Source organism: Megalops cyprinoides, chromosome 24, assembly GCF_013368585.1.
Source record: "Megalops cyprinoides isolate fMegCyp1 chromosome 24, fMegCyp1.pri, whole genome shotgun sequence".
Taxonomy (NCBI): domain Eukaryota; kingdom Metazoa; phylum Chordata; class Actinopteri; order Elopiformes; family Megalopidae; genus Megalops; species Megalops cyprinoides.
The window spans coordinates 19,806,178-19,878,266 of NC_050606.1; the positions used below are offsets into that span (position 1 = coordinate 19,806,178).

At 42.1% G+C, this 72,089-nt stretch overlaps 1 protein-coding gene across 1 annotated transcript; it reads right to left on the minus strand.

Moving 5' to 3' along the window:
- Positions 1–345: 345 nt before the first annotated feature.
- LOC118771263 (neuropilin and tolloid-like protein 1) lies at positions 346–45,649 on the minus strand. Its single transcript, XM_036519208.1, has 11 exons — positions 45,589–45,649; positions 44,672–44,725; positions 44,294–44,428; positions 42,338–42,586; positions 20,417–20,458; positions 20,188–20,315; positions 11,251–11,479; positions 6,081–6,194; positions 5,153–5,753; positions 3,818–3,890; positions 346–497 (listed from the first exon to the last, which is right to left on the minus strand). The coding sequence occupies exons 1-10, from the start codon at positions 45,614–45,616 to the stop codon at positions 3,830–3,832; spliced, it is 1,641 nt and encodes a 546-aa protein (XP_036375101.1). The 5' UTR covers positions 45,617–45,649; the 3' UTR covers positions 346–497; positions 3,818–3,829.
- Between the last annotated feature and the right edge of the window lie 26,440 nt (positions 45,650–72,089).

A 72,089-nucleotide genomic window follows, 5' to 3' on the forward strand; every position in this document is an offset into this window, starting at 1 on the left:
AATAATGACCACTAGGTGGTACCAATTGTGAGGATGTCTCTCCGGCACCAGGTATGACTTTGTGTCTGTTAGCCATTGACAATCACACTTGGTTAATAAACCAGAACATTAATAAGAAAATTTAGATTCGGTTAACTTATAGATCATTTCATGTCAGTTTTTGCATGTGAAATAATATATCCAGTCCCACGTTAATCCAGTGAAAACCAATTAAAGTTACAAAGGACTTCTGAAAAAGTTAGCTCTCAAATGCAAAGACTGTACAGATTCAGTAGTTTGAGAAACCATGGTCGATTTCATTACACTTCACAACAAAGAAAAGACCTGACACATTTGCTGGTAAAAAATGCTGTATTTCCATTTTTTTTCTCTCAATCACAACAAATTGGTTGCCAACAGCAACAGTTCTTAGAAGGTGAATGGAATGGGGGAAGGGGTAAGAGGTGGAGCAGAGTTAGTTCCACATGTGGTCAGGTGCAGTAGAATGATGAATCTGCCTGCAGAAAAATAAAGAAACCTGTTAGGTGCACTTCAAATCAAGTGGCCGCTACAGGAGACTGATGAGGCATCCTGTATGTAATGCAAGTGCCATCTGACTGCTCATCGCCCCCACAGTGATGGCAATCTTTAAAACACTCTCTATAAGAAGGATAGAGAACACCAGGCATGCAGTTAATATGGTCAAGTCTGTTACAAGGAAGGCTTTGATACAAGAGGTTGGGAGATAGCTTCATGTTATGAAATGAAAGCTATTGATGTATCAAATTATTTCTGAATCAACATTGTTAAATACACAGCACTTGATATATCTATAAAGCCATGAACTGGATTCTTGTGTCTCTTCCACATGGTGCATTAACTAAATCATAAATCAGACTTTTTAGGACTTTAATATTTATATGAAGTCTGGATGAAGTCTACTTTTCAAAGGGCATGAACAAAGGGAAAACACTCTATATGACAAGCCTTCATCCCTGAAGTCTTCAGACACAAAATACACCTCAACCAAAATGTTTTGATGAAAAAAAGAAAAGAAAAATCATTCACAGAATAAGCACAAATGAGGCAAAATGTCTACATACATGGGAAAAATATTCCGTGAATCCACAGATACAAGCAAAACAACCATCAAGAGAACATATAAATACTCAGGGAAAATATAATATAAAAAGACATAGGAGATGTTTTATGAAATGTTTATGCAATATAACATTGTATGCTTTTAGCTATATATGTCAAATGAGACCTTTTAGATCAGGTCAAAATCCAAACTCATCCAAATATCCTTGTTTTGTCAGGGGACATATTCATTTGGCAGCACTATCATGCGTATTGTTTCAGATTTCAGATTACAGCCAAACGAGAAGAAGAGGATTCAGCTGACTTCATTCACCATTGAGGACAGACCTCTGCATGTGGAACAGCCTAACAAATCTCTGGGGGAAATGTGAATTTAACCACATCTTTTGCTCACATAGAAAACATGCATTTAGGCACAGAGTTAATGACAATGTAACACATGGTTTCACATCTGCAATTAAAAACAAGTTTAATTACATGAAACCATATTGCCAAACATGAATTTAGATGTTTCTAGAAAACACCTGTAAATGCAAGGTAATTATCAATTTTGCCTGTTTGTTGGTGTATGTTTAGTGACAGTCAATAATTTAGTTCAACTTTGTATTTAACAGTTTTTTAGTTATTGTACTAGTTATATAGTTGGTTATGGAAAATGTAATGCATAGATAGACAAATATTTGGCCATGATAAAAATTTTTCATTAGCATATAAAACATGCACATGGCATACCACAACATCATCCTGTATACTGGATAGTAAAAATCTGATACATTTCAGAATATAGAAATAATTCAGATAGTTTATATAGAAAAGTACTAAAAACTCAAAACATAAAAAGTCTTTAAACGACTGCAAGCATCAGACACATAAATTGTGCAGCTATAGTTGTTGCAGAAATATTCAACGTACAAATATTCTTTTTAACGTATGTTTATGATACGTCATAAGTTATTTATGCAAATTGTTATTTTGCATGTTAAATCTAATGGTAATGTGCTTAATCCTTAACTTTGACTAGCAATGTCAAAAAAGTTTTTTTTTTGTTTCATAGCACATCTTGTCAATCCCAGCCACTGCTTGACAAAGGAGTGCTCAATCACCTATAAGAAATAAAATAAACTTAATGCATGTTGAATTTCTTACTCAGAGAAGAGGAAAAAGCACACTGTGGCTAGCCTGAATCAGGGCATTTACATATAGTTCTCTGATAACTCATCGAACAGTAAGAAGCTCAATATAATTAGTGGAAAATTAAGTTGAAAATGAAGGATGTCAAGTCCCTGAATTTACATCTCTGTCCTGACTATTAAAGGGTCTTAGTTCAAGATATAATTGCTTTCATTTCTTGTGATCTTTACATCATACATTGAATCGTATCTATATCCAATTCCATTGAAAATGTCCATATGTCATCATGCTGGTATATATCTTTAGTCCACACTGTTTCATTGGAGCTTGTTCACACGCATCCAGGATAGGTCTACTCTCTAGCAGGCTATATGATGGAAACAATGAACATGTAACATAAAACAGACCATAGATATGCAGCAGAGATCACACATTAAATGTGGCAGAGACATCAAAGATAATGCAATACAGACACAGACATAGAATGAACTCATGTTAAAACATCAGCTACAGGCAGAGGCTTTTCATGTAATCTAAGCTTTATACTGAATCCAGGATCGGCATGAAAATGCAATAGAAGTAATTCTATGGAAGGAAAACAAAGTCTAAATGCCACTGAGAATTATTCCACAATGAAAACATTATTAATAGCATTCATGGTGTAGAAATTGTACCCTGGAGCACAGAAAGGTTAGCATTCTAATAAAGTATATAAATTTACTGTGAAAATTTTTCAAAACTGTCTACATTAATGAAATTATATCCTCAGAGATAAAATATATTTAACTAATTGAATTCATTAATAAAAGCACTCATATACATATATATATATATATATATATATATGCTTATTATTAACACTACATTGGTCCTCAGGGACAACTAGTCAAGGAGGCAATGATAATAATTGTATAATTCTACAATAAGTAGAAAATGTTACACATTAGCACACAATATGCCCATTCTGTGTCATGCAGATGCCAGTATTGGTTTCGGAGGGATGTTATAAAATGCTCAAACAAAATTTAAAAATAAACTTTCAGACTTACACCTGAATTTAAGTTTTAAAGATACACCATCTATCAAAGGGCACACAGGGATATCTTTGAAAAAGAATAGCTCTAACACACACACTTATCATTTGGGATGTACCTATCTAAATGGAGCTTGAAATTAGTTTTATGTCTCCAGGAAAAAAAAAGTATTCGCATTGAAATGAACCCCAGAGAAAGTGTTTATTTAGCCATTATTAAGTGCAGGAATCAATGGTCGCAGCCTTACACTGCCGATTCGGTACACCCAAACCCAATAACTGCCTGGGTTTCAATCAGAGCCAACCCAAGTTCCCTTTAATGTGTCAAATGTGCTCACAAATGCTCTAAATATTTGATAAAAGAAAAAAAAGGACACAAGAGACAATGCTAAAACACTACCAAAACATGTTGCACAAACACATCTACGTGAAGATTAAAAAGAAACAAAATCAAATCAAAATGATTTCAAAACTATTTCTGGGATCAACGTTTAAAATCTAGAATTATCAAGCATCTACTATCATGCCAAAGTCTCAAACCACAAAACATTTCCGCAGTGTTCAGTCGCTTACCTTGACGGTCCCCTAGACCCTAGTTGTGTTGTATTCAGACTCATGTTTGCTTAGAGACCCAATGAGGCAGAACCTGCAATGTTATTGGTCTTTCACTTAATATGGTACAGATTAGCACACAGTGAGGACAATGCATGCTGACATGCACAGAGCACACTTAATGGAAAAAGCAGAATCTGAAATGTTTGCATGCATCACAACAGAAAATACCTGCACCCCCCCCCCCCCCCCCCCCACAGAAGCCAAGCTAAATATGCAGACTGTATTCACGAACGTGCATGCTATACGATCAAGCATGCAACATCCATTTACAAATAGTGGAACTGAAGCCTCTGACATTACCATGTACCTTAAATGCACAATGTTCACCAGTATCCAGGTGGTCAGAGTTCATTTTGTTAATTTTTAAATCCTTTGTCCCCGTTTATGCAACCCTATTTTGCATAAGTGACATGCTAATTGTTCTAAATGTGCATAATTGGCTTGCTAATTGCTAATTTTGCTAACTGATGCACCAGTTGCACACTGGGCCTGTCTCACCACCAGCTTCAGGAGCCCTAAAACAATATGCTGAATCAACCCTCCAATGCACTGACACACAGCCAACAGCTATTTTTTGCACTGCGGAATTGCAGAGTGCCTGAGAATGGCGAGACGAGCAGGCCCTAGCCAGCCTACCCCACCCAATATGTTCTGCTGCTGTGGGTTCCCAGTCAGACAGCTGATAACATGGTAGGGATTGAACTTGGGCCATAGAGTGCTATGGCTGTAAGTGAGCACCTTATTAGGTATTCCAGAAGCTTCATCTGCTGTTCTTTTAGAACAGCTTCATGAGAGAAATCTTCACTGTACTGAATTACAATACTTAATTTATACAGTACAGTTAATTTACTTATCCTACAAAGTATTACAACATGTTCACATTTGCACATTCTACAGGAGGACGATTCTTGAACAAAGAACAGATGCGTAGCCCTTCTGGTGAAAGTCGCATGGTAAAGACAAGCTATGACTGTATCTGAAACTGAGGAAACTGTATTTTATCCGAGATGACAGAAGTGCAGCTGGTGGCGGGATTTTGACAGCCCAAACAACACGGTAATGCCATTGGCTGGAGGCAGTGTCAATCAACCCCCCCCCCCCCCCCCCCCAACACAAAACGTAAGTGAAGGAAGGTTAAACAAGAAGATACTTTCAAAAGAGTGAAAACAATCGCGAAAGAAATACAGAAAGAGAGAACCAAAGAAAGCAAAAAGGAGACGCATGTCACGTGCGAGTCGTGAGCGGAAGCTCCCCCCATGCGACAGTCCCGGTCAGAAGTCGATGGATACTGACCGCTGCACGTCCTTCTCATGTCGGGCCAGCCTGTGGCTGGTGGCGGGCACGTCCTCCAGGTCGTCGTCCTCGCCCCCGTCGCCCCCGTCGGCGCCGTCCTGCGAGTAGCTGTGCTTCATCACCAGGATGCTCCGGCGGCCGGCGGCGCCGGGGCCCTGCGGGGCCCGGAGCGGCTGGCCCAGCGCGTCGGCCAGCAGGGCGGGGTCGCCGCGGGCGCTCAGGTTGCAGCGGCTGCCCCGCAGGCTGGAGCCCTGCGAGCCGCAGTGGTGGTCGTGGACGCACTTGGAGGAGGAGCGGCGCAGCCGGTGGTAGCTCTCCAGGTCCTCGGCCAGGTCGGCCAGCTCGCCGGGCGCGGGCCCGGGCGCGGGCGGGGCCACCGCCGCACTCCGCAGCGTGCACAGCTCATAGTGGGGCGGCTCGAACACCTCGTGGAACATGGTGGGGTCGAAGTCCTCCCGCCGGACGATGTACTTCTTGCGCGGCTGCTTGATCTGCACGACCACCGACACGATGAGGAGGATGAAGACAATGGTGCAGGTGACGCCGATGATGGCCAGGTTGGTGTTGTTGAGGTTGTCCAGGATGTTGGCCTTCCTCTTTTCTGCGGGGCACAAACACTTGGAGCTGTGATGCCACTCAGCAAAAGCATTTTCTATTATTTAACTGCATTCACTAACAGTCACAGTACTGTGTAATCATAATCATACAATAATTTGTATGCTTGTTATTTGCAGGTTTGTTGCTGGTGGCAACCAGATTTTATCGGTTTGCATTGCATTTTTATCATTCACCAAAGACTCTTACCCAGAGCAACGTAAAATGTGTTTCTTTACTAATGTTCACATCATCTGGACAGGATGAATAATTACATTATGTTATGTATAATTACTTTATGTTATACATACTTATAAACATTACACCCCCTCACCTTTGCAGTGGTTTTCATCCCAGGGGTAGACGCAGTTTTGTACGCCATTACACACCAGGGTGTGGTTAATGCACATGTTACTGTGGCAGAAGAATGTGTCTGACTCACATGGGGCTGCAACACAGAGAATTACAGGGTTAAGGCAAGGCTACTACACATCTACTACATACCTAATACTCTAGAGCTACACACCTAACACTTCATTGTTACACACCTGATACTCTAACACTAAAGACCTAACACTCCAGCGCTACACACCTCCATACTCCAGCGCTACACACCTAATACTCCAGCACTCCACACCTAATACTCCAGTGCTACACACCTAATACTCCAGTGCTACATACCTCACACTCCAGGGCTGCACACCTAACACGCCAGTGCCACACACATACACAGCTCATGTTCCAGCATTAAACATCCAACTCTCCAGTGTTACAGACCTACACACCTCATATTCCAGTACTACATTTACATTTATTCATTTGGCAACTCAGCAAGAGTTGTGATTTAGCAAGACTCAACAAGAATCACTTTCTTTTATGAAAAGAGTAGTTGTGTAATGAGCATTAAACAGAAACTGAGCAGATAGCATGTAAATAGCAAAATTGCCAAATTGTAATTAGGACATTATTTTGAAATTGTTTCCATATTATTTGTATATTTTCAAATGTTCAGGTGTCTTGATTTAAATTAATATTTCAATATCAACATTTCCAGGTAAATACAGCAAATCATTTCCTATTTACCACATGTTTAGCACTCATTTAAAAGTGTGATACTTATGTGGTATTGCATTTAGTAATCTTAAAATATTGCAACCAAGCCAGTAGCATTCTAGTCGTATTTCCAAAGAGAACACGATTCACTTACAGTAGCCTCTGGGTACTCTGGTACTCTGATCTGAGGTACTGGCAGTGGAGAAACAGATAGAGACTACCACTGCTGATTTGTACAACCAAACCAGGAGGGCCCTTACAAGGTCTGAACACTTTCACGTACTGAACATGCATTGACATGTTAGCATTTTCTAAGATTATATTTTTGTAACTAAAAAAGAAGTTGTACACAATTATTGATTTCAGAAGTGGGTACAGTTTCATTTCTCACACACATTAGCAATTAGCAAGTCAATTATGCACATTTAGCACACACAGCACTACCTACAGTCAGAAAGCTGGAGATTGAGATTGCAAGGTACATTTTTATTGTGTTATTGTGCTTATCCTTGACTACTAACTGGAGGTAGTGGTTTAAGGTAACTTAAAATGACTCCTCTTTCATATCAGACCCACTGCTATGCAGAAAAGGTTTAAACACACATGCAGTTCTTCCTCCAGCCACAGGGTGGTGCCACAGTACTTGCCACTAATCAGCGCTGGCCTATTTCATTTTTCAGAAATGGTGTGTGTCAGATTACGAAGCTAAGTGAAACCAATTCATGGTCACATTATCATGTAATTGGCCTTTAGCTCATGCCAGGCGATTCCCTTCGTGTGTCAATTAAATAATAATTGAGTGGTGGGAGTAAAGATTTCAGTCAGAGCCAAAGATCCAGACAAAATTCAATTTTTGTTCACTAGATACTGCACAGTCTATATCCAAACACTGATATCATACATTTCCTTTGTTGTAGGTGCATATCAAGGCCCTGCATCTGTGCATATAAGGTAAATATTTGAATATAATCACCTCCTAAATGTTTTCTTGACTACTGAAACACATAAGTAAATGTGTAGAAAAATGACTGAATTGGAAGGGAAGACATAGTTCTGGGGCTTTATAACTGTTGGTATGCAACAAAGAATCTGAATACCTTGAAAATCACCCCTCTTATTTAACATGAAAACTAAGTCACCATTTGCATCTTTCATAATAATGGCAAAAAATTCACTCTGAAAATTCAGTTCTGAAGGCCACCGCACTCACTGAAATTTGATTTAGAAAAAACAAGCAGCCAAAATCTCATAGCAGAGGCTCGGCGTTATTTATTCATTTTTCTTGGAGAGCCTGATGTCAGACACGCACCGCGACACAGCTTTATTGTGCTTGAGCGGGTCGATGCTTGGAGGCTAGAGGCCTTTTAGGAAGGAGTCTGCACGGGACGCGATCGCTCCAGACTCGGGGGAGCTTGTGAGGGGAATTGATGAGGAGGCGTTTCCTGGGCAACAGCTCACCCCACCCCCCGCCTTCATTCAGCAGATAGGCTGTGCTCTGAGCGCAGTGCCTTTAGGCTGAAACCCCATCTGAAGCCATTCACAGACACTGATGCAGCTACACCACCCCCCCACCCCCCGACCCGCGCCTCACTCCTGTAACCTAAACTTCTCCAAATTTCTCACCCCTCCGCCCTCCTGCAACCCCTCTCATTACTATCCTGCTTCAGCCCTTTCGTTTCTTCGTTCATTTATTCATATGTTCATTTTTAAATCTTTAATTACATGCCCTGCTGGACGGACACCCCCTCCCTGGTCCACACTCATTAACGAGAGTAACCCAGCCTATGACGAGTGAGATTTTTGGATCCTCGTTACGCCTGTGGGATCGCCGCATAGGTACCAGCGCAGACTGCGACCGCACCGAAGGGGTGGGATCGCTCCATCCTCTTCATCTCTCTCTGTATAAGAGGAAGTGGGTATGGCCATGTTCTGCAGTGGGGGGGGGGGGGGGGGGGTAGGTCAGACTCCCAGGACAGCCTGTGAGCTACAGGCCATTAGCAGGCCCGTTTGATCCGGGCAGTGAGCACTAATGATACACCCCCCCCCCCCAATCCCCCCATCCCCCCAACCCTGCATGCCAAACACCTCTCTACAGCCTTCATGTCCTCGTATGTGCTGCACTATAATGTGCAGTGGCTTGTGACTATAGAGAGGGGCAGGGGGAGCGATTCCATCCCACTGCAGCGCGGTTTGGCCTTGAACTGTCAACCCCAAGCCAAATGTACTGCTGCCTTTAGTCTAAATATGGGCGGCAGTGTAGCATAGTGGTTAAGGAGCAGGACTCGTAACCGAAAGGTTGCCGGTTCAATCCCCGCTGGGACACTGCTGCTGTACCCTTGGGCAAGGTACTTAACCCACAATTGCCTCAGTAAATATCCAGCTGTATAAATGGATAACATTGTAAAGAACTGTAACCTATGTAAGTCGCTTTGGATAAAAGCGTCTGCCAAATGAATAAATGTAAATGTAAATGTAAATAGGCGCGAGGCCTTCGTTTCTGAAACTGAGAATTCAAAAAGTGCGTTATCAAAAGTCAACCATGCCTACGAGCTTCAACTAAATCGCCACTCTAACGCATGTTCTCCTCTCAGTAGTGGCTATAGCAGCAGTAGCAGAGATCTTTGAACTGACAAATTTCCGTAATGCATAAGCACCAGTCAACAGCATGCTCCTTTTTATTTAATTGTGCATGAATTCTCTAGCCCCAGTTGGTAGCTTACTACTTAGCTACTTTTACTGCTTCATCTGCAGCTAGTACTACTTCTACTACTACTACTACTACTGGTACTGCTGCAACTATTACTATTACTACTACTAATGCTGCTACTACTACCACTATTACTACTCCTGCTGCTGCTATTACTACTGCTACTGCTGCTATTACTACTACTGCTGTTGCTGCTATTACTGCTACTACAGCTGCTGCTATTGCTACTAATAATAATCATAATGCACTACAGTGTCCAGTGCACTAACTTTCATATGCCCCCTCCAGTACGTGCTCAGCATTGTAACCACTCTACGTGAGAGCACTCAGGGCTGATCTAAGATCAGCTATTCCTGATAATCACTCTCTCTTTTTCTCTAAGGAAACATCACAGCTCTGAAATTGTGTCTGTCAGCTCTGTACGACTCACAGCAGGAAAAGCCCATCTAGAAAAAAACCCTTGAATTTGTCAGGAAACCCTCAAAGACTGACGTAAACCCTCAACCCCAAGCCCCTCTCATTCGAACAGGAGAAGATTAGCTACCTGACTGACATCAGATAAGCGTAACAAGATTTGCCATTTCCTATAATGTGGCACATATCCCTTTCTCAAGACATCCTACACATACATTTTGCTGCACAGTACCTGCTAAATGATAATTTCATGTTTGTAACCCTATTACATTTTAAAGCGTGATTCTGAATACCAGTGTGGTATTAAGAAATCTATTAACTTCATATACACAAACACAGGCTCACAGATAATAAAAACGGGATATTCATTACTGAGCTATGAACTGGGCTGTTATTGTTGCTATGGGCTGCTATTATATCTCTGAGGAGATGGATAATGGTAGGAATCCCATACCTAATACTAACAAGGAAATGTGAACAAAAAAACAGGCATTTATGATGCAAACATATTCGATTGATGATATTCGCTTTATTTGATTGTACAAGGACAAAGGCCATAGCATTAACAGCTGACCTCCTCTTCAGAAGTACATGCCCTACTAGATCAATGTGTTCATTACAGAGACCTTATCGGTACAACAGCTGTTGTCGAAGGTCTCACACAATCAAATGCCGCGACCAATGGCAACGGCCAGCAGCCTCAGCTGTTCCCCATGCACAGTTGAAATAAGGACAGTCGATGGAAAGGTTTTATGCTAAAGGTAACCTTTGGGTTAAGCTGTCTGAGTTTCCGATTGGCTCATGCTCTGTGCCAGAGACACAGCGAGCAAACTGGGTAATTCCTGAGCTGGCCTGACCACAATATATTATGATTATGCTTTTAATTGCAACCATGATTTTATTTATGATAATGACTCTTGTTATTGCTATGCTGATGGTAATAATGATGCTGCTGCTGATTGGATAATTCCTCTTCTTTTTCTTAGTAGTAGCAGTTAAAGTAGAAGAATCACGCCATTAGGCGGACACTTACTCAGGGTGATTTGCAAAAAGGCCTTATTACAACACAATTTCGAATAAAAATGTGGCAGAAGTGCGATTAGTTTCAGGAGCTTAGGTACAGTTCAGTTTAAAATGAAGGCAATATAACATATCTCCAAGGAAGAAAAAAAAAGTCACAGATTAAAATGATATTCAAAGTAAATTCGCTACAGTAAATCACCCTTGAATAGAGGTCAGATAAAAGGGGCATGTGAGGTGATGCGTACAGAAATTAGTGGAAGTTTAAAGGTGTGTGAAAGGAGGCGAGAGGGCCGGCGGCGGTTCTTACGCTCTTGGAAGGTGGTGAAGAGGATGCGGAACCTGCTCCGCCGGCTCCCCTCGTCGGCCCACATACGGACCACGCCGAGGGGAGAGACCAGCATCACGTCGTTGGCCACCGTGCTGCAGAACTTGTTCTTGAGGTCCTCCACTGAGCTGCTGCCGTCGTACACCGCCACGAAGTTGCGCTTGCACTCGTTCGAGTTGTGCATCTCGTACTCCAGGAAACGCAGGTAGATCTGCGGGGGGAAAGCAGAGCGACGGTGTGATTAGAGCGCTTACCTGCTTCCCTACTTGTCTGTGAACTACAACATTCGCTAACGTGTTACCTGTAGCTACAGTAGTTAAAGGGCACATTTAACGTAATTAGCAATGATCACTGGTAAATGCTGTAGAAATGAGTAGAAGACTTGTTTAAAATCCTAAGGATTTGCAGAGTCAGGATAAATCTCTCAAATTAGTATGGTCAAGGGATTAGATTCAAGTAAGTCTTAAACGGGTAAACTCACAGGCAAAACTTACTGGAAAGCAAAAACCAGATCAATTCTCTGTGGCTTATTTACAAAACCAATTCATAAATGAGGTGGGCTGCATTCAGCATGTGGTTTTCACATTGTATGCAGGTACAGCTTAGTTAACAAAGTAGACATATTCCATAGGATCACTTCATTGTCAGAAATTTTGTCCGAAGACATACATAATCTGACATTTACATGGATGCATTCAAGAAAAATACTGAACAACTGCTTAATAACATCAAATGCAACACGAAAGCAACATTTATTTAACAAAGATGCATTAAGATGCACAGACACAAAGATCTCCCTCAGAGCCAGGGCTGCAATCACCAGTGCCTTAGCTGCAGCTTTATGCTGCATTGAAATAGTTTTATCTTTTGTCCAGGATGCCAAGTTGCAGTCAATTTAAAAGGCCATCTGGATGCCAAAGTTACTTATCAGGAAAAATGATAAAGGGAGAAGTGAGGCAGGGCCCATTTATTTAAAAGGCCTACTTAGGAAACAAACTGGAGAGTCTCTGCTTCTCTTAAAACCTGCCTTTTAAAAAGGCCGACAAACAACTTCATATGCTTCTAACAAGCAAGTCTATTTGCATTGCTTTGAGTAGCTTTCCACAGCTTCTTTTTTATGAAGCACATAATAATTTATATTAAAATGAAAATGTAGCAACACAGCTGAACAAGCAAGGGACCTGCTTTGGCTATCCATCTCCACTGCATTATTAACCTGACTGCACTATCAGCAATGAAACGTGAACCGTGAACTCTGAACTCTGACCTATGACCAGAAATGAACACAGACAGACCATTTTCTACTTTCTACCAAAGTCTGTAAAAAAAAAAAAACTGTATGATGGTCAGAAAGGCTGTCACTTCTAGCTGACCCGAGAAGGCTTACACACATGCACAGATGCATCCAGCAGCTGCATCAGCCTCCCACAGGGAATCCTGATTATTTAAAAATACCAAAATGAAAAGGTTTATTCCACACCCTTAGACTCTGAATCCATTCTGCCGTACAGCAAGGCTCACAACACAACTCTGGATTTACTCATTTAAATATTCAAATCTTCCGCATTCTCTGTGGGAGGTTGATGCAACTGTCAAACACATCTCTCTGACTCAGACACTGCAAGCAGTGGAGAAAATATTACTACTGACCATTTTTAATAAGTCAAAATATTTGTCATTTTCTGTGTACATTTTTAGAAATAAATGCATACCCATCAACAATTATGGAGAAATTAATCCACTGAAGAATAAAAGAGATGGCTGGCTATATTATAAAAGAGTGCTAGGTGTTTTTCTTTGGCCAATTCTCCTTACTGTTAGCTAAACCAGAGAAGACATTTACGTTTGGTCATTTATCAGATGCTCTTATCCAGAGCAATCTACAAAAGTGCAGTAAACAAAAAGAAGAGTTAAGTATACAATAAGCGATTCCAAAAAAACTAGGGAGTTGCATAAAGGGGAACAATGACAAAATGGCCGACAGTAAAAGTCAGCATTAGCTTCTGCTAATACACTTGGGCTGTTTTCACCTCTTCACCTCAATTTTACCAGCCCTGTGGACCAATGAATTTTATTCCCTTATTTCCCTGCTCTGTTCATTTCCTTCCATGTCAAATACCTTGTTAAGGAATTAAAACTCCTGTGTACCTAGGGTGCAGTGTTAAAAATCATAAAAATCATACTATAATTACAGTATCGGGAGATCCTGCAGAATAGAGCCACTCAGCTTTCCCATTCAAACCCACTTTTTAGGTCTTTAGTGGGAGATGGCTAGGACATCGCCCGCGGGCCACTGCTCGCTTTCCTTATATTTAACAAGCTCTCCGCCCTCCGTCAAGACAAAGAAACAAAAGGCCTTAACTCTTAGGGATGAGCTGAACACTCCACTGCAAAGTGAGAGTGCACCCGTGAAGCCAGTTTAATGGGACTGTAGGGCTAGCAAGAGCAGGCAGAGTCGGCGGGAAGCCATCGCCTCTCCTTCCTCCTCCACACCGGGCCAGTGAGATGGCGCGCGGTGACTCCGATACGTGCGGACGGCGGACTTCCCTTCCCGCTCCGCTTTTGTCCTCCTCGTTATCAGAGCTTTTTATCCCTCACCTTTCCGCGAACGTTTCCGTGCCACAGTTTCATTCAGTGGCTGTGACTGAGTTGGTTCCCTCGAGGGGAGCTGCCAATGGCACAGATAACTACGGTACGTGAGAACCGCCAGTTCACCGGCGACGTTCCTCCTGGAGGCAGGATATATGTAGGCTACACTCCTCCGTTCGTCGCCTCTCTTGTCTGGCACTGCTTCCCGCAGCGTCTGACTGTTTGCAATGATCGGCCGAGAAGGTGTGCTACCTCCGCTGATTTGTCAATTTGTTTTACTTTTCACATGAATGAGAGCTGAAAAGCGCCGGGGGGTCCGTAAATCGTATGTGAACACATCATAAAAGCTGTCAACCGCAGCGCTTTGTAAAACGGAACAGAATGGCTAGGGTAGCCGTTATTTAACGGAAGGCATTCGGTGTTAAAACTTCACAGGAAAGGAGAGGCTCCTCTGCACTGAGAGAGACGGAGGAGCGCGAGATCCTCAGCCAGGTTTGCGGTGGGAACTGAAGGTTAAATATTTGCTCTGTGGATGCGGTCCTCTTGCTCCGCTGTGTCACTCCTGATTTGTCTTCGCTTTTATCCTTCAGTGTGCGCCCCGGTAACAGGAACGGCTTCAGGAGAGCTGACTGAAAACAGGGCGAGTAAGGCTTTTCAAGCATGTGCCTACCGCTTAAAAAACGCACAAAGGCACGCACGCGCGCGCGCACACACACATACACACGAGCGCGCGTGCGCACACACACCTGTGCGTATGCGCACACACAGGTGCACACACATGCGTTCACACACACACACGCACACGTGCGTATGCGCACACACAGGTGCACACACATGCGCTGACGCACACAGAAATACACGCACACAGATGCGCATATGTGCACACACAGGTGTACACACATGCGTTCACACACACACGCACACATGCGTATGCGCACACACAAGTGCACACACATGCACAGATACACACACACACACACACACACAAACACACAGAAACACACACACACCTGAAATCTGTGCTGTGGTGAGATTTTACTTATTTGGTTCCACCTTTTAGCAATTTTGAGCTTTCAAATAAAACCCAGTGTAATATCTGTGAAACCTCGGGCTGAAATAAGGTGATAAGGAAACTTTCGGATACAGTTTTCGCTTGCCTGGGGAGAAGCTCTTAGCTGTGGAGGTTCAGCTGTCACTCTGTCATTTGGCTCGGTAAAGACACCGCAGCGGGGAAAGAAAGGTGTGGAGAAGCCAGGAACCCAATCTAATGGAACTGATGTCACAGGTTACTTTTCACCCCATTCACAATTGTTTGCTTCCATTGGACACTTAGGCATTAGGGTTTTTTTTGAAATTGTACTGATTACCAGGGGCATGATTTGCAGGAGTGAAAGGGTGAGTTCTGAGCCTGGGCAGTCCTCCCTCTAGCTGAACACCCTGAGGAAACTGATGAAAAAAAGCACGGAGGCAGCTGAAACTGATGACAGACGCACTGCAACTGCAGTTTCTCCAGACTGCTGAAGCCAACAGGTTGGAGGCTGGGGGTGTGTGTGCGCGTGCGTGTGTGTGTGCGAGTGTGTGTGATGAAGGGCAGTAGGGCCCAGTGCCCGGGGAGGGCTGTGGGCTCCACTGAGGAACTGGCCCGAAAAAGCCTGAATAAATATCCGCCCGCACGGAACGTAGCCATGCAAGTCGCTCCCGCTAACAGAGTCTGCCGAGTGCATAAATAATTTAGGGCAGCCGACACTCTGCCAACCTGAAGACTGGAATGAGAATGAGGGATGCAAGGGGGGCGCAACTCACTCCGGGTTGCACCTCAGGGCTAACGCTAGCAGAAGCTAAGGCCACGCGGTGTTCCACCGGTCTGGGATAATCAGTACTCATTGGACAGGGGTCTCCCTGTTGTAAACCCCTCCCCTGGCCACTGATATCACACCATTCATTTCTCTCACATCAGCTATGGTGGTGCATTTATTCATTTTTCACTGGCACATGGATTATCTGGACCAATCACATTGGTGCAACTACCTCTGGGGAAACAAAAACAGGAAGTTCCCCCTCCGGTCCTTCGGAGGAGTCAACAAGTGGCAACTTGTTCTGACCTACAGACAACTCAGTTTAAGCTAAAATAAGAAGGCCCATGTCTCAAAACCCTAACTGGGTAACACTGATTCTGCACGCTCAAGAATAGTTACACAAAGGTTTTCTCAGGTACTGTACTGTTTGCAAATCATATACTGTATGTGTATGAGTGTTCATGTGCATATATAGCCAAAACCAAAGAACATGGACGCTTGTGCGCAGATTGTAAATGTATTGTAGATAAAGCACCCATTCTACAGCCTGGACACCTACGGCTCAAACTCCTGCAGTCCATGCATCCACATTGGCCTCATCCTGACTGGGCAGGAGCTGGCTTACATCAGCCAGGGTTTGTCTTATCGAATATAAGAACCTCCTAGCAGCTAATCAGGTTCCTGTACAGGCCTTGGCTACAGTCAGTGAGATCTGCAGCAATCCTCCCATTGGTGTTGACTCTCCTGCAGTGCACTATGAGACTTGTAGTTTGCAAAGTAGCCATTCCGTCATCAAGTATTTGAGAGGGCTGCACATGCTTTTCTTCAGTCCTCCTTTGGCTGAGACCCAGAAATGGTTGTTCATTGTTTCCTTTGAAAAAAATCATAAATTCAGAGGGTTGACTCCACACATTGCTTTAGTTCTCAATTAATTCAGTTATAAATAATAATTACTTACTCTGTGTGTGTGTGTGCGTGTGTGTATGAGCGCATGCAGGTGTATTCAGTTCATTATGAGGACGTGTCACATTGGGAAGGAACTGCCTCTGGGAGAGCAGGAAGTAGGAAGTTCTTTCTCTGCCCCTCTCGACAGGTTTGAGTGGCGCTGACTCATTCAAAGCCCCTTTAACACAGAAGCTCAGCAGCTGATGTAAACCAGGAACATCCCTCTCTTGTAAGAGAGTGTAACACTCTGTAAGAGCACTGGCTTCTGAGGAGGGAAACATCTTAAGATTAATATGAGAATGTATTAAATCATAATGAAGATATGATAACTCAGCTCATCTCTGGTGTGCCCAGAAGGTTGAGAGAGATGTGAGAACGAGTGAGTGTAAGAGTGACTTATTCAAATAAACTGAAATACTAAGAAAACTACAAGAATGAAAGACCAAATCTTTGACTTGCTTCGGCACTGAGTGTACATAAACCATGACTGCCATTCTCATTAAATACATTAGATCTGCCTGTAGAAAACCTCCCATAATTTCAGCCCTGTACCCATTTTGAATATTGTTTTGAAAAATATTTGGCTGAAATGCGTGGATATCCAACCCAGCTCAGTGGTGAGCAAGACACAGTAGGCTCTGAAATCCGATATAATTTCTTCAGTTTAATTTAACTTGAGTTGAGTTCCTCTTTAAGCATGACACATTAGTTATGGTCATTGTTCCATGAGGTCATTACTTACTACACCACCATTAAAATGACAGGGGCATTATGGCAAACTGAAACCTCTGTCTTCACAGCACTTGAACGGTACCAAAATCATTATGTTAAAAAAGTCGTATGGTTGTGAATTGTGAGCCTGAAGGGCGTTGGACAGCCCCTAAATCCATTCAGCAATAAATCAAACTAAACAACAAATTCTCTGCTGGCATAAGTACCGGCAGTCACATCATTACAGACCCTGTACAGAGTGTTCATATCCTAGAAGGGAATGAGAGAGGGACCATCTTTGGTTATTAGGTATTGCTCAGGACCTATGGCTAAAATCCAAAGCGATTTAATCCAATTCCCTGATCCACGCACAGTAATTCTGCAGAATTGTCAAGCGGGGGAAAGGGATTTAAATGCCACAAAAAACACAAGGCAATCAACCACGCCGCTGTGCTACAGAGCTGCAAAGCCGAGGTGATCTATAAGTCACGCGGGACGCTGTCCTCGTTTGAACCCCTAAATGATCCTACCCCTCGCCGCCCATACAGTAAAATATTACCAGCCTCAGGCTGCAAATTCAGGACGAACCGTACTTTCCCGCTCGTGATTCCGGCTCTCTTTCCGCACTCTAAATCACCACGATAATGGCGGCGCCTTTTTTTTTTTGGCACGGAAGCAGAAAAAAGGCAGGTGGGAAAGACGCCTCGGAGGATCGTAACGGCGGTTTGGCCCGCGTTAAAGCGGCATCGTTACGGCCCAAACGGCGGCGTGCTCGGGTGCGTAAGACGGAAAAGCAGCTAAATGGAACACCGAGCGCGGCGCATGGTCGCAGCTGCTCCCGTTTCCAACGACCTTGGGGGGAAAAACAGGTTTAAAGCCTTGTCTCCCCAATAAATTACAAATATATCACCTGGTGACAGGGTGTTACCCAGAGGGAAGTCTTGAGGGTAAATGATAATGCCCATGAAATTCACGGCAAACTGTGACACTGTAAAAGCAGACAAGGAAATACAATAACACTGGGGCTATACCTCACCCTCCTCCGACCCCCCAGTGGGGAGGACTATGCCCCTCCATTCCTTAGCTGCTGGTCCTTTTCCATTGGTTAAAATACATGTTAACCAATTGGAACAAGTGTCACTTTATCATGTACATACAGTATTGTGACTTATGGGCTTATGGGTAAGCAGGACTTGTCTACAATCTCGCTAAACGTACTCAAGTTACTCCCCTCCTCATCTCACTTCACTGGCTTCCTGTTATCGCTCCCATCAAGTTCAAAACCTTGGTGCTGGCATACAGGGCAGTGAATGGAACAGCCCCTTCATACTTACAACCCCTCTTCAAAACCTATGTTCCCTCAAGATCACTGTGCTCTGCACCTATAGTGCAACTGACTGTCCCAAACCGACAGGGTCGCTTGTCTCAGATACAATCCCTGTCTGTACTGGTCCCTCAATGGTAGAATGAACTCCCCACGGGGGTTAGGACAGTGGAATCACCGGCCATCTTCCTGTTGCTCATTCAAATTGAATGGTTACATTTTTGTTTTATTGTGATGGAAGTCGCTGTGGATAAGAGCGTTTGCTAAACGCATGTAATGTAATGTAATGTAAGCGATGCGGTGTACAGGGCAGCGATGTGGCACTGCGGTAAGGCAGGGGGCTCATAACCTAAGGGTTGCTGGTTTGATTCTCTGGTGGGGCACTGCTGTCATGCCCTTGGGCACGGTGCTTGACCTAAATTGTAAATGTCCACCTGTATGAATGGTTAACATGTAAACTTCTTTTTAAAAGAAGTAGCCTATGCAAGTCACTGTGGAAAAGAGCCCCTGCTGAGCCAAAGGAGATACAAATGCAATGCAGAGATTCGCAGGAAGTGTTACACAAGTACCGAAAAAGACCAAAGTGTGATGAGAAGTCTGCAGAGTGGAAGAGGAGGCTCAGGTGCACGGCCCGGCCTCATACGGGGGGGCCGTGTTCACTTCTCCAAACTTACGAGATTAGTCCGGCGGCACGGCTATCCGAGACTCTGACGAAGCCTCACAGCCGGACTGTGTCAGAGCTGTTCCAGCGCCTGTGCCCAATAACGGCCATGATAAATTTAATTTCTGCCTTTCTCTTCTTTTTGAAAGCAGCACTGGGACGGCAGTTATTCCCTAGAGCCGGCTTCCAGTAGGGTTATGCGGGACTCCTCTTGACAACTTGCATAATTTCGAATAATTGAATAACCCCCCCCCTCCACCTCAGACACCAGCCATATGGCGTGGCTGTCCTGTCCGCGGTAACCATGTTATTGTCCAGAAGACAAACAAACAGAGCTGACCTTAGGTGCACTCTCCGCTATTACCCTCTACATTTGAAGGGAAAAAAAAAAAGCCTCCCTCCTCCGTTTCATTCTGGCATTCTATGAATATCAGCCCACGGCAACTTCTGCCTTTCCCTCATTAAACAGCAGCCCACAGCAATCCCTTTTAACCACTTCACAAACATACACATATACGTGTTCGGTAGTTCCCTCCAGCTACATTCAACGTCTGGGAGAAAGGAGTGGAAAAATTGGGAACAAAATGCAAAGAACTTTGCCGACTTGGGTGTGAGTGTGAATTGAGTATGCGTGTGTGTGAACATGCTATATATATATATATATATATATATATATATATATATATATATATATATATATATATAGCATGTTCACACACACACACACGCATACTCAATTATAATAATTTGTATAATTTGTATACAATATTTCAGTCCACAGCTGTTTAAAAACATCACAGAAATGTTTAGGGGTGTTTAGGGGTGGCTTCTAAGATGTATGAGCTGTCTGTCACTCATGCGAGGCTCAGGTGTATCAGCTGTAGGTCAGTTACCTTGGAGCCGGGTGGAGCTCTGATGAACCACTTGCAGTCCACGGCCTCCGTCTGCAAGGCCTTCCCCTCCCTGCTGATCTGCACGGACTCCACGATCCCCTCCGGCCCCCCCAGCTCAAACTCGCACACTGGGCCACAGAAGAGCACACGGAAGGACAAGTTAGAGAGCGCCCGGGCCACGCCCCGCTGGCCCGCGACACGTTCGGCGGAGGTAAAAGGTTGTACCTACAGGGCAGAGGCTTCGGGTCCCCCACGTCTTTGAAGTCGGGATCTGGAAGAGAGAGCGCGTATTTAGAAGCAGGCATTTGCGTGTCGGCAGCCTCGGACTGTGTGGGTGTGCGCACACTGCCCTCTCAAAAGCACATCCTGTGCCTGTGGATTACGGCCTCATCAGATGCGACAAGCTGACACACATTTACAAAATGAATACTACGTCCCTTAACTGTTCTCAAGTGCATATGAATCATTATTCAGTGATAAAACAGAGATTTGGGTCTGGCTGGGCAGTTTATATATATCATACATAAACTTTATTCAAATATATATGTGAATAAAGCCACATTAACCATAATACAGTGTTATTAACTATGATACCCCTGCTAAAACAACTCTGCACAGACTGACTGTATTGTATTGAAAACCTTACTCGTGACAGGGTTAAATACAGTCCGCTGCAGTCTAAGCAACAGAGTAACTGAACGTCCTGGAGAGCCAGTGTGGATGCTGGCTTTTGCTCCGACCACTGCTCTTAATTACTTCATTGACCCAATAATTTAAATGGATCTGATGAACTTCTGGAACACAGTTTGCGAATCCACTGAAGACAGTATGCATTGCGAAGCCTTGTGCCATTTTACTGCAGAGCACTTTTCTAATATGCTCAGGTGTACACAGTGGCGAACCAGCTGGCCTAAAGTGTCACAGGGTTAACGAACGCCAGCACACTCTGTACAATGGCACGACGCTGCAGGGACAAGGGTACGTCATATCCCATAATTCCTCTGAAGTCCACAGCCCTGTTGTCGCTCCATATTGCCCATGTATGTCTATACGTTTGCTGATGCTCTATTCCACAGGTTGCGTTTCCACCTGTTAGTTTGTGCACTCACAAGGGGTGTAATGATACAGCAATTTATATCAATTTACACTGACATCCAAGCACTGATGAAACAGTATCAATGTCGTATGGGAGAACTGATCCATACCAATGAGTCTTCCTTTATTTATTTACATTGATATTAATGCTGCAATTTGGATAAAACTAGAGCACCTGCATCAACCCTACTTATCTCTCAACACTGAATGTTATTTCAACAGCATATAATGAACAAATGTTTAGATAATGTACATTTTGCTAAAAGCAAAGAGCAATTTTAAGATAACGTAGAACCATATTGTATCCAAATGTATTGTAGGGAACTGCATTGAAGCGAATTCTTACACACGTTCCAATGTATCGTTGTTTCGGTATTACATTGTATCATTGTTAAGCCGGTGGATTATACCCCTACAGTAGATATTCTCCTGAAGCAGCTCAGGTCCACCCCCTTTCTTGCAAGCCGGCACCTGGGAAACCAGCCTGCAGTTCTCTTCTCAAAAGCCCACTTCCTTAACGCGGTGACAGAGCCGCCCCTGTCGTTCTCTGAAAGGGGGATTAAATCCTACTGTGGCTGCTCCACAGGACACGCGCAAATTGATTTCTGACACAAGTCCCTGCTTCGTGTCCTTTAGCAGCCATCTCTGGCTGCTTCTGATATGTTTTTTTTTCTCTCTCTCTCTCTCTGATATGGTAGTTCCTGTAGATTTATATGGGGTGACAGTGATGATACATGCTGGGTAAAGTGAGCTTTACTGAAGGAGATTTCTGGAGTTGGTAAGGATCAGGGACATGTTTGCTGTAATGGGGAAGGAGTCGCATGCGCGCCTACTGAAGTCATCACACATACGCTTGAATTTACGTCCTGACACATTCATACGGCTACGCATCCTACTTTTATGATATAAATTGTTTTGAGCAAAACGGTTTAAAAACTGGACAAATGCATGGCTGTGCATGCAATCACACACACACACACACACACACACACCCACACCCACATGCACACGAATACACAGAAAATACAAAATACACACATACGCACACAAATACATAAAAGCTGCATCTGTGGAACATCTGTGTATTAGAACATTTTCAGTGCACAGGATATCCTCTTACATGCCTCCTTTGTAGACAGAACTAAAGCACTAAAATATTACAGAGATGCGATTCTGGGACAACCTACTGCTATGCGTTAACTTCTACAAATACAGAGCATTTTGCAGCTCTTACCATCTCATCATATAACAGACTACTGAGGAGCAGACTAGAGACAGCTGCTGAGACACATATGATGTGGTGAAACACAAACAGTTGTGAGCAGCATGTTTAAGCGTTAAGCGTTAAGTGTTACACTGTTCTTTTTAGTGCATTTTTTGTTTGTTTTACTTAAGCCTAACCACTACGATGCTTACCCCTACATTTGAATGTATGTGGTATTTGAATGGATGAAGGTATGCTTTAAACAAAGTCTTTTTTTCCAATTTCCATTTTTTTTAGAAATTTTTTTCAGATTCAGACACATTAAAAACCGACAGACATTGAAAAGAATTAACAAAAATACTACAGAAGAATAACTGAAAGTAACACATTAATGTGTAGATGCCATAGTGGTTGGACTGAATTCCCTTCTAAAGTCATGCCCTGAGACCGCAACCAAAGTAAACATTGGCTGCAGCTTTGCTCTCGCACCCTCACGTGGTTATGAGGCTACCGTATAGATTCCTGCCTCCTGTCTCCCATCTTAGAAGGATGCTGGGAATGACTGGAATGATTAAAGATTGTTGCTGAATTCATGGGACCCCCACCTTGTAAACTGTGGTTTGTGATATAATCTTTGGGGCTTACACTATAAAACCACGGAAAACTGTTCTACGCCTCTGAAATTGCATGCCCACTCGCACGGCGTGGCGAGCAACTCGATAAACACCCAACTTGATTTAGTCGTGCAATCCTTTCACTGGATTTCAGGCTGAAATAAACTTGACAGTGGAGTGTAAAGGGACAGGGGAAAACAGCCTTGGAAAGACTTTGTGATTTGATTGAATCCCCTCCCCTTTACTTTCTTGCCTATTGAATCACATCCCGGGGGGAAGTGTAAGAGTGTGATGCAGGGGGGACGCATGACGGTGTGACACGGGAGGAAGAGTGAGGGAGTGACGCGGGGGGAAGCATGAGGACGTGATGCAGGGGGAAGGGTGTGGCGCAGGGGGAAGGGTGTGGGTGTGACGCAGGGGGAAGTGTGTGGGCATGACGCGGGGGGAAGGGTGTGGGCGTGACGCAGGGGGGAAGGGTGTGGGCGTGACACAGCACACAAATGTGCATATTTCATATTTTAATACAGACAACTACTGTCTGATACCACAAAGGAATGCATGTGTGTGACTACACTTCTCCATCCATAACACATATAAACATCCTGTCCTGGAAATAGTTACATTCTGTCTTCAAAACATAGTGCTTGTATCCAAACCACAGCATCTGATTTATTGTCCCCATCAGTCACACATGCCTTTGGGCAATGCCAGGGAAAGGCAAAAACAAGGAAATTCATGTAATTAGACAGTGGCTCAGAAAGGTCATACTATCACAGGTATTCAACACCCAGTAATGGAGCCATTGTGATGCTGAATAGGTGGACTCGTTTTGCATGCTGGTGTACTCCCAGATGGGCGGAGTTTGCAATCGTGTGCCAATCATACGTTTAACTGAGTGCAAACTCCACCCACTCAAGGCACATCAGCATGCAAAAAAAAAGCCCAGCCACTGAAATAAAGCTGAGCATTAAGTATCCTCTCCCACAGATCTGTCTGCTGGGCAGGCTGGCTCAGACATTAACGCGGCCTCATAATCATTTCGCCAAAGATGTGATAAAGCACCTGCAAACACTGGCCTGTCACCCAGAGTGCACCTCTCCCGCGCGGTGATGGAGCTGGAGCGTGGAGCGCGTGCCTCCGTGGCACGGCACTTAAAATAAGCGCCTGATAAATGTCCGCCCGAGGCGTTAAACGCGGTTGATCAAACGGATGAAGTCGCCCAATTAATCAGCGGCGAGTGTAGCTGGAGCGAGGCCCGCGCCGGCCCCCCTCCAGAAGCCTGCTGCCTGCTGAATCTGGCCATTGAGCTAGATTGGGAGACCACGCCCCCCTCCAGACTCCAGCCTGTCCAATGAAGCCCTCAAGTTTGGGACACCTTGCCCCCTCCAGACCCCGGCCTGCTCGCTCGAGCTGCCAAGCCTGGGAGATCACGCCTCCCTCCATACTCCAGCCTGCCCAATCGAGCTGTCAAGCCTGGGAGACCCCACCGCCATGTGGGTGTGTCAAAGACATGGGGGGCGGGGGGGGTATATATAATGTATCTTAATGTCAGGTTGCGCTAAGACTGTTAAGTGTGCAGTTCTCATAAAACATAGCACAATATGATGTAATACTCAAAGCTAAAAGTATTATGAATATTAGTAAAGTCATTATGTTTTTCTTTGAAAGGGAGTACATATATTTTACCACTGACACATTATGCAAATCTCCAGATGGGCCTTTAAGCGCAAGGTATACGACAATCTTCCCAGCGAAACTCGACTCGCGCTGTTCAGGCTGAAATCTACAGGGTTTGGAAACACAAACAAAGCCATGAGCCGCCTGGATCCCGGAGGCTGTGTCACAGTAAGATAAACAAATACATACAAAACAGCCCCCTCCGGCCCTGCGCCGAAACAATAACAAATGCTAAACGCTCGTCAAACCATCGATTCCGTCTGTACAGGCCAGCCATCGTGCATAACTGCATTAGAGGGTAATAAGAGAACAGAGGAATAACTCCCGTGCTGCCGGTAAAGCTGAGATTGCTTTTGCAAACTTGCCACAGGTTTAAAATAGCATTTAATCTCTCCGTTGCTAATTTATGACCGGGACGTTGGCGCTTTGCCCAAAACTGTGTTTAGGGTGGGGGGAGAGGGGGGTTGGTGTTTGATCAATGCTGCCTCAATTGAAGTGATTTACAGTTGAAGAGCACTTGGTGTTTGCACCCTGGCCAGAAGCCACTGCTAACAGCGTGGCGGGTCTCAGAAAAGTGTTCTCTCAAAATGTGCTACAGTCACTGTGCATTTCCTGAATTCGGGTCCCTGAGACAGAGGGGAACTACGTACTGTTTGTGCAGCAAAACCTCTCTGCATTCGAAAGACACTGTTCGACACTTGTAATACAAAAGAACTTCTTTTTTTTCCATTTTATTCTCACCATCGACCCTGGAAATTGCTTCCATGTCGTAGCGTAGGCCGACACGTTATCTCCGTGGTGATTTATTACCTTCGGTGCGGAGCAGTCGATGGAGGTAAGCGCAGACCTTGGAACGGCCCGCGGAATCCAGCGCGATCTCTATCACGAGCCGCGGCTGCTGTATCCTCCCCGCAGAGAACGACTCAATCACCCTCTGCCCGGTGATCTATCAAAGGTGGGAGCGGAACACGCCCATTTCCGATGCAGGTCAATGCTTGGTACGTGTGGCGCTCTGTGATTGGCAGCTGTAAATTCCCCTGGCGATGTTGTGACAGGGGCAGCTGTTCCTTTGCAGGCGGCTGGGAGTGAAGTGAATGATGTCACGATGAACAAAGCTCAGTGTCAGCCAGCCGTGAGATGAATCAAGGCTCAAGCTTGCTGCTGCAATGGCAATCGTTGGTGTGATCTCACCGAGTGCTCAGCCTACAACTAAACAGGGACGTTTAACATTGCAATTCTTTATATTGCATTTACAAAGTGCTGAAGCCAGTTGGGTCCATATGTGTCCCAAGTGACATGGGAAAAGGCTACTTCTGTTGTTTTCATCATTGTAACTATTATCACCATGGTAGATACTTTATTACAGAGATGTGCAGGGAGGAGAAGGGCCAGTTCTCAGTCCTTTATGTTGTCAATGGGACAACCAATCTAGCCACTAAAGTTCACTGACCTTATCGTTGAGTTAAACTAGAGGTACACTTTTACCTGTTTTTTACTGTGTTGTCATTATTGTCACCTGTCCCGTCGGTTCGATCTCCGCTTTGGGGGGGGGGGGGGGGGGGGGGTGGTAGCGCACGTGGCGGAGCAGTTGAAAGCCACCGGGAGATCGTGCAGGCACACTGCTGATCCCGCAGAAACGGGAGAGAGGTTCGCTCGGCGGTGGGACATGTTACCGAGACAAACCCAACAAGCGTCAGAAAGACACGTTTTAATTGAAGGTTAGAACGCTGGTCCCCGAGCGGCAAATTGCGAAATGACCGAAAACAGAGTCGCGCACGGTTTCAGCGCATAAGATTTCTTCCGCCGGCACGGTCACTGAAGGTTAAACGGCGGTCCTTTACGCTAATGACTCATGCACGGTCGTCTAGGTTATGCGCGGCGCTGGAGAATTCCTCTGGCTCGGGGTGGAGAATAAAGTAAAGAATTATGTTTTAATACACCGTTATTTCAGCACGGCGAGGCTCAGGATGTTCCGCAGAATATTAATTGGATTTATGACGGTATTAAGAATATTACATCAGCACAGACTTTTGGAGGTGACTGTGAGCCAAATGCATTAGCGTTAGCGTTTGCAGCACAAAGCGCGCATTGTGTCTGAGCATATTACCTCCCTGCAAATGGTCAACATGTGAAGAAAATCTCTAAAATCTTAGTTCAGAGCTTAGAGATCACAAAATAATTTTGAAGAGCAAAACATATCTGCTCTGCAATGAGCATAATAATGACTTAAAACTACATTGTTTAAGGAACGTTTTCCCAGTACAAGAAAAAAAGTGTATCTACAAATGCAAGTATTATTACTGAAGTCTGCTTACGACACCTTGATATTAAGGACTGTAAGTGTGAGTGTGAGTGCCGTATCAGCACCATGTCACCTCTGCTGCTATTAAGCAGTACCACCTGTGGGATTGTGGGACAGATGCACATTTGTCCTCATTCACACTACTGTACACTGACACAGCATTTTTCAGTGTTTGGGAAGCAATGCACTGTTGCCCTTTGTGAATCAATATCATTTCCCCACGGCCACAGGAACTGCAGAGTAGGAAAACTGTGCTCAGGAGGAAATAATAACCCAGGACTCTATAGCGGAGCCCATCTGCTAAACATGAGCCAAGGAGCGACTGCACTCACACTGAATGATCACAGCGGTGGCTGCTCTAAGTCTTCATCAGGGCCACTCTACCCTGGTCCTGGAGGGCCGCAGTGCCTGTAGGGCCACTCAACCCAGACGGACACCACAGAGTGCACTGCAAAATGACCACCTCCAAGTGCAAAATTGTCACCTTTGACCCATGCAGCCGACATAAAATGGGAAATCTATATCTATCTGGTCTCAGACATGTTTGTAAGGAACACCTTAAGGATTGGGAGAACAAAGTAACTTCATCTCAGCACCGTAGAGCTCCAGATGACCAATAGATTCCAGAGGAGAGCACTAAGAGGTCATTACTTTATCATTCTTGCCCAAAGAGGGAAACCATGGTGATATTTGGGCAGTTCTGTATCTTATTAATGAGGGTGGGAGTCCAATTTATCACAGAAAATTGTAACATAACTGCTTCAACATCATTTATCAGAAACATACATAGTTATACATATTGTAATACATATGGTACACAATAGTAGTAATATACCACAAGCAGAAGGGTTCAGGAAAAGGACAGACTAACTGCAGTGACCGGTACGATGTTCAAAGAGGCTGCAGTCAGCTCGACAATAACGCCCAAATGACTATTCAAGACTATTCAAGTCGCTGTAAAGAAGCACCCCACTCTTGCAATTAGTGGCATGCACATCCGAGAGCCCACAGAGCACAACACAATGCTGGTTCCAAGTCAGGATGACAGAGTTTTCTGAGGGCAAGAGGAAAAGCGGTTTAAAACGGCGGAATAAAAAAACACGAGAGCGCAGCTCGGAACCCCATCACGAATTAAATCCTGCTCCTTTGCATTACAAAAGGCCCAGCTGAAGGAAGGAGAGGGGCGTGATAGCCGGAGGTGCCGCAATGAAAAATGTGTTGCTGAGATTTCCTTTTTTTTTTTTTACTGTGAAAGAAGAAAATAGAGGAAGTTGTCCACTCCAAGAAAGATGTTACATCTTGAAAAGGCACACAAGCACATACAATACAGAGCACGTAGGATGTAGGTACATTGCCAAACTAGTAACATGAAACCCAAGAGTCCCTCTGAAAGTAAATGGTTTATGGAATATTTATGGCATCCACTTTGAAGGCAGTATATCATGCCATCAATACTTCTGTTACACTGTATTATCAACATCATGTACAGTTAGTATATCGAATAAGCTTCAAGTAACACTCAAGCCAACATTTGGTGGAGTTTTGTGTATAACTGACTAATTTGCACAGACACAACAGATTTCGTTAGTGGTAATACCAGGAAAGGCAGTGTAAACTTTTAAGTAGGTGAGCCAATCTGTGAACTGGCACAGCAAGCTTCTAACAAGCTTTTCAAATATGCACTTAATTACAGCAATTTCTTTTTAAGGCTCACAAAGTAAGCTTAGTCGAGAAACACTTTTACTCATTTATAAAGATCAAGTGTTATTCATCCCGGGCAAATTATCAGCTGAATGCTACCACCCATGTATATTTTACCAGGTCGCATTCACCCGCGCTTTCTTTCAAGAGTAGTTACGTTTGAATAAATGTTTTTTTTTGACAAAACAGTGAGCGTGCCCACACGACTTGGGGGCAAAATGGAGACAGGGGAAATTAAGACGAACGTCCCGCGTGTTAGTGTGATGGAGTGCTCAGACTGTGCCGTTTGCCGTAGCCGTGTAGTCCTTCCCTCGGATGTATGAAACAGAGGCGAGCGGCAGGCCCGGCCACATTATCCCTCCGGCGCAGAGGGGAATTAGGGAAGGGATTAGCGTTCATTGGCGCTCATTAGGAGTCTGTAGTAAACAAACAAGTAAACAAACTGGTGCGCCTCTTCCCGCTGACAAGTAAACAGGAGACAGGGGTACTATTTCACTTGGAACTGCAGGGGTCTGAATTCCCCTCTTTGACCCCTGTTGTTACTGCGGCTCATTTAAAAAGCCCCAGCGCTGCCCTGACTGAAGGCTTTGCCTGGGCCGCTTTGCGAAGAAAGCAGCGTGCGAGGTTACCCTCAAACGGAGCCCGGCGGAGTCTCTGGCGTGCGGGGGATGGGAGGTATGCCGACTGCTGGCCTATGCAGCTCGGCGTTACAGTACTAAAGCGTGGGAGGATCAAATGAGCCAGCGTGTCCTCTTAATAGGATTTCCACAACACTCTCGTCTATGATGCGCGGATGCTGAATGGAGCAATTATGCAGCATTCCCATGCTGTAACCGGGCTGCGAGTCTGGGCAATTCATTGAAAACGCAAAACGCCTCTGCTCACATGTGTAGTCTGCCAGTGAGCAGTCATGCTAAGAGACGTGTTTAGCTAAAGAGCACCATCCAGAAACATACAGCTCTAAAGCAGACCATCCACAAACATACAGCTCTAAAGCAGACCATCCACAAACATACAGCTCTACAGCAGACCATCCCTAACCACATGGCTCTAAACCAGACCATCCCCAACCACATGGCTCTAAACCAGACCATCCCCAACCATATGGCTCTAAACCAGACCATCCTCAACCATATGGCTCTAAACCAGACCATCCCCAACCATATGGCTCTAAACCAGACCATCTCCAACCACATGGCTCTAAACCAGACCATCCCCAACCATATGGCTCTAAACCAGACCATCTCCAACCATATGGCTCTAAACCAGACCATCCCCAACCATATGGCTCTAAACCAGACCATCCCCAACCACATGGCTCTAAACCAGACCATCCCCTACCATATGGCTCTAAACCAGACCATCCCCAACCACATGGCTCTAAACCAGACCATCCCCAACCACATGGCTCTAAACCAGACCATCCCCAACCACATGGCTCTAAACCAGACCATCCACAAACATACAGCTCTACAGCAGACCATTGCCAACCACATGGCTCTAAAGCAGACCATCCCCAACCATATGGCTCTAAAGCAGACCATCCCCAACCACATGGCTCTAAAGCAGACCATCCCCAACCATATGGCTCTAAAGCAGACCATCACCAACCATATGGCTCTAAAGCAGACCATCCACAAACACACAGCTCGAAAGCAGACCATCCCCAACCATAAGGCTCTAAAGCAGACCATCTCCAACCACTGAACTGTTAACCCATTCTGGTCCAGATGTTGATAATGTTGTGATGGACATGACATCATAGTTCAAAAAATTTTAAACAGCAGCAGCCAACATGAGGGGCTGAGGATTCCTTCTGCACATTTAAAAATTTTACACACAGCAAAGTGACGTGGGGAAATGGTCCAGGATCTGAGCTTGTATAACAGTTTCAAAGCCAAGGAGGATCCCTGCTGGTGGTCCTGGAGTAGCGTTACGTGAGTGGAGTTCTTCCAGCAAACATCCAGCTGTATAACTGGCAAAAAAACTGGACTGTAAGTAAGTGACAGAAACATACATACTTCAAGCAGCACCACAGTTAATACCATTCAATGAGAACATATACATTAACATACTTAACTGTCTGTTATGTAACAATTCCTGTTATTTATATGATTATTATATTATATGATTTGGCATCGTTTCTGCTCTTAGCGTAAACCTATTGACCACACTTTTGTAGGTCACTGTGGGAGACAGCATTTGCTAGATGACTAAATGCAAATATAATGAAGAAACTTCAAACACAGAAACCAAAGCCTCCATGCCATGTACAGCACCTAGAGATCAGTGTAATTCAACCACACCAAGTGTTTTCCACTTTAATGGAAAACTCCACTAAGCCTTTAAAATGGGGGCAGCTTGCTGGTGGGTGCCACTAGGATCCCGCGTGCACTTCGAACCCCTATTTCATGCGTGTCCATGCGAGGCATCTCCACTCCTGCAGCGCAGAGCCCCTGTAGCACTCCAGACTGGGCGCCTGCTCTCCATCGCCTCAGATGTTCCTACCTGATAACGCTGCAAACCATATGTATCTCTTACAGTCTCATTTCAGGGTACTTTACTTTTACAATCTACTAAACAGATAACGCTGAATTGCTGTGAACTCTGATATTCGGTTGCCAGAAGGGTACTACTGGGAATATTTTTTCAGCTTTTTTAACTCACATACATGTACATATGAGTTTCATGGTGTTTTTTTCACCAGACCAAATCACAGAAAATGCTTTATGATGTGTAACTGCAAGCATTCCTGATCCACATAAACTCTACCAGCATTAGAGTTTATTTCAGCATAAGCCCTGCTCATTTCCTGAAGTGTTACACAGTGGGATGGCGCTAGATGCTAGTAAAAATACCCACTGAGAGCAAAAGCATTACAGTCTTATTTTAGGCTCAGTCATGCTCGGCTAGCTCTCCGAGTCTCGACAGGGGGAAGACTACAGCCACTGAGGGGGCAGCGGGCTTCCCTCCCAAAGCCTCTGTGCTTTGTGTCAGAGTGATCCCTCCAAAATGGACCAGCTTTTGAAGTTAAACACCATTACCATCCTTTGGCAGCGAGGGACACGGCAACCTCATAAACACTAAGCACCTGTCACTCCCTGCAGTCGTACAATCCTGCTTCACGCTGTATGTTTTACAATAGATAACAGCACCATAGCCGTGCATTTACTCAACAAGGACATGCATTGAGCTCTGGTCATATGTAAGGAAGGAAGCCACAGCTAAAACATTCAGCTAAAGAGAAATGCCGTTAAATTCAAAATGCCCTCATTTAAACTTGCCCTTAGTTAAAACACATGGCACACCAAACTGTTTGGACACCTCACAACAGTAAGTCCTTTCATAGTGTGAAAATGTACTATCTGAAGGGTTCATAAGCACCTTTGTCCTCAGCAGAAGTAACTTAAGTGTCTAGACTGTTGGCATGCCATATAAGCTACCGGGGTTTAGATAACAAGCAGGGGACAGTTTGTTACCTTTGAAAAGTGCTGCAAGTCAGATATTTGAGAATAATGAGGCCGTGGTATCTATGCCTCATATAAACATTAACCGTTACTTGTTAGTATAATGTGGTATCTGAATGTGTTTCTCCATTAAAATCAAAGGCAGTGCATGCATACAGCAGTTACATCTCAAAGTACAGGTCTGAAGGACAAAGTTCCAGGAATTCCCCAGGTATCTCAACCACCCCGTAGAGCAGAATGCAATGTACAGTGGTGATCTACTGATGCCGTTACATAAAAAGTTTAAATACTATCATCATTTTACATACATCTCATTTTAGGGATATGTGCACTGCTGCTGAAACTGTCATACTTGCTGTGATCCAACACATATCTACATCAATTCTGTAAGCAAGCAGACACCCTTGTCCGGGTCAATTTACAGAATATATCTTATATGTTCCTTAGATTCTTACAGGGGCACCAAAATGTCATCAAAAATCTGAAGCTACAGTCTTCTTAACAAATGATTGTATAATCTTCTGTGACAGGACCAGTGCCCTCTCAACAATGCCAGGCTGTATCATATGTTTGACATGGTGGTAAGTCAGCCTTCCACACAGCCTTTAATAAGAAGAGACTGGAAAGCTGACACTATGCCTGTGGCAGTCATAGCTTTGTCTTTTGCCATTAATAAAACTCTACCTTGCCAAAGATCAAAGACGTTTTTGTTCCCAGAAATTGGGACTTTTGAGACATGATCAAAAAAATAGCTGTGCAGTTCAATTATTCTGAGAGCTTTAGATCAGTCAAGTAGACAGGTGATCACAGGTTCCTCACAAACATACAATAAAACCACAGAACAGCTGGGTTACATTACACTCATCATCTGGGGTGATGAAAGTGAAAGGGGTTTTAGAATAATAGGCCATGGGCAACATTAGTATTCACTGACTGTGGTTTGCCATCCCTTTAACATATTTTATTGCTCCATTCATAAACTAATACTCTCCATTATTAAAAACAAAGCATCAATGCACTGCTGAAACCTCTATGCTTTCATGTGTCAGTCTTTGTCATGAGACATCCATGCTGTCCCTGCAAAGGTTAGTTAATTATTAGAATCAGGAAAAAAAGCACAAATTTAAACAGAATTCAAATCATTTTCATTGTGTTAGACTGAACCATATTCGAAGGTTGTAGTTTCTTCATTGTGCTGCCATGCAAGCCAGCTCATTAATATCTGGCTATACCAAGTGAGGAAAAAAAAAATACCACGCCTATCAAGATGACCGCCACGTCTTTTAGAACTCAGAATTAAGCTCCTCACCCTTCTGGGTTTTAATGACTTAACGAGAGCACATCACACACGCACTGAGTCAGGGAATGGCGCTGTTGGTAAAGCATCTGAATATTCATACGCAGCAAGGAACGTAACCGCACAAGACTGCCGCTCTTATCTCGCGGTTTCACTTCCTGGAACAGGCCTGTTCCTCTGCCGTGCGTTTTCAGGGGGAAAATGATATTAACAATCGTAAAAATGAAGCACGATTTTATGTGCCTGGCCTGATTAACCGAGCCTGCCAAATAAGAAACTGGAGAGAGAGATCAGGCAGCGGCGCTCCTCGATCTGGTGCACGCCGCGGAGATAAACACCCCGCACTCTGCCGGCACCGAACTGACTTTTCGAACCTCGAACCCTGCGGGTTTAAAGGGCGAGGGAGAAGCGGCTGCCGACGCTGTCGACGTTTTCGCGTCACTCCGTTTAGCGTGAACCGACCGCGGGCGGGACTGCGGAACACAGCGTGTCCGCGGAGGCAGGAGCCGCTTTCCGGTAGCATTTTTGCTTACTGAGGTATTTCTGGCGGAGCACCTCGCTGAAGAGCGCGACGACCGGGTCCCACCTGGGATTTGAAATGGCAACGTTCTGGTTCTAAGCCCGGATTTCTCCCCGCTGTGCCTGTTACACTGCAACACCTGTTATCCAGTCTGAGGCTTTATTGCTGCAACCCTCCCTTTCACTCCCCAGATGTGAACAGATGGCTTTTTATGGTGTGACGTTGCATAAACAACATACACATGTTCACACAGGGGAATTACAACCCAACAAAGTGATATAAGTGGTTAACACCTCTTTGTAATGTTTATATATTCTCAAACTATATTACTAACACTTTATTTGCTTTTAAACTTCAAATAAATCATGTTTTATACATAACAGGTTCAAGACTCTAAACACAATTATGGGCACAAATTAAATAAAGGAAAAGCATATTTCAAAAAGTCATCTTGATGCCAGTACTGCTTGTGGTCTTCCCTGTGGTACTGCACCACAGTATGAGTGATAGGAGGTTTTGTTCCACCCAAAATGGGTGGAGCTAACCCTTATCAGTCATTTGATTTGAGCTAATCAGTGAATTTCTAATGAGAGCTCAACAGCATGACACCGCAGAGCAATAACTCCACTCATTACCGAGTTCATGAGGCGTTACTTCCTGATTACTGGATATTAAGCCACCCTGCTGTCGAATGCAGTTTCATTTTCTTGCACATCCGAAGTCCCACTAAGTATCAATTGTGGCTGTCAAGTGAACCATCTAAACATGAGTGAGCGATCACAGGAAGTGATGCGGCTTCCTGGGAAACGCACACACAGCTGTGTTTGATGCTGCATGATTCAGAAGCGTGGCTCCATGTTTGCTGGCAAATGTGTCACAGCATGAAAGCAATGGCGTGATTGCCAGAAATGTCGATCCAACAGCCCAACACGTTATGCAGTGGTGATGTATCATCATTTTATCTTTGCAAATGGCACACCAGAGGAAAGAGACAAAAAAAAAAAATGCAGCAAATCTGTAAAAATACATTAAAGGAACATTGTTTGAAACAGTAAATCTACAGGAGCATAGCCAGAAAACTTGTTAATTCTGCACATAGTCCTGATTTGGAGATGGATGGCAGTATTCCCAAATGGCATGAATGTAACAGCAGAGAGCTAAAATGAGTTCACTAGGTATGAATTTCTAAACAGTGAGCATTGCTGATGATGAGGACACAGGGGTACAGATGTTTGGCTTGGGGTCACACCTTGCCATGGGCCGAAGTTGTTGACCCCCCCCCCCCCACCCCCCCCACCCCTCATTTGGACATCACACATGAGGAAAGATATAGATGAGATGGGGTGAATGATGGATGCTATGAACAGGTGACATGAGAAGAAAGCGGAGAGTGGGTTTTTTTATACCTGAGGTCTGGATGGAAGTATTGACTGCATGGGGAAATTGTCTAAAAATTCTCCTCCCGAACACTTGTCTGGAACTTCAATTATACCAAGCCAGACAATTGCCATTGGCAGTGAAATTAACTTCACATCCATTTGCGGGACCTGTACAGCGGCTTGCTCCATGCTTGTTTTGTGTCTTAATTGGACTCAAAACAAGGAACTGCGCAAAACCTGGGACCTGGGAGTAAACATCGATTTTCTGCTATTTGGCTTTGATTAGGATAGGAAAGACAGAGCGGCTCGCGGTAGGGCATTATGAAAGCTCCTGAGGTGATTAACCCTCGGCTGGGTCTCCTGTGAGAGTGAGTCCGTGGCTGGCAGGCCCCGGTGCGCTCCGTGCAGAGGACACGTGCTCATTAACTACGCCGAGTGACGGACTGGATGACCTCCCTTACAGCTGCGGGACGCTGTGTCTGCACTGTTAATGAAGAGCTGTGCTTTCAACTACGCGCGCGGACGCTGCCAACACCTGCTGCGAACCTGTGGGGCGTGAGCCGGCCACCTCACTGAAAGGGCTCCGTGTAAACACACAGCACCCCCCACCCCCCCAAAAAAAGGAGTCAATAATGCGAGAGGCGCAACCGTAAAGTGATCTGCCCAGCGGGAAGGGAGCACGACGAACACCAGGTTCAGTGCTGAAGATGAAAAAACGCATCACGTTCACACCTATGCCTCCCATCCCTGTGGTGTTAGGTCCATCTGTTAACACATTACCTTACCTGCAACTTACAGCAAACACATAACGAAATATGTGAAAGGAGAGCAGGTAGTGTCCATATAACCTTTATGGCTCAAGGGATTTTAACCATTCTGTTGTATTGGGTGATTCATTTCTGTTTTCAGGGGAAGTTAGTCTTTACTTAATAAAGTTCAAATGTAAACTTAAGTTAACATTTACAAATTCAATATTTTATTATAAAAAATAAAGTGTAAAACCAGCTTTTGATGTAATTAACAAGGAGGAGAAAACATACTAGATGGAAAAGTTGAGTGAAAAGATTTTTATTTCTACAAAAATAACACTAAATTGAATTATGATCTCTTTAAATATGAACCTGCTGAACATTCCTGAAGTGTTAATATCAAAGAACACTCATAATACTATAATATATACTGAAATAGAAAATGAAAACTACCTTTATTTAATTCTGTTTCATTTAAGCATGTCTCTTGGTGTTGGTAAACAATTTATGAATTTTATTTATGAATCATATACAAACAGATTTAAGGTGGAACTGTTGATAATCCCAGCTGTTCAAAATTCTCTCCTGTATGTATAAATGCTTGATTTAACACCAAAATGTTCCCCAATTTTCCATAATCAAAGGCTTCACAGACATACAAAAAACTAGGAAAATTTTCAGAAAGTGAGATTAGAGCTTTTCACTTCAGAGGTTGATATGAAAGTAAAGTAAAATCTCTCTTTACAAAACTTAACTAAGCGGATTACTTAGCACTAGAGTGTTAATTCTGTGAATGTGTAATGTATATGTGACACGACAACAGATTGTAGGGATTCAATCTTACGCTAAAGGTCACCCAGGACCCTTGTAAATGGTTTAACAGACCTCAATGAAAGGGCTGTGGTGACACTGTGTGGTGTTTCATCTTTTTAAATATTTAACTGGGGACTGCAGACATGCAGTTAGTACTGTATGTCTCACTATCAAAAATTTAAAAATTAAAAATTCAATAAACTATAAACTTAAGTTAAATTGTCCTTGTAGGATTCTGTGAGTTCCTTACAATGTAGGGGTATAGGGATCCCATACATCTGAGTCAGGGAGGGGTCAGCACTGCAGGACTTACAGAGGACTGTGATACCCCTGGTCTGCCTAAAGCATGTATAGCATTACTGCGGAGAGTTGGGTCTCATTAACAGAGGAGCTAAATCACTGCACAGATTTGAGTGAATTTCCCAAGTCATCAATCCCCAGAACTCGCCTCAAGACTTTTTGGAAGGTCCTGCATGTCGCCAAGGTCAACCAGACACTCAGATGCTGTGGATTTTTTTTTTTAATTCTTGCTTAGGGCCCACCCATTCAGGCTGGATATTGATTCTGCTCGCAACATTCCTCAAGGTGCCACAGTGACTAGAGGTGCCAAATCACTTGGATGTCTGACAACATTGACACCAGCAACCTTGCTGTCAGCGCGCCAGACAGATGTTGCACAAGCATGTTGCTAGGCACCTCGAAACAGAATCACACCGAGCCATGGGTGTGAGGCTGGAGCTTACCAATCCTGCCAATCACACCCTCTGAAGGCACAATCTGCCACAACGCAGTTACTCTACATCAACAACCTACAGCCACGCCTACTTGCAATTCGCTCTTGGACTGCACGGAACAATACCATGTTGTCCCATGTGCAACGGGGGTGTCCAGAGTGACAAACCACTTAACCGCTGCAACATTAACAATTTCCTTCTAGTTTGATATGTAGCTTGAGCAATGCGTGAAGTATTAACCATCCTTGCTTAATGAAGCTTATTACATTGACAAATGTTAAGTGATCCCAGGTGACCAGTGGCACAAACTTTATTATCACAGCTATTAGTGAAGTGACAGTGTAGCATAGTGGTTAAGGAACAGGACTTGTAACCGAAAGCCTTGCCGATTCCCCACGGGTGCACTGCTGCTGTACCCTTGGGCAAGGTACTTAACCCACAATTGCCTCAGTAAAAATCCAGCTGTGTAAATGGATAACATTGTAAAAACCTGTAATTGATGTAAGTTGCTCTGGATAATAGCATCTGCTAAATGCCAATAATGTATCATAAAACATCACGCAGTTTAATTAATGCTAAAAATTATTGGTATAAGCCAAATATGCACCCAGATATAGTGAGTTTTTGAAACTCTTAGCAGGCACCATTTTGCAGGGCAAATATTACACCTTTTAACACTTTATACACTCAGTAACCACTTTATTAGATACACCTCTCTAATACTGGGTAGGACTCCCCTTTGCCCCCAGGATGGCCTGAATTCTTTGTGGCATGGATTCAACAAGGTGCTGGAAACATTCCTTGGAGATTCTGCTCCATGCTGACATGATAGCATCACGCAGTTGCTGCAGATTTGTCAGCTGCACATTCATGCTGCGAATGTCCTGTTCTACCACATCCCAAAGGTGCTCTATTGGATTGAGATCTGGTGACTGTGGAGGCCACTGGAGTATACTGAAATCACTGTCATGTTCCTGGAACCAGTTTGAGATGATGTGTGCTTTGTGGCAAGGTGCATTATCCTGCTGGAAGTAGCCATTAGAAGATGGGTAGACTGTGGTTATAAAGGGATGCACATGGTCAGCAACAATACTCAGGTAGGCTGTGGTATTTAAAGGATGCTCAATTGGTATTAAGGTTCCTAATGTGCGCCCAGAAAATGTTCCCCACACCATTACACTACCACCTCCAGCCTGAACCGTTGACACAAGGCAGGAAGGATCCATGGATTCATGTTGTTACGCCAAATTCTGACCCTACCATCTGCATGTCGCAGCAGAAATTGAGATTTGTCGGACCATGTGATGTTCATCCAATTGTCTACTGCCCAGTTTTGGTGAGCCTGTGCCCACTGTAGCTTCAGTTTCCTGTTCTTAACTGATAGGAGTGGTACCCAGAGGGGTCTTCTGCTGCTGTAGCCCATCTACCTCAATGTCCGATGTTTTGTATGTTCAGAAACGCTTTTCTGCATAGCACTGTTGTAACGTATGGTTATTTGGGTTACTGTTGCCTTCCTGTCAACTTGGACCAGTCTGGCCATTCTCTTCTGACTTCTGTCATTAACAAGGTGTTTTCGCCCACAGAACTGCCACTCACTGGATGTTTTTTTGTTTTTCGCACCATACTCCATACACTCTAGAGACTGCTGTGCGTGAAAATCCCAGGAGATCAGCAGTTTCTGAGATACCCAAACCACCCCGTCTGGCACCAACAATCATCCCACAGTCAAAGTCACTTAAACCAGATTTCCAACCCATTTTGATGTTTGGTCTGAGCAGCAACTGATTTTCTTGACTATGTCTTCGTGATTTTATGCATTGAGTTGCTGCCAGATGATTGGCTGATTAGATACTTGCACCAATGAGCAGGTGTACAGGTGTACCTAATAAAGCGGTCACTGAGTGTACATCCGACCTATAATCAATTTTTACAGCTGGATATTTACTACAGCAATTCGGCTTAAGTGCTTTGCTAGAGGGCACAGCAGCAGTGCCACACCTGGGAATAAAACCCTCAGCCTCTGGGCCAGAAGCACCGATCCAGTAGCGCTGCCATTTACGCATATGGAATAACAGTAATTCCCGCACCTCCCTCGGTGGATTTAATGCACTTTCTACGAGAATACCTACCCTTTGCTCCTTTGATTTTATGGGGGAGGGGGGTCTGCCATGTAACGTTATTCTATTGAGCATTTGGCTGCAGCATATTCTACCGGAATATCAGATCTTTAAGTGGGTTGATTACACACCGCATTCAGAAAACACAGCCTGTGCGTGTGGAGGGAGCGCCCCCCCGCTTTTTGGAGCGCTTCGCCTTTCACGCGAAGCTTCGTTCGACTTCCTGACAGCTGGAGACACAAAGCGCGAGAGCGAGAAGGCTGGGCTTTGTGCGAAAGCGAGACTCATCACGCGTAACAAGTGCCCCCCCCCCCTCCCCGCGCACCGCTGCCACGCAAACACCGTCTGAAAACCGCACGTGTTCCCACTGGCGCTGACACAATCGCCGGATTCTCCAGCGAGCCTGTTTTGGATCTTCCGCGGGAGAAAAAAAATAATAAAATAAATGATTTCTATGCCCCTGATTATGTAAATCATGTCGTAAATGCGTCTCATTAACTCGGAAGTTGAGTCTTTTTTTTCCCCCCCAAAAATTGCTGTTCTGGCACATTTTCAGCCCTATTTCCAGAATGGTGACACAGGCAAAATAACCTAGTTCCTGGTCTTCAGGATATTTAGACCTGGATTCAGTCACTGTTTGTCCTTAAATCTGCCTCACAATGAAATGTAAGGGTTAATATTTGCATATCTTTGGTTAATTCATTCGGGTCATCACTTTAATTGCCAAATTTCTTTCCAGTCAGAGGTTCGAACAAATCTTCATTGATTTCAGGCCTTCAAGGTAGATATACCAACATAAGTGTCTTTACATGAAATAAAACCATTACTTTTTTTTTCTCCTTTCTAAAGCAAAACATGACAGGTCTTCGGCTTTCAGAGTACAGCTTCTACTTCTTCTATATACAGAGGGTCCTCTCCTTAACTCTGAGCAACATTTAATATATTTAACTGTAGAAATGTTTTTTCCAGATCCTCCACATTGTTTTGCAAGAATCCCATCAAAAGCTGAATTCATGACTTCCACCTTTTCTCGCCTTTTATGTATCAGATTCATTTTGACCATTACTTTACCTTTCGACGATATATTTAGGCAGGGTTCCTTTTTTGTTACTTACACTTAATTTCGAATTCCTTTTGGCAGCCGCTGAACTCTGCATTATAACTGTTAAAGTGTAACATTTCCAAAATACATACGTACACATCACACTGCATTAGTTCATTTCCACAGACAGAGCCGAGTGCCTCAACCACTGCATCAACAAGAAAATATCAGGAACAGGAGTGACCGTAACACACTCACGGATATTAACCAAACTTTTCCCAATGCATATTCAAAACAAGTGAGGCAAACTTCACTTAAAATAGTGCCCTGAAAGAATATACATGAACATCATCTTATGTTTTGATTTGATGTGTGTGTGGCTGTCTCTCTTTTACTGGGTTACTGATGTCAAGTATTAGACACTCCATCATTGGAAACTTGAGTGTCTGTACTAGATATGATGTAAGGCTTCACTTCTGTCACGGTGTGTCTTTATAGACCATGATACCCCTAATGCTTTGCACATTTCATGCAATTAACAATGACAGCTTTGCATCAAGTCCAGGCAAACCTTGGGCGAAAGTGTGTACACTTCTGGTCAACATTATAGGCACCCCTGTATTTTAAGTACATAATGTACAATATCTCATAAAAAAGTGTGTAGTGAAACAGCTGTGGTCAATATACACTCATTGACTGATACAGAACAGCACAGGATAAAACAATAACAATTTAAAAAGAAATGGTTGGAAAAAGTGTAAAAACAGAAATGTTGCTACATAAACAATTATTGGCACCCTTTTGAAGAATTCAAATTAAACTGAAAAGAAGGAGTAGATATTTTAGTCTAGTAGTAGTCAGTGCAGGTATGGGTCAAAGATCATGTGTCCTCCAGTAGGACAATGACCCAAATCACACATCCAAAAGCACAAAAGAATGGTTGAAAAGGAAAAAAATGGACTGTTTTAAACTGGCCAGCAATGAGTCCTGATCTCTTGGAAAGAGCTGAAATCTGTTGTTGGGAAAAGGAATCCTGCAAACATTCAAGCACTTGAACAAATTGCAATTGAAGATTGGGAGAAACTGCCTGCAGACAGGTGCAAGAAGCATACAGATGGCTATAAGAAAAAGGTTTGGAGGCTGTCATTACTGCCAAGGGTTGTGCAACCAAATATTAGGGAGGGGTGCCTTTAATGCTGTCCAGGTCACATTTTATGTTTATTCTGTGAAATCATTACATGTAAGTTGAAAAGGCATCTTTTTTCTTGAATGACGTTGGACATCCTATTAAAGTATTCTGATGATACAAAGTTGATGCATTTCCAATTATTTCTCAAGATGTTGTACATGATGTACTTAAAATACAGGGGTGCCAATAATGTTGACCAGAACTGTATAAAGATTATGTTTGGTAAAGATAAAAAATAAAGGTTTTATACCTGGAGTGAAATTGTATCTTGCTGAAAATCCAATGGCTTCCAGTTCGCCATCAGCAACAAATTTTATCCAGAGGTATCGCCCGCTGGACCTGATGTAGGGTGGGCTCTCCTGCCCACAGTAACGTCCGATTATTGGGGAGAAGCCAAAAGGACCATCCCGAACTTCGATGTGGTCAAATTTACACTCCCACGAAGGCTCTATTGAATACTTCTCATTGAAGTAGAGGTCAATGCACTGCTTCGGAGCAGCTGAAACAAACAAACAAAAAACAATGAGGTTTAAAGGTGGGGATATTACATGACGAGCAGTTTTACATATGACGACAGCTCAGCTAACGTTTTTTGAGGAAATTATCCTTTTCATACCTGAATGTATATCATTTTCTCAGATCTGTTATACGCACATGGAAAACAAAATCACTACATGTCTCATTTTACACATTCATGCTAATCTGCATGCTAATCAAGTCAAATGTATTTGTTATAGCACAGAGCATAGAGGGAATAGATCCAGAGGTAATATAAAAAATTAATTAAAAAAAAAGATAAATAAAAACGGAAAAAACCCACGCTGGTTGAGATAAACCTGGAAAATTATTCCGTGACCTTGGGAAAAAGTGGTGGGGAGACTCCTAGATAACAGCAGAAATGATAACTTTTTTTGGCAAGTTAATTACAAAAGTAAAGAATGGACCACATAAAACATGATGGATAAGAGCATTTTTCCTTGTTTCCAGTACAACCTTTCATTTAAACATATTTAAAGATCTTCCTATTTGACAAAAACAGTGTAACTGGTGCCATGGCATGGAGTTTAGACTTTAAATCATCTTATTATGTCTAATGGTTTAAAAATCTAGAGTTAATTAGGAAATTTTCACTTAATCTGAACTCAATTTAACAGCCCACAACACAGAAGCATTTTGATCTACTACATCTACATAGAAAAGAAAAATATGATCCTCAAGTACATACATAAACATATTTATCAATAAGACATCTTGCGAGAATGATAAGATTTATCTGAGTGGCTGGTGTGAGATAGATTCATATATTACCTAGGGAACACCGTTCCGGTAAGCATTCTGAAATTATTACCTACCTCAAGACACAATTGACTCATCCTACATGCTGGATGACGTCAAACTATGTTGCTGCAAATTAATATTTCAACTGATAGGATGTGCAGATCCTACAAATTTCTATGCCAACGGCTATAAAAGTTTGTGAAATCTTTCTGCAACCTTTCTGTAACATGAACCTTTCTGCAACCCTTTTCCCACATGAATAAACAACATTTAAAAGTATGCCAGTGAATGAATATGTTTTTTTTTTTTTTTTTGCTATTGTACTGATTCTGTGCTTTCCACATATGAGTGGTATACTTGTGTATTGTATTTTAATGGGTGTATTGTTTGAAATTCATATGCATTGTAATTGATACTGCCTCTTGGCCAGGACCTCCTTGAATAAGAGATTTTGTATCTTGATGGACCTTTTCCTGAGGATGAGACTTTTTCCTTTTTCCTAAAGGATAAATTAAACATAAGGTATGCCCCAAAATGGCTTTGCAGCACAGTTTCAAAATTGTTTGCTTTGTTAGCTGTGGAGGAACTTAAAAATAGGTTGGTGGTATTAGCAGCTGTTTAGACATGTGCTAGACAAGTTTAAAACAGTAACTTAAGCTTCATTATACACCAAGGGTTTAACCAAATCATTCCATTTGCATTTGTTTGATATGGATCCAGTGTGTACTCTAAGAGGTGCTAAGAAGTCGTTTACAGTTTAATTCATTCTTTAGAGACAAAAAGGACAAAAGTGTGAGCAATCTCACTAGTGACATACGCACTCAATGCTAATACTAAACACAACAGCACACTATCCTATGGCATGGTCTACTCTATGCCATAGGTATGAGGAATGTTAGGTGACTGCATGGAGAAAGGGGACATTTACCTTCAAGAATGTAAATACATTCTCGCTCTGGGGGGTATTTGTCGGGGTAATTCGGAGAAGTGAAGATGCCTCCGTCCGCCTCCTTCACCCAGGTGCCACATTGACCTGCTGGCTGGACTCCCGAGTTGTTTCTCACTGTAAAACACGAGAGGCTCGGCCTGAATCGTGGTGCTCGAGTGAAACAGCAGAAGAGTTAAAATGGCAGGGGCTGCGATGCTCATCTCATGCGCCTGGATGGCCACTCGCTGAAACCCGCTTGTTAACGGCGCGTTCCAGGCGCACTTGAGATTAATAGACTATCCGTCAAAACAAGAAAATGGAGTTGAAGAAAGTAATACGTGATGGTGAATCAGGACCGCAGGAATATTGTAACGTTACCTCCTGTCTTCTTCGTTGCCCCGGACAACCCAAGTATGATGAGACCTGCAACAACTGCGACAAGAGAGGAAATAGTAATTGGTGTGGAAAAAGCTAATGAGACATATTTCTTCGTATGTTTTCGAGAGCACTGCGTAATAAAAAAGCAACAAACTAAAGAAAACAAAGACGTTGTGTGTAGAGTAAGTGTGTGAGGTTTCGTACTTACAATATTAATTTCTCCACCAAACGCGATCATATCCTGAGGCATTTTCGTAAATATTATAACAGGAAGCCAAACCACTGTATGTTTACTGGTAAATGGTTCAAATGAGCAGCGATAAAAACATTATATTAACCTGGATCAACACGAATATATCACTTTCTATTATTTTACTTAATTTGTCATAACGTACACGTATAACTCATTAAGGAGATTTTTTCCAAAGACGTGCTTTCATGAAAATGAACATAAAGTCAATTAATAACGAATGGGTAGGGACATAAATGACTTCGTATCGTTAACGACTCCAAAATACGTTCATTTATAAACTATGAGAAACCTTTATAAAGTAAATTCTTCAAAGCTCCCAAAAACTTGTGCCGTTCGTTTCATAATGAACAACCGTCTCAAATTATTAAGACTGAAAAGGACTTCTGATCCCTCACATATTACATATTGCGTCCGCACATATTGTACCCTACATGACTGCATTCAGTCAGCCAGTGACTAGCGCATGTTATATCTATAAGGACCTTGCTATGCCTTCAAGAAATCGTGTTTTTTTTTCTTTGACAAAATACGTTATTCATAAACCAAAAACGCTGAATGAACACTCATGATGCAACACCAACAGTGCGCTGACCCGATATCGCGCAACTGAAGCCGTTAAAGTGAAAATATTCCAGCAGTTAAACGAAAAGAAAAGCAGACTCACCGTGAAGCAAACTGCACCCATGTACCATGTCTGTTCCTTTGACAAGGGACTTCAATCTCAACTAATTCCATTTAGATAGGCAACACTCCAGGTGGGAAGAATTGATATACAGAGAAATTTCAAAACTAGACAACTATAATGTCAACAGCACCTAATGTATATCATGTAGCTAATATCTCAGAGAATTCCCCCCACAAACAGTAAACAAAGAAATGTATAAAAATGCAGATTGCCAGTGTAAAAAAGAACTATTAATCACCGGTTTCATATAAAATTTGAATGCGTCTGAACATTTGCCCAATTCCCATCCAAGCGTTTCCGCGAGCTTTCGATGCCTCCGTTGTACTGATGGGATTAATAGGTCCGTCATCAGCTTCCTCTAATCGCTCCACCTTTGCGATCTTCTGAGGAAAAGATTTACCATAGGGGATTTGGTCATCCTTCTTCAATCCCTATGTAAGGAACGCTCCTTTAGAACCGAGTAAATCCATTCCGCGCAGGCTTCTGTGTCATTTCATTTGCTCGCTACATGCAGAGCCCCCCAACTTCGACGCTGAACTCGCGACGCAAGGCTTTACGCTTATCTCGTTCTTTTCCTGTGGTGATGGACGGTGTAGAAAGGCATCCTCTACAGCCGGTCAGTGGTTTCCCTAACAAAACGCATCCGCTCCCCTCCAGCAGTTGATTGGCCGTTCATCTTAGTCCTTCGAGTGATTAGCTGTGTGAATATTCATGATATAACCCACGCCGATAGACAAAAAAACAAACAAAACTTAGAATGTCACACAACCTTATGAACACTGAATCTCGCCAAAAGAAAGTCACCGTTTATTTCCCAGACCGCATTGCAAAATGCTGGTCCAACATCTCAGCATAACAGCATAACATCAAAATAAACGGAAAGATGTGGAGAAAGAAACCCTCCGTGCGGAAATGGAAAGGAAACAGCACGATACAGATGCCTATACGAGCCCGGTCCTCCCTTGCGACACTGGACTGCACCTCAGAATTGACAAGAAAGAAAATGCAGCCCGTTAAATATGGCAGGGTCGAAGATTAAAAGTGAAAAAGAAATGAAGCATCAACTCTCAGCAAATTTATTCTGAAGCAAGAATTATTCGTTTTAGGCGTTTTAAAAACATAACGTTTTGGTTGCTATAAAAATAAATCTGATGACTTACATCGCAATTAAAGTATACACTGGACGTGAATCTGAAAATACAACCCTCTATAATTCGGTATTTCTGTGAAATGTGTGCTTTCTTATGCTGAATTGGTTGTTTGTTCATGTGGGGGATCATGACACAATGTTTGCGTTAGTTGAAAAAATATATTTTATATTTTGGATCTTTTCCCAAAGGGATACATTAGAGGAAAAAACGAAAAGACCCGACTACCGAGACATCTAACAGACAGTCATGCATGTCAGTCAGTCACACAGACATGCAGGTCTGAGAAAGTTTGTGAGAGAACATAAAGGTTGGCCTGCTAGCGCGTTTTCTGTAAAACAATAAATGATGAGTGGCATTGAACAATGGAACCACTGTAACAACTATCAACTGGCCAGATATCTAGACTTCTCAACATGTATTCATGAAGAGCTAGATTAATGCCGGACAGCGAGAGACGCTCCACGTGCTGTTGGAATCTCAAATCATACTCATAAACTCATGGTGTCCACGACCAGCCCCGGAGACCCATTAGCGACAGCATTTTAGAGGTCCCCTTCAAACAGCAGCTGATTGGACACCTGGAACAACAGGTGATTTAAGGCCCCATCACACTAACAGTCGCTTGAATTGATCACATGAACACGCCCCTCAAGCGTTACAGTTTTTGGGGAGAGTTAAATACGTGCGCACATGTGGCTGTGACAACATTGTAACACTGTGAACGGCACATCGTGGGGAATGCTCCAAGTTTGCGTTTTGATGGATAGGATGAGAGACTGCTGTGTTACCCATGTGCCACTCAAAATTTGTCCGCGGCTCAGTGCTGGAAACGAGGTTGAAGCAAACAAGTCGTGGTCTGTGCGGTGGCTCTTGTCATACCGTTCTGGTGTGAACGCTTTAGTGTGATCCCCTACCAGACCAGACTCAATCAGTATGCATTTGCGTTGTTACGTCAATCGTCGATGCCTGTTAGCTGGTCACCACTTCCATTGTGTAAGAGCTTTTGATTATGTTTAAGATATGTTTAATTGATTTGGGATTTCTAACGTGATGTGTGAAGTTGCAAGCTAGTAACAAGCTGACTGAAGGGTGGTTGCCGCACACCTGTAGATAACGTAACGAGTTTCAGATGATATAGACACATAAAACATTGATTTGTCAGCAAAATATTGACTCGATTGATTTAGATCTCAAATGCTGTGTGCTAACACTTTTCTGTTCATGAGTTTTCTGTTCCTGAGACAAATTCTTGAGCTTCATTTGCATAGTATGTGAAGTATGAAGCGGGGAAAACATGGAAATAAAGGTGGTTTTAAGCCTCAGTGACCATTTAAGTGCAACCTGAATGAATGACAGGGTCCAAATGCAGTTTCCAGTGTGACAAGGACCAGTGTTTATGAACACTTCCAACAGGCTGTTGATGACAAGCAGCAGCCTGAGTCGCTGATGCATTCCATCATGGCTGATGAAAAGGACCCCAGGTTCGTAGTTCAGATACCGTAAAACAATCTGTGCAAGTCGCTGAGCATATGCCATCCTGAAATATGCAGGTTACTCTCCAGCGGCTCGCACGTTGAGCGGGGGCTTCTTTACGACACACGCCAAAACATTAATTCGCAGTCTCAACATGATTTTTTTTTGGATCAGCATAATGAACGACCGTCGTTGACGGAGGTCACCGCGCGGGTAGACTTGAGTTCACATCCAACGGTGCCCACGCGTATTAGACGAGCGGCCGACAGTTGATTAAGTCTTAATTAACAGTGGCGGAACGTACGTGTTCCGTCGGCTTCTCCATCCATCAACAGCAGTGTAAGGTTCCGGCACAGAAGGTCAGTGACGCTGCGTGTGCGTGATCCGTGGGAGCGGCCCACTGGTGTTCGAACACGACGCTAACTGACAGCGATCAATATGTCATTACGGTAATCAGTTCACCCACAGCGAAGTCCATGAAAAAAGCACGACGCAACCAATTGAAACACTTATAAGCGTTAAAACAGTTGACCAGCGTTGTGATTTTTTTTAACGGATTGAATAGGTGCGTGTCCAATTACCTTCAAATTAAGGAGCAAAATAACATTAACGTGATTAGTATAATTTCGAGTGACTTGAAGAATATTGTATTTGATAAAGGCTCCTGCATTTGCAGCTATGACTGGGTGGAAAGTTCCCCGATACAACCTGATGCAATGTAGCATCGATGCGGTAGAGCTCCCACTGGCACGCTGGGACTCATCCACAGCCTAGTTGCATACTGCGGCATCCGCCAGTATACCCACGCGTTTGTTCTGACACAAGATGACTCAGAGGAATACACATCAATCCAGCTGAGAGGCCATTACTATCTTGGTTTTCATGCTGCAGCTAAACACATGGGACAGAAATGACACTTTTGTCACTATTGAGGAATGTGTGTGTGTGTGTGTGTGTGTGTGTGTGTGTGTGTGTGTGTGTGTGTGTGAATATCCATTGATCCAGGAAAGCAACACTGGAAAATAAAAACAATAGTTAGCTCAGTTCTGAGCTAGTTTTTAAGCAACACCATGGATGTACATTCAATTTAAGCCCCTCACCAAACAAGCAGAATGAATGTTTATTGAGTAGACCAGGGCATCCAGAGCAGCATATTTTTGCTATTCTGCTTTGAGTCAACTACTGCTGACTCAGCCAGTAGCAGATTTGCTCCTTTGCAGGTGATGTAAGTCTTTGCATGTATTCAGAGAGCCCATTGGCTGGCCACAAGAAAGGGAAGGAGTCACTATAGGTGTAGATGAGCCATAATGTAAGTGTTTTTGCTTCTACAGCTGCACCCATTTTCTGTCTTATAAAATGCTGTCTCTGCTCATTATTGGGGTTGCATATTGGGACTGCTCCTTTTATGCACCTTGAGTACTGATTCAGCTGTCCCAGTTGTCCATCAGTTGATCACAGATCCTTTCCATCCAATAGGCTTTAAGCAGCCTTCCTTTTTTGTTTAAGCGGGCATTTGTGATTGGGTATGTGTAGATGGTGAATGAATGAACGGTGCACCAGCTAGGCACGTCTACACAAAGTGAGTCACCAGTGAGCCCTTCCTGGGTTTGTGCTTGGGAACTCGCTGGCGGCTTTTAATAAAGGGAAGTTGAGTTCCTGGGAGATGGCTTTGTGCTGTGCTCCTGACAGCCCCTGGCAACTACCTGTAGGAAGATCACAGCCTCAGGGATCTGAGAGGAGCAGGTAAAGGTGAAAATTCTTCAGTCCAGTATTTGGCCTACATGTTGTTCTTCTCCTCAAAGTGTCTGTTCAAAGTTTTCTCCAACAAGCAGACAGTGAGTGACAACATCTTGTGCCCAGATATCTCCTGATGTAACTGTACCATAAATTGTTGGCATTATGTAGGCTTTTCATTGGTCTAGTTTTACATTGGACAGTCTGTTATCCCTTTATCATTAAATACCATTAAAATTTATACCATTTATACTATACCATTAAAATGTATACCTTACCTTGTCCTGATACAGTAACAAATGGATTCATGCAGGGTTTGTAGAAATATCCAAACATGGATAAAACCTTCTGGTCCAATTAAATTAACCCCAAAGCATCTAGTCCTAGTATGAAATGTACTCCATACCTCGCCCCAGTGTTATGTGGTATATAATGTGTGATGACATGACATCCCTATACACAATGTTTCAATGGTAGTGTCCAGCTTGGGAATTGCTTCCAAGCTGAGGTAATTACACACCACACTGACTTATCTGACTTATCCAAACTGTACTCTTGAGGGTTTACTGTATGAATGCTGTTTGTCACATGCTTTACTGCGGTTGCATGATAACAGTGTATTCCAAGACAAGTTAATCATCAGATTCAACTGCTGTGACCATTTCAAGCAGAGATGCACAGAAATATTGGATCAGTGCTGGATAATTTCTGCTGTTTTCAGCCTGTTGAAATCTTATTGTTTCTCATTTTCCCTCAGTCAGGTCCTTTAGGGCATTGCAAAGAATGCAGAGGAGAACATTCTACAGAGTGTAATGCAATACAATACATTTCTCCTGTGAAAAGAAGCTTTTGCTCTGTAAACATACATTACAGTGTGAGGAAGCATCTGTGGCCCTCATACAGCTCAGAACAAATTTACTTGCAGCTAAAACAATTGGAAAAAAAGATATTTTACTGATGAACATCACCTTTTCTGCTGACTTGTTAAAACAAGATAAACTTAATGACACTCTCTGACTGATATGTCTCAGCCAGCAACAGTGACAGTAAAAATACTTTCAAGGGTTGGACATATAGGAGCTGTAATCTTGTCTCAAAGGTTACCAGCTGTTGTACAGGAACTGTACAAACAGTACTTAATGTACAAAAATGTTGCTTTGGTAGAGTACTCCCTGAAACATTAATGTTAAAGACTGTAATATGCATGCTTGTATAATAGTCTAAAGACAACACTGATGAATTACCTCATAGTAGACTCACTAGCACATGTTTAAACTGTATTCAAAATGAGAGGGAGAGAGCTGTCGGCATACACAGATAAATCAAATCATTGCTGGCACCTTCATTTCTAGTAAAGCCACTGCTTTTCCCTCACAGGTGATTTTTATAGTGGAAAAACAGCTGTTTTGTGCCTGAGTACAGCACAAACACACGCACACGCACATGCACACGCGCATGCACGCACACACACACACACGCGCACGCACACGCGCACGCGCACACGCACACACACACACACACACACACACCATCCTTTTTAATGCAAACCTGCAATTCATTAATCAAAACATTTTGAAGAGGCTCCTCTACCCTGACCACAAGCACGTACTTGAGTCTCTCTTAACTGGCCCATTTGCTGTCTGCAATCTGTTGATTTAATTTCAATATTTAATATTTTTAAATGTCACAAAGGCTTCCTCTCTTGCTCAGTAATAGTCTCTATCTAGTATTGAAGACAGCTGCAAAAAGTATTCATATTAAAAACCCCACACTGGATTCTCTGTGACTTTTCCTTACCATGAGATCACAATCTCTGTATAGGGGGTATAATCCAAAACCACAGCCCTTTTCATCCAGGACATCCAAATTGCCAGTTTAAATGATTTTCAGGTGCTTCCAGGCATTTTTTATTCGATAGAATGGTGGAGGATTTGCAGCTGTGACTGGCATGACAGTGCCCTCAGTGTAACCTGATGCAATGGTGGCATCTATGGTAGAGCTCCCAAAGGTATGATGGGATACATCCACAGCTAGGACATATCCTGTATTATGCACTAGTATATATATATGCATGTATCTGCATGAAATATACCCTTTCGACAGTAATGTAACATCAGTGTTTGAGATGCAGTGTCTGGATGGTTATCTTGTGCTGTAGTTGCTCTCTGGAATAAATGCAAGCCATTTCCTCAAGACAGACCATGCAATCTAAGTGCCTGATGTGCTCTGGAGCTGTGTTGCATGCAGGTACTATCAGGACAACATAACTCACATTAACTCCCCTATAATAAGTGACTCTGGGGAAAAAATACTTGGTTACTGTAAATTTTACCATTAACTATCTATCTATCTGTGTGTGTGTGTGTGCGCGTGTGTGCGTACACGTGAGTGTGTCTACATATTATGTACAAATGCATGTTTAATGCTGTATTGCGTATTTGTGTGTGTCCTTTTAACTGACCTTCTAATGCTTTGCATAAACCAGTTTCAAAGTGACCTTGTAACGCCTCATGTAAATCCATCTCTAGTTAGGCGTGTCATGGCATGCTGAAACCCTTCAGTGCTGTGATGGGCCACTAGTGCACAGTGACAGCCCAGTGTCACACAATGATGGCAGAAACTGAAGGGACCAGATTACTTACCTGTCAGACAGCACCCTTAAGCAACTCTAACACGTGAACATATGGTAACATATGAGAAGAAAAAAAAAAACTCTAATACACATGTAAAATATATTGCACATACCATAAAATATGTCAATTTTACACTTGCACACAAATATTTTGTGTATAGTCTCTGTCATGGAAAGGTTTTTGAAATGTGTGCAACTGTGCAATAAATTTGGTGAAATATACACAAAACAATATCTATATAACCTTTGTCATTAATTGATTCATATTCTAATACACACAGTATACACTGACTGGCCGAAAAAAGGTCGCAGTTTGGATTTAAATAAGCAATGATCTGGGGTTGCTTCAAGTGGTCAGGTCTAGGCTCAGCAATGTTATGTGGTAATAAAATGAAGTCAGCTGAGTACCTGAATGTACTGAATGACCAGGTTATCCCATCAATGGATTTTTTCTTCCCTGATGGCACAGGCATATTCCAGGACAACAATGTCAAGATTCATCAGGGTCAAATTGTGAAAGAGTGGTTCAGGGAGCATGAGGAGTCATTTTCACACATGAACTGGCCACCACAGAGTCCTGACCTTAACCCCATTGAAGGATTTTGGGATGTGCTGGAGAAGACCTTATGGAGTAGTTTGACTCTCCTGTCAACAATACAAGATCTTGGCCAAAAATTAATGCAACTCTGGAAATAAATATTGTGACGTTGCATAAGGTTGTCGAAACAATGCCATGGCGAATGCCTGCCATAATCAAGCTAAACGTGGTCCAACAAAATATTAAAGTGTGCGACTTTTTTTTGTATTGACTTTTTTTTAGTGTGTACTGAAGCATATAAAGTATTCCTTTCATTGTGTAGTGCATACTCTAACATCTATGGCTTTTTTAACAAGTGCAGGAAGCTTCTGCAGATCCCACAAGGGGACACATTACACTGGAATGCGCGCTACTGGTCCTTCACCACCGTGGAGGTGTGCAAGGCCCTTGACCTCTGAACTCAGCCGTGATTAGTAGCTCAGCCACGTTCTGCACATGGAGTTCAAGAGCAGGGCGAGTGGAAGGCAGGCTGTGATTTGCTGAGAGAGTGTTTTATATGTTGATATTGAAGGACCCAGCATGCCTTGCACTTGTTCATTCTTCCTTCAGGGGTGACCGAACCCTCCATTCCTAACAAACAGGAGTGCTGTCTCTCTGGGGCAATTCACCTTCTGAATTAATTTTGTACTAGCAGCTTGACAGGCAATAAAAAAGACAATGAATTGTGAGTATTATCAAGTAGCATGGGGTAATATGGCTACAGTTAGCATTGATAATTGGAATGCATATTGAACCTGAAGCTCTGAGAAATGTTACACTGTGTTTGCAGTGAACACAAGGACATAGGACTGATTTGATTTACTGTAATCTTCAATAATAAAACATCTCTGGGCTACAACCGATGTTGTTACAGTGAAATTGAAGTGGACTGTGGAAAACCATAACAGTGAACCATAACAGTGTAAACAGGTGGAATAAATTATTCATTTTGCTCATGTTTACAATTTCTGTGATGTGTTCTTTCATTATAGTCAAATAAAACCTTTAACACTTCTGTCTTTTAGCCTCTGCCCATAACCAATGTTTCACAGCCTTTTCATATACATGGTTTCTCACTTTCATTGTGGGCAATTATTTAGAAGTAATTGTTCAGAAAAATAAATAGAATTTCTAATGAAATGAATAATAGTCCTTTTCCAAAAAATTAAGAATTTCCTAAAAAAAACTTTCTTGATATGAGCACATACTAAATACATATAAAGTATATGTAAGTATAATAAGATAGTATCATATATAGTATAAGTATAATATGATAATTAAGATATTTGTTACCTTAGCTAGCTATAAGAATAAAAGAAATATGCTTGAGAGTAACACCATTACAAGCTAATGTCATTATACACTTATATTCATTTCTAAATTTGGCTTTGAAATGTTTCGTAAGCCTACTACTATTGATACCATCGCCTACATAAGCTGTTTTTTAATCAATGGCGTTGTGTGAAACGTTAGCGAGCCTACTAATATGAAAGAAATAGTCTAGCCTTCATCATGGCCAGAGTATGCATATTTAACATGTTTCATACAATTGCCTTTACTCCAGACGCTGTACCAGCTTACTGTTTTGAACATTTCTTACAGATAATGGCATAACGATCATTGCTTTGTCCTACCGAATGGTATGCTGCTAGTTCACGCGCAAGCCACCTGCTGCTGCCAACGTGCGTAAATGCAAACCTAAAGGATATGAAAGCTCTCCTGGGCCTCTGTTGATATTCCAGTCATTTAGTCACTCAAACAACTGCACTATTCTTGCCGCGTGGGTCAGGCAACCCAGAGTGGTAGAAAATGAGAGATTATCTGTGAAGCTGTCAAAGGCTGATTAATCACATATATTACACTCACATGCACACTGTCAGGATAAGAAAACAGAGACATCGCTTTCAGTCACATGCACAAACATATATACGCACACAGACACACACACACACACACACACACCCATGTGCATGCAATCATAAAAGGAAAAGAGTCCTCTCTTTCAGTTACACATACACACACAAATAGACACACACACACACACACACACACACAATTAATGGACAGAGATAACTGAGACAGGAATACCAATTACGTGCCGGACAATAGAATAGATTATCCTCACTGCTGATGAGAAAGAGAATATTAATCACACCATTAAGCTGTTTTCATCTGTGGAGATAAAAAGCAGTGAGCCTATCCAGACACATTAAGACCTGTTCTTATACCTCTGCAGATGCTGTCTGCAGGCCTTTAAAAGGGCGGAGCTTCTATAATTTCAGCTAGCCTTCTATAAGAGCCTTCAGATGTCAGTTTGAACTGACTTTTAAACCAGGTTTTTAATGAGCTTGATACTTCCATATCTAGAATGAACCCAAAACCACATGTTCTTTCCCCCAGGAACTGCCAAATTCATGTTCTTTTTCTTTTACCTGAATTGATCCCAAATGACCTATACAAACATCAGGGCATTTAATGGCTTTCTTTGAAGGCTTGCAGCAAACACTACATGGAACCCCACCCCCCCCCCCCCCCCCACACACACACACACACTTAAAATTATCTGCTAATTGCTGACACTGGGGAATGTATCCTAATTAGAAAATGGCAGAGCCAGACATGGGATATGTAATCTGAGAGAACCAATTAAAATAAAAATGAAATTGAATATTACCATGTTAAAAATGCCAAAAAGACAATGTGTCAAAAACACTCAGCAATGAACAATTAGCCACACGCCACCTTCTTGGATCACTGTCAATCGGCACACCATAAATTCTGCGTCCTCATTCCTGGAGGATGACTGATTGAACGTTCGTGTCTCGTCCAAGCTCATATTTCCAGCTGTGAAATAACAATTTTGCTGCCATAAACAAATTCAACAAAATTAAATTCCCTTTCACTGAGCTGGCTCATGGAGCTGGACACAAGCAAGTGCCCCATTTCTGCAAAATGAGTTTACAGCCATCAATGAGCACCAAAGGACTTACAGCTTCAGCAAATAACAGCACTCTTTCCAGTTATTAGGATTAACAGAGTTTGCATTTTGGATGAATACAAGGTCATTTCTGTAGCTGTTCAGAACAGATTCAACAGAAGATGCCTATGGTAAGTGTATGCAAAAACATTCAGGTTTGAACCAGTTCCCTTACAAATCGATTATGTGTTGATCTGACAGAGGAAATTACATGTGTACTGCTGGCAAATCAAAACACAAAAGGTGAGGTCAAGGGGTGTCTTGTGATTTAAAAAAAAAAGCACGATGCACATGTGGTTTATAATTCAGGCAAACTGCAGACAAAAAGCTAAATGCACAAGGAAAAGACTTCTCCAAAATGTAAACCCATTTAAGGGGCCCCCAGAGCCAACTAAATAATTACATTGCCATAATGATTAATTGAAAGAATAAATGAGGTGAGGAAAAATTATATGCTGCATCCTTGATCGCAGGATACAACATTTCAGGAATAGTTCACAATTGTGAACTTTTATTTTTTTACACAAAATGATAAAAGTAGAGCCACTTGAAGTTGTTCATATCTCTCTTGTCTTTATTCTGTTTGTGCTTTGTTTTTGGGAACAGGAGAGGGGCAGAATTCTCTCTGGGGGGCATTAAAGATGGCAGCCGGAAAAGTGTCAGAGACAGTTAGCAAAATAATAAACTTTGGCAACAGACTCAAGGGAACAGGTGGTGGGGTTCATTCAGAGTGTTGCCCAGGTGGTAACGTGGCTAACCGGTCAGGGGGGTGCATGCCCAGGAGACTACAGGTTCACATCCAGGGTGTGACTTTGCTGCTGTACCCTTGAATAAACTGGTATGCCACAACTGCATCAGTAAATATTTAGCTGCATAAACATATTGTTTGGAATGTAAATAACATAAATTGCCTTGGATGAAGGCTTTTTACTGGGCAAATAAATAATGGAATATCTCTCAAAGCAAACCTGCATAGCCTGTATGCCCTTTCCAAACGGTAAGGAGGGATGTTGTTGAAGAGACATTGAGCTTTCATCCAGCTGATAAATCTACAGTAGCTGAGAGAAACCATGACCTTTATTCAACACTAAACAGCTTATTTTCACACAAGGTCAGGGTTCAGACTCCAGCTATAATACCAAGACATTTGCACTCAGTTAACAAGAATAAATATGCCCTCACCTTTGCATTGCAGCAGCTGCATTTCTGGTAGAAATCAAGCCAATTTGTTTTTTTGCCTTCCCCTGTACCTGCAAGGGCTGTGAAACATTTTTGTTTGCAGTCCACCTGGATGAAACCCTTGTTATACACATGCTATCACTGCTCAATTAAAGCATAACTGTATGCATTATCTATCTATAGAAAGTATCACAAATGCTTAATATTCAACTCAGGTATGTGCAAATATCATAACATAGCTTTTACTGTTTATATTGTTTAGGTGTATTCACAAGACAGGCTTTTAGCTGTAGGGAATATCACGTTATAAATAGACCATACCTTTACAAATTGTCAATCTTGCATAATTGTGGCAGATTATGGCTACTGTTTGTACTATGTTACGTGCTGCGCACTGGGCGTGTGGAGTCTGGGTCGCCTGCATCTCGCCCCCCCCCCCCCCCCCCCCCCTCCTCTTCCGCTCTCTTTAGTGAATTTAGTAAATTTCACCTCACAAATTTGGACATGTGGTCTCAGAACATCTGTTGTTTCATTATTAAGTTGTTTTTCTGTTTGGTTGCTTTTTATGTTAAAACCTTCTTGTTTCAGGACAGAGTATCTAACACAAACAATGAAACACTTTTACAATGCTTGAGAACAATATGAATATCACTAATAACAACAGTAATGGTCGTGTAGCAACAATACTAACTGTCAAGAAATATTTTTATCAAATTATGTTTTAAGATTACTGTTGTATAACACGTATCTCATAATTTTGAGTGCAAAGAAACCAACTGCAATAATGTCATACAATTACAGACTACATTACATGTTATTGTCAATAAAAACTGTAATAACACTGTATATGACATACATTTAACCCTGTATGTCATATATTCTAATTTTGACATGCAGGGTTGAATGCAATGTAATCTCTTCCCGAGAAAAGTGGCATTCCAACAACTACAACAGAAATCTTGAAACCTATTTATAACCCACTTACTGTATGTTTAATAAAATGTTTTCTTAACAGCATAAACAGGCCCCTGAAGTTCTGATATTCAGAGTCAAGCTCTGTGGGGTACTCTGTGTGTTAATTATTTTGAAATGACTGATCTAAGCACACATGTTGTTTGCTCCTTTCTCTCTCTCAGTGTAGACACAGTAATATTGTTTAATTATTGGGTGCGGGCAGTGAGCTAACTGCTTACCCACTGTTGGCAGCACAGTCTGCGGGCTTCATTGTATGAATCAGATCATTTCAATTAGCCGGTGCTTATTAAATGGATACAGTGCAGCAGCCTTCAAGCCTTGCAGCGCGGTGGGTCTGTGATGTCTGTGAATTAGCTGGCTGGAATCCGCATTAGGTGAGAATGCACCCATTACTGCCAGCAAATTTGAGCAAATTGGGTACCCAGTGTAGTGTTTAGTGGAGGGCTTTTCATTTTGTAATTTGTTTGGCACTTTGATGTCAGGAAAATTGATTATTGCAGAGGATTTAAAAAATCCTTTTGAAACCCTGTGACAGTTAAATGATTACGCATTCAGAGATACTGGGCACCCATTGAGTGGAGCCGTAGGGAGCGGGCGCTATTGTCAAGATGGTGCATAATTATACACGTTAAGTCTCTGCCAATTTGTTTGATCCAAAATGAAGTCGAAGGATGACACCATGATAAGAAAAGTACATATTATCCTGACTAAAAGACAAACAGTGTTAAAGACAGCTTTTCTCTCAGATTTATGCATTCTCAAAAATGTATATATATAGCAATATGCATATATCAATCTAGTGCTAATCAAATGCCTGTACATTCAGCATTCTCTGATTTGTCTGTATATCTTCCTATGGTGTGTATACCTTGGGTTTGTGCAAGCTGCTGCTTCATTGGTTTCCTCTTTCACTCATAATTCTCAAAATGTGTGTCTTTCATCAGAGTTATTAAAGAGATATTAATTTATTTACTCTTTTCATGATGAACCTGTACCACTGAATGTCATTAATTTCACATCAGTACTGTAAACAGTTCAGTGCTGTGTTAATGCTGTGTGTTGATTTTTAAGCCCAAAAGTGCAAATTAGCAGTAAACACAGTAATGAACGTGTTTTTTGTGTTTGTGGGCAACCAAGCGTACAGCTTAATTGATCATCCAGTGCCTCTGAGCCCTTATAATGGGTTTCTCTTTTAGGATGTGTTGTCATATTGAAAATCGTAATGAGTATACATAAAGACCATTGTTACTGTGTAGTGATATTAACATGTTGTCTTTATTGACTATGACTACAAGACCGAACTGCTTCACTCTCACTGTAGATGTCTGAAATTCTCAACTGGATAAACATGAATAGCAATAATAGTACTAATATTAGTAATGCATTGGTTCCATTAATTAACCATTGATTATTGTATCAATGCGCTGCCTGTTGTTCAACATGAATTCATTATTTCTTCAACTCACCCAATTAACTTATGAATAGTGACTTAAATGGTAATCAAAAACCAATTCATAAAGCACTGGGTGACTTATGCAGTCAGTTGTAAAAGGGTGATGATGTCATATCTGGGACAGGCACTGCAATAAATGTTAATCGTGTTTCATTCGTGTTTTCAGTGAAAGGTTAATTAGTGAGACCTTAAATTATTATCCCATTAAAGGCACATGGATGTAAGCCACCATGTATACAGTGTCAGTCTCTGGGTTATATTTAATATTGCAAATATGATTAATGGACATAAGCCATCATCAAATGGATAATCTCATTTCACACAGCAGGGTTATCTCTCGTTATTCAGCACAAGCATGAATATTGCAAATATGATTAATGAACACCACAAAAAGGTATGAACAGATGCATAGACCCAGAAGTAGGTTTATTTGATACTGATTTGCTTATCAGACCTGAGACAGAAAAGGTTACTGGGCGACTTGCATTTCTGCTAAATGAATCTGAACGCACTGTGAGTCACCAGCTCAACATCTGGAGAGCTCATCAGAAACTCAGAACTCAGATTCAGCCTCACAACAACGGCCCGTTAAAACCTTTTCTCTGCTCACCCCTCCAAATGAAGACTCTTGACACTTAATAATAGAGAGAGAATTAGAGCAAATGCCAGAGAGAGAAAACGAGAGCGCACTGTATCCAGTCAATGCTAAAGACCCAGTTATGGTCCTTCAAATTACATTGTAAAATCATGATTGTAGATTGTAGTATTAGATTGTGAAAAAAATACATTACACTGGCCAGGCATATGCTCTTATCCAAGAGGGATTTACACAGTTTACAATTCTTACATTTTATCCATTTATATAGTTTGATATTTACTGTAGCAGCTTGGGTTAAGTACCTTACCAAAGCGTACCATAGCAGTGGTCCACCTAGGATTCAAATGACCCCTACTTCTTACTACTGCTAATTAGGTCTCAATGTAAAAAGGAATCTGGCAGAAAAAATTCAGAAAAAAATGCACATGAAACAATTAAGCCACAAAGGTGATCAACATCAATCTGATTGCCCAGTTCATAAAAAGCACAGTATATCAACTTCATACAGTGTTACAGAAGAGCCCGGTCTTGTCAATTTAATACCCAGAACACTGGATTAAGACGAACGGCCGGTTTCATTAGTATGTACAGGATCCATGTAGTTCTAAGTGATGGATGAGGTTTCTCATTGCTGTTCCTTTTCACTCCGCTATAAATGCCCAGCAGGTAAATTACAGCACTGCAGGGAGAGGTCTGTGATGCCGGATTGAAAGGTGCTGATGCTGATGCCTGACCTGGTACAGTGGTGGCCCTGATGAAAGTCCCTGTTTTTCAATGAACAAGCTGCACTGGAACCTGAGGACAAGGACAAGTCAAACAGAGAGCAGGGGATAAAGGATTAAAGATTTTCAGATTTGGCTGCAGGATTTGGACCAGCGGTCATAGATTGAGAGTATATCACAACCGTGATTAAAAGATGATGTAGCAAAAAAAAAAAATCATTGCACCAAAAATTGTAAAAACATGTATTCCATCATCTTTGCTGGTTAACATTTTGTAGTAATGCTATATTTTGATCTTAGTAGCGCTGCACAGACCAAAGTCATACTGTGTACATATAATGCGTTTTAGCAGGGCAGCGGCAATTATCTGATTGTTTGATTAATTAGATCGATCACCCAGCTGCCCATAAAATTGTTGGCTAATGACACATCTCAACCTTGAGCTTTCAGGTTCTTCAGTGGGCCCCAGCCAGCCCTCGGTATAAGCACCTTAACTGACTTAGTCAGTCAGGAGCTGTCAATGAATCATATTAATAACAGTTATTACCACACATTGATCAGCCAGTGGAAGGCTACCTAACAAAGGTTTCACAGGGCTAAATAAGTTAGATCAAAATGTCAATTGATGGTAATAAAGCATAATTCAGCCGACGTGATACACTGGGAGAATACTGATACACTGCAACAGACTTGTTCTTCGTTGCCTCTATTTGAGGTGCATTTGAATGTCCAGCTTTACATAATAATAGCAGTCACTGTCGCTACACAAATAGGAAGATGCTGTCTTCTGGAACACCAGAGGGGGTGATTGATTGCCCCACAGGAAAACGTCCCTCTGTGCCAATAAATCCTTTGTAACCTCACAACCACACTACTCCACCTGCTCTTTTCCTATAGATGAACAGCTGTGGAGTACTGCTATTCAAACCTTTACTCAGAGCTTGATGCGGAATGGGCCCTACATGAGAACAACATAAGCCTCACCGTGTGAACTGCACAAGCGTTCATGAACACTTTATGATGAACTGATACAGATTATCATAAGATAAGCCATTATCTGTCTGTATCTGTATCATACTGTCTGTCTGTCTGTATCATAAGCACCATTGTATTGACATTCTGATATAGTATTTTAAGGTAATGTCAAACGTGATATCAATACTGACACAGCACAGTACAGTGTGTGTTGGTTAGCACAAGTATTTATGAATGCTTATAATGTTCTATACAGCAGTTATGTACAGCAGTGCTTATGAATGAGTTGCCTTATATTCACTGTATACTGAAAGGATATTCCTCAGCAGGATAGAACTATCCTGTACTCTTTCCCAGAACGAATCCTTATTTTTCCTCTCAGGGGTTTTGCTTGGCTCAGAAGCACTGCAGAGACACTGTCTGACTGAATTACTGTCTCACCTGAGTACCACTGCAGCATAATCATGCCCACATATTTCAATAAATCACTTCTCTTCAAGGGAGAGCAACAGCAGCCAGATCTATAAACATATGTCCACTCACTATCTTTACATATAACGTGATCCATGAAATTTGTACTTTTCAAATAAAATAAAAAAAACATTGTTGTAATGATGAAAAAAATGGAACAATGCCATAACAGCAGGACCTTTCCCCATAGGCAGGCTGAAGAGACTGTTTCTGACACTATTATTACTATTACCATTTATGCATAACTTTGCATTGATATGCAGGTCTCATCTGACCAAAATGAATGACAGGGACACAACACAAAACAAAACAACAAAACAACAACAACACGAAATTCTTGAAATGCATCAAAGGATCTACGACTGTACAATATCCCCATGACGATAGCACAGTCTTCTCCTCTTGACACATTGCTTACAATATGGTGCAATTTTAGGGTCAATACAACAGAAGATGGAAAGGCAAGTATTCTACACCCTGACTGAACCATGTGGTCAAACGATGAATCCAACAATCCAGCTGAAATAATTCAATGTCACCTTGCTTGTCCCCCATTGAGATCTGAAGAGTCAGACGTGCCTTTTGTAAAGTGGAAAGGCTGCAGGACGGTTGTGATGCCATGAAAACAATCAGTCACGCGTTTCTGCTGAATAGAGTATTTTCTTAAATGCCCACTATAGATCACGCTCCAGGGAATGTGAAGGCACTCAGCCTATTATTTAAAAGTGACAGTAATGCACCTGTCAATTAATTGCAATGTAAAGCATGACTCCCACAGCTCAGACAAAACGGGCTCTGATGGTTTGAGAGGGTTTGTATGCTCTTGTAGAAAGGCTATTTTGGAATATATTGATATTTAGCCTCCTCTCCGCATACCAAAGTTCTGAGAGTGAAATGTTTCTGTAAGAGTACCTCAGACTGGGAAGTTGTACCACAACAAGACTCTGAAAAGGCCTTAAACACGTGTGTTTGGAGTACAGAGCTGGAGCACCATCTAAGTACCAACAGGGGCTCACAGGGAAACATTCCTCATGGCAAGCCACTGTACAACAATCTTATGACACCCATCCAAGACGTCCTTCCGTACATCAGAATGATGTGTGTAGTTGTCCGTAAATCCTTTCATGTTATTCCGGTGTTCTTGGAAGAAACATTGAACATAAACCGCTGTTCAGAAACCTACTCTTTTACTCACTTTCTATAAGGCATAAGAAATAAGTAATTAATTATTTAAATCAATTTCTTCATTTCTTCAAGAAAGGCTGATTACACTGGACTGGTGCCTCATTACCAAATTGTTGCTGCTTATTGTTGAGGTGAATTCCTCCCTTTTTTGGAATGCATGGCACGTTGTGAACTTCGTAAGTGAATATCACAAATCTGTGAAATTATTTTCCAATTTGTAATATGTCTGAAGGTATTTATTATCTGCTGGAAGTGCAGTTCTGAGTAATTTTAGGATACTGTCAGTGGCCCGACATGATAAATTATAGTTCTCTGCTGTTGTTTGCAGCTTTCACTGAAAGGCCCTGGCTGAGAGTGAAGACCCCTAATACAGTGTGGAATCTTTTGGTAGCTTCACAATCCATTGATGAATTGTTTAAAGGTTCACGTAAATCTTCAGCATCCTCCAGTTCCTCACCCTCCTCCTGCTCCTCCCACCCAACCCACTTGTTTGTGTCCTCCCAGTCGTCAAGGTCATCTAGGACATCTCTCGTCCTTGCCATGTCAACCTCTCCTCTCCCTTTCCTCCAAATTCTCTCTCTCATCAATCTCTTCTTTAATAAAATGTACATTTTCAGCCAACCTCTAGTCAACTTTTCTCGAGAGAGTCTCAAACTCCTCTCAGTCCTAAATTGAATGGGTCTTGTCACTACCCAGCTGCAACTCCCTGCGGTCCTAATCAGTGACCACTTTTCAAATTGCTTTCCATTAATTCATGATAATTATTTCATCTGTTTTCAGGTCCTGGGCCTACAAATAAAAAAGGGCACTCCGTAAATTAAAAATGAAAATTTTTAATGCTTTCATTTCACCAAAAATATGGGTCTATATTCTGACCTCAGATATGTGCACTTATCTGAAATTTTCTATGAGTCCATGATACAGTATGTTTATGAGAGTAAGTCAATACATGCTTGAGTTTAAAATGAGCCCTGCTTTGAGATCATTAAAGGTAGGAACTCCCCCACACTGATGGCTAGAGGAGAAAAATAAGGCGCTAATGTTGCTATTAGTGAAATGTTTCCCTGAAATATTTCCCAACTACTCCATTGCTATCCTCTGATAAATTACTTAATGTTTGTGTGTCACAGTCCTACGTACTTCTTTAACCTGAGCAGAGAACGGTGAGCTTGCAGCACAGATGGCAAAGGTGCTAGATTTGCTAAAGACTAAAAGCTGCTAGTCTTTTGCGCAATAATCTTTTGAACTTTTAAGCATGCGGTTACAATGAAGTGCTGCCTTCAGTCAGTAAGGAGCAAAATTCTCTATCTTTGCTGTTGTATTTAATTTATAGTTAATACTGGTTATGTCCAATTGCAAAAATAGCTACCATCCAAGCGGGTGGCACCTTGGAGAAAACCCTGAGAGGAGTTCCAGGGTATCCATCAGAGGCTCCATTAAGACGGCGATTACAGAAGGGGTTGGGATTGTTCATTTATGTTGTAATTGAATTTATTCACACTAAACCTATAGGTCAATAAAATGTATTCGTTCACTTCAAAAGAATAGTATTTCTGGCATTTTGCTATCTCATACGATCACTTGCAAATAATATCTTGACTTCCACCTCTGGAAACAGAAACTCTATACACCATTGCCTCACAAATATACAACCAGACAAAGACCAAGACATGGTATATTCATTAATTGTGAATGTGATCAGATTTTAAGGACCCCTGTGCATTCTTTAAAGTGCACAAGTGTTGATTTATTGTAGGTTGCAGGCAGGATGCAGAGGAAAATAAGAAATTTGTAAGCAGCGTGCCCGTGATATTGGTATGTGATGAAAATTGTTTGCAATTTTTCAATCTAATCAAGTGCATCAAGCTTTTATTAAACCAATATCGAGCTGTTGATGTGCTTTATTGCTCAGCTGTACCAAGGAAAGCATCTGGTGAGGGACATGGAGGGAAAAAAGTGCGAAAAAAGTCCTCCTATTATTCCTTGGCCCTGATGTGCGTGCTCTTCACTCAGGAGGGGATGAGGTGTTGGTGGGCGGAGCCCGCTGGCCAATCTCAGGACGCTCCACCTCATCCCCTCAAAATTACCTTAATCAAACGCAGGCTAAAGTGTCAAAGGGAATTCAAATGAGGGTTTCAGTTTCTGGTTCAGTGTTGTGTTTCTAGGGTTCGTCACTGTTACGTCTGGGGAAAAATGCACAAAGACCTGCTGCTGGAGCAGATGAAGCGTTGGACAAGGAAGGGAACAGAAACCAAAGTTCAACATTGGGTGAGACGAAAACAAAACGGTGAAATCAATGGAGTCTTAGTCGGCAGTCTTAATCAATGGTTAGTCGGCAGTCTTCCTCAATGGTTAGTCGGCAGTGTAGCATAGTGGTTAAGGAGCAGGACTCGTAACCGACAGGTTGCCGGTTCAATCCCCGCTGGGACGCTGCTGTACCCTTGGGCAAGGTACTTAACCCACAGTTGCCTCAGTAAATATCCATATTATAAATGGATAACATTGTAAAGAACTGTAACCTATGTAAGTTGCTTTGGATAAAAGTGTCTGCCAAATGAATAAATGTAAATCACCTGTTTGTTTTGACATTCTACCAATGTTTTGCCAGGGTAAATAGAAAATTACAGGAGTGGATGCTACACAAGCAATTTACTCCAAAAATAGTGAATAGTCAAGGGCTTGAAATCCCACAAAAGATGATGCGGGCAAATGTCTTGCATGGTGTCATGGGTAAGGTCAGGTAGTTAAGAGTCCTGCTTCAAGCAAAAATTCTTTGAATTAAGGTCTCTTAATGGCTGTTTGCTCCACGTTCTCTAATTCTAGGTATATGGTGGAGTATTCTTTTCAATGGCAGCTAAATTGTATGCCTGCTACTGCATACTGCACTAATTAAGATTTAGTCTTTAGTGGCCAATGGGTTTCTAAATAAAGGGCAACTTGTATCTAAATGGTATCGCTACCATTCAGTTCAAGTCATTGGCTGATATTTAATCATGGGCTTTTTGCTTTGTAAACACAGAAGTAGAACAACACCTATATGGTTTAGTCCTGTTGCTGATATTACGGAAAATTACTTCTTAATGCCAAGCCATAACCTCTATTTTGTATTGAAGGGTAAAGAACAGTATCCTAAAGGAAAAACATTGTGATGTTTCACGCCAGTTGTAATGCTCTTTCGTTAGTCACAATATAGGTGAACGTCCACTTTTTAGATCCTTCGCAGCTTGCAGAAAGTGTAGGTGATGCTATTCTCGTGATGCAAACATGATACAAACATTGAGTCAGCCACATTAGGATTTTATAGCTGGAATTTTTTCTGCTTGCACTGACATTTCAACTTGAATGCAGACCTGATTCAGTGGATTTAGGTCTTCAGCTCCAGCTAGTCAGAGTAAACAAATGGCTGTCAGAAACATGGGTTATATTAACAGACTCGCCACAAGGCTGTGTGTATTCGGTCCCTACTCTATATCATATGCACAAATGACTGCAAGGGCAAATATTGAGACAGGGATCTGATCACGTTTGCCAGCCATACATTGCTAGTCAGTCTTTCATGTCATCACAGCATCATTGGTTTGTCCTCAATGAACTCGTTGAATGTTGTATCCTGTCCTTTTAAAGCTGAGCACTGTAAAACCAAAGGAAATGTCGGTAGAGTTTGGGGAAGATGTGGTCCCGCTTCCACACACTGAAATCATGGGAACAAATGTAGAGGTGGAAGGAAAATACAAAGACCAGGGATTAGAGATAAGAACCTTCACTGGGATAAATGCATAATATTGAATGTGGCAGGATCCTGTAAGGATTTAAAGATCTCCTGGGAACTCTTACAGCTCTTTTCAGGATCTTCTTAAATCCAGGGTCTTATAAAGATCTTAAGTCAACATCCTACTGAGATGCTATCACAAGAATGATTTCCAGGAATTTCCAGGTATTGTCAAAACATCCTTCACCAGCTCTGCAGCTAAAGATCATGTGACGTTAACACGGCAACTTAACACAAAACCATATTCCATCTACACCTTTTCCTGGGTAGCGATTTTAAACACACAGCATTATGAATCCAATAGTCACAAACGTTGCAGACATGGCATGTAAGGATTAAGAAAATGTAACACTTGATTGAATTTGTGGCTCAAAGATAAAGCCAAAGTACATCGTAGCTGGACCATAGTTTGCATCAATCTGGGCCATAGGTTACGTTAAAATAATATCCCTGCAAAGTCACATGTATAGTCTTTGAGTTCTGCTGTTCACCATTCAGTCAGGAAAAGAACAACCTGACCATAGTTACCTGACAAACACAGTCTAATTCAATGGATGGAGCACGGCAAAGAGGAGTGTCTTCCTAACACAAGCCATACAATTACATATTTTTCATTTTTACCTGGAAGGACATGGTTTACAATAGACCACTACTAACAAGTACTTCCTGCAATGACAGAGCTCACTGCCAACTCTTTTTATGGGTTCGAACAAAGGCAATATCTCAATACAAATGTAATAATTTGATTAGATTCAAAACCATGAGATGTGTTTCTCAGCAATCAAAGCCCTCACAGAAGGCATCTCTAATGTCGATCCCCAAGGTGTGCCTTTAATTACCTGTGCTGAATCTGAAATGCATTCTTTGCCTCAGGTACCTACATTAATTATATTTCATATCAATGTAAGTGCATGCTCACTTCTGTAATTCCAGTAGTTCTGGTGTTTATTATTTGAACAGCATGATAATAAAGGACATGCTTAACACCTGCCCCGCGGCATAGCTTTTGATCTAGGTGTTTTATTGCATTCTTCTTTTTATAATTATTATCCCAAGATTCCACAGAACAATAAACTTTAGGTGTGTGTGTGTGTGTGTGTGTGTGTGTGTGTGTGTGTGTGTGTGTGTGTGTGCACTTTTATGTGAAGGTGGCACCAGCCACCTTCATTTTCTGTAGAAAATAAGCCACAAGTGCTTAGAATGTAACTTCAAGTACGAATAATGTTTATGTTGGCAGGGGATTAGTGTAGACCAAACTGTTCCAGTCCTTGTCCTTGGGTGCACAGTGTATATGTTTCATGTATCACTTGTGACATGGATGGTGATGATACTGTAATGCATCCTTTGACAGTTATTATAAGTGTTAATTATACATGGATAAAACATTCTCTTGATTACATGCCCTGCTCCTTGCCACTACTCTACACTGCCAGACTATATATATAATATATATATACTCTCTCTCTCTCTCTCTCTCTATATATATATATATATATATATATATATATATATATATATATATATATATATATATGTATTTATATATATATATATATATATATATATATATATATATATATAAATTGTAAGTCGCTTTGGGTTAAAAGCATCTGCAAAATACCAAACTGTAAATTTCATATGTGCATATATATATATATATATATATATATATATATATATATATATAGCATATATAGCATATATAGTGTATGCACTGTTTATAGTGTGTACTTTAAGCACTGTGTAGATACACACGACTAAGTTCAATCAACATTTATGATTTTTCACAAGGTGTATTTGCATAATTATATAATAATCACAAATGTAAGAACAAAGGCAAAAGGCCACTTTAATCTTAAATGCTATCTTCAGCTGCTGAATAATTTACAAATACAGGGTTGAAATACATAAACAAACTAAGGAAGCCAAATATGTGCAAATAAAACATGGCTTTTGAAAAACCATAATGACATCTGAATAACAAGCTAATAAGTACCATACCCTTTTTGTGGTATAATTCACCTGCTAATTCATCACTAATAAGGTAAGCTTTAAAGCCTTAATGAGAGTTACCCTAAAGGCTCACAAAACTCTGAAGAGTGATACCCACTCAACCCAGGGTTTCTCCAGTCAAGGACGTAATGGGATCATTTTTGAGTTCCCACAATGCAATCTGACAGTTGCCTCTTATTGTTCCCCCTTTGGAGCAGATTTATATTGTGCTTCATTAATTTCTGACAGCCTGCTGAAATATAGCAATGGAGTGACTCACACCGACCCAGGAGAACGGTGTGTCCTGCCAAAGTGACCCCAGGCGTGCAGAGGTGTGAATTTCACATGACAACATATTAATTAGCCGACACAAAATGAGGCGCAGATACGAATAGAAGAAGGCCTGACCTGCCCAGACAGATCCATAACAGTAAATATCACACCCACGTGGAGCGGGGCTCTGAGGGTCTCCTCATTTAACACATTGTAAAAGCTCATTTGGGTCGCCGGGGCCCGCTGTCACAGAACTGGATCATTTCTTCCCACTTTCAGTCCGACGGCATTAACTCTCCAGACACTGTGCAATAAGAGGCCCAATCTGCATGCTCTGCCAACGCGTGCCACCAAAGGACATGAAAGTCAATGAGGCGGCTGTTATTAATAGGGCGGCAGCCTCGATTTCTGCGCGGGTCTTGGAGACTGGCAGATCTTAGCTCACTGTTCACACAGCAGACTCCGTCCCCCCAAAGAGCCGAGTGACTCTGAACTCCGTTCCAGCTTCCACATAAAAGCTCCAATACAATGCCTGTAACTGCGAGATAAAAGATAAATGCGAGCGCAGCATGTTAATTTCCCATTTATGTGGACCATATCAAATCATCCAATTAAAGCACAAATACTACTGCCGCCATCTAAATCTCAATGAGATGCACCTTATCCTTAATGCGGAGTAATAAATTGAAGTAAATGCTTCTTCTTCTCTCGCTGACGCTTATATGACAGCGTGAGCTTGGCGGTTGCTGAAATGAATGAAAAATGTGTCAAAGAAAAAAAAAAGATTCAGAGAAATGTAAAACTTGGCTAAAATCAAAGTACACTACACAGCAGTTTAACAGATTTAGTCATGTTTACCCAGGCCTCTTTCTTGGCAAAAACCCAATACCATCTTTTCCATTGACAATCCTTTGTAATGCAGTCGCACAATAACAGTGAGGTTATGGGATTCCCGTTATATATATATTATATATTCCATAATACATTTTGAAGTCTGCTCTTTGGGCATACATTTTGAAGTCTGCTCTTTGTTTTATTCAGTGTTTAATCTCTAATTTTTAAATAATTTTGCTTGTCATTAATATAAGGATACATTTTATTCCGAAGCACAGAAGGCCTTTTATAAAATGATTATAGCTGCATGGTATTGTATCTTCTATCTACCCAAAACTGCTCTTGCCCTCATGTAGAACTACAGAAACATTCAAATCTACAATGCTAAGAACCAAGAATGTAATTTACTCATTATGAGGTACCAGTGTTTTTAAACTTAATCCATGCTAATTTAATTTACTTTTTGCTGTTGATATAAAACATGCTGGAGAAAACACCCATGCTTTTTTACTTGGCAGTCACAGAGCATGGCATTTCATACAGCTTCTCAAAGAGAGGAATTTTTTTTATCACCTTTTATATAATTTCCTTATTACAACCTATATAATTGAACTGACAATTAATGGCCATAGACATGCTGCATGCATTTATATCCAAGATTTAATGTGACATGCCTGTCTGTTATATAGTTTTCTCAACCACATCTATTGTTTTTCTATTATTATGTTCCACATCCAGTTACCCCTAATGATCTTTAAGAGCCAGAATATTGATGAAGCATCTTCCAATGAGAGGGATGGTACCAGGTATGATTGGTGAAAGTTAACTCTCTTGAAGACATGTACTGTTGTTTATCTCTGTACATTTTGTTGTTTTTGTTACCCCTCCCACATTAAAACTGACAATCAAAGGCAAATCCATTATCTCTACATTGCAGTACGGTCCAGCAAGTGTTCAATACGCCTACATCATTGGTAGTTCAGCTATTGAACTGCAATGAGAAGCCATCACTGAAGTTCCAGCTGAAAATTCTGGAGGGGGATTTTCAGATGATCCATATCTATCACTATAAAAAACCCCACTTACTACTTCTTTCTCATCTCAGCTGTTCACAGTATCCAGGTGATCCAGGTGCGAACCCCTCATTTATAAGGCGATAAAATTTAAGCACAGCATGCTTAATGTTTACATACTACCACAGCCTGATGGTGTCATTTTTATCTTCAAAACAGAAAAGGTGCATATTAGACAGTGCATATTTTCACTAAGAATCACTATTACATGAACATTGTTTTCCATAGCCCAATACTAAATGAAGGTCAACATTAATTGAAAGTGACCTCAGATCCAGCAACACTGGGGAAATTACTACTACAGCTTTATTGAACAAGAGTGGCATTAATTGAAGTGAGGCATGATTCAGTTGTCAAAAGTCTGTCATCAAATAAACATCACTATTTAAGGTTTATATTGTAACCTGTCTGTTCAAAAAACATCTATAAGATATGGC

What these genes read in the sequence shown, in the direction of transcription:
- LOC118771263 (XM_036519208.1), bottom strand. Translation starts at nt 45,616, where the DNA reads ATGGTACATGGGTGCAGTTTGCTTCACG. An exon ending in AAGATACAATTTCACTCCAG is followed by an intron (nt 20,459 to 42,337) that starts GTATAAAACCTT and finishes TCTCTCTTCCAG; the next exon opens with ATCCCGACTTCAAAGACGTG. An exon ending in GGACCCGAAGCCTCTGCCCT is followed by an intron (nt 20,316 to 20,416) that starts GTAGGTACAACC and finishes TCTGTGGCCCAG; the next exon opens with TGTGCGAGTTTGAGCTGGGG.